At 36.5% G+C, this 70,674-nt stretch overlaps 7 protein-coding genes and 1 long non-coding RNA gene across 15 annotated transcripts; 4 read left to right on the forward strand and 4 right to left on the reverse strand.

Moving 5' to 3' along the window:
- Window positions 1–9,522: 9,522 nt before the first annotated feature.
- Window positions 9,523–13,189, forward strand: LOC117612111 (serine/threonine-protein phosphatase PP1-like). The gene is made up of 4 exons (XM_034340857.1): window positions 9,523–10,218; window positions 11,224–11,783; window positions 11,870–12,088; window positions 12,772–13,189. Exons 1-4 carry the CDS (start codon window positions 10,044–10,046, stop codon window positions 12,793–12,795), a joined length of 978 nt encoding a protein of 325 aa, XP_034196748.1. The 5' UTR covers window positions 9,523–10,043; the 3' UTR covers window positions 12,796–13,189.
- A 7,640-nt stretch (window positions 13,190–20,829) lies between these two features.
- LOC117637889 (probable inorganic phosphate transporter 1-3) lies at window positions 20,830–24,411 on the forward strand. 2 transcript variants are annotated; one of them, XM_034372942.1, is made up of 2 exons: window positions 20,830–21,044; window positions 22,641–24,411. In XM_034372942.1, the coding sequence occupies exon 2, from the start codon at window positions 22,688–22,690 to the stop codon at window positions 24,296–24,298; it is 1,611 nt and encodes a 536-aa protein (XP_034228833.1). In that variant the 5' UTR covers window positions 20,830–21,044; window positions 22,641–22,687; the 3' UTR covers window positions 24,299–24,411. The 2 variants fall into 2 exon arrangements, with proteins under 2 accessions (XP_034228833.1, XP_034228839.1); XM_034372948.1 differs by lacking the exon at window positions 20,830–21,044 and adding an exon at window positions 21,982–22,441.
- Window positions 24,412–28,334: 3,923 nt separating this feature from the next.
- Window positions 28,335–32,004, forward strand: LOC117614637 (inorganic phosphate transporter 1-4-like). Of its 3 annotated transcripts, none has more exons than XM_034343515.1 (2): window positions 28,335–28,583; window positions 30,189–32,004. In XM_034343515.1, exon 2 carries the CDS (start codon window positions 30,250–30,252, stop codon window positions 31,828–31,830), a length of 1,581 nt encoding a protein of 526 aa, XP_034199406.1. In that variant the 5' UTR covers window positions 28,335–28,583; window positions 30,189–30,249; the 3' UTR covers window positions 31,831–32,004. The 3 variants fall into 3 exon arrangements, with proteins under 3 accessions (XP_034199406.1, XP_034199407.1, XP_034199408.1); XM_034343516.1 differs by lacking the exon at window positions 28,335–28,583 and adding an exon at window positions 29,763–30,053; XM_034343517.1 differs by lacking the exon at window positions 28,335–28,583 and adding an exon at window positions 29,763–30,019.
- A 2,657-nt stretch (window positions 32,005–34,661) lies between these two features.
- Window positions 34,662–36,020, reverse strand: LOC117614040 (phosphoenolpyruvate carboxylase kinase 1-like). Its single transcript, XM_034342712.1, has 2 exons — window positions 35,196–36,020; window positions 34,662–34,991 (listed from the first exon to the last, which is right to left on the reverse strand). Exons 1-2 carry the CDS (start codon window positions 35,971–35,973, stop codon window positions 34,942–34,944), a joined length of 828 nt encoding a protein of 275 aa, XP_034198603.1. The 5' UTR covers window positions 35,974–36,020; the 3' UTR covers window positions 34,662–34,941.
- Window positions 36,021–39,464: 3,444 nt separating this feature from the next.
- Window positions 39,465–44,419, reverse strand: LOC117616438 (cryptochrome-1). 2 transcript variants are annotated; one of them, XM_034345765.1, is made up of 7 exons: window positions 44,100–44,419; window positions 43,866–43,930; window positions 43,044–43,721; window positions 42,147–42,368; window positions 41,345–42,051; window positions 40,520–41,195; window positions 39,465–39,855 (listed from the first exon to the last, which is right to left on the reverse strand). In XM_034345765.1, exons 3-7 carry the CDS (start codon window positions 43,351–43,353, stop codon window positions 39,830–39,832), a joined length of 1,941 nt encoding a protein of 646 aa, XP_034201656.1. In that variant the 5' UTR covers window positions 43,354–43,721; window positions 43,866–43,930; window positions 44,100–44,419; the 3' UTR covers window positions 39,465–39,829. The 2 variants fall into 2 exon arrangements, with proteins under 2 accessions (XP_034201656.1, XP_034201655.1); XM_034345764.1 differs by having other exon boundaries at window positions 43,044–43,737.
- A 1,196-nt stretch (window positions 44,420–45,615) lies between these two features.
- On the reverse strand, window positions 45,616–48,172 carry LOC117616439 (actin-depolymerizing factor). The gene is made up of 3 exons (XM_034345766.1): window positions 47,951–48,172; window positions 46,741–47,006; window positions 45,616–46,071 (listed from the first exon to the last, which is right to left on the reverse strand). Exons 1-3 carry the CDS (start codon window positions 47,963–47,965, stop codon window positions 45,921–45,923), a joined length of 432 nt encoding a protein of 143 aa, XP_034201657.1. The 5' UTR covers window positions 47,966–48,172; the 3' UTR covers window positions 45,616–45,920.
- A 6,856-nt stretch (window positions 48,173–55,028) lies between these two features.
- Window positions 55,029–58,677, forward strand: LOC117614384. Of its 4 annotated transcripts, XR_004583862.1 has the most exons (6): window positions 55,029–55,300; window positions 55,443–55,523; window positions 56,768–56,844; window positions 57,188–57,249; window positions 58,014–58,076; window positions 58,380–58,677. It is a non-coding gene; the product is annotated as an uncharacterized LOC117614384 (long non-coding RNA). The 4 variants fall into 4 exon arrangements; XR_004583864.1 differs by lacking the exon at window positions 58,014–58,076; XR_004583863.1 differs by lacking the exons at window positions 58,014–58,076; window positions 58,380–58,677 and adding an exon at window positions 57,906–57,955.
- Window positions 58,678–62,380: 3,703 nt separating this feature from the next.
- Window positions 62,381–63,582, reverse strand: LOC117623841 (60S ribosomal protein L5-2-like). The gene has a single exon (XM_034354845.1). It carries the CDS (start codon window positions 63,505–63,507, stop codon window positions 62,611–62,613), a length of 897 nt encoding a protein of 298 aa, XP_034210736.1. The 5' UTR covers window positions 63,508–63,582; the 3' UTR covers window positions 62,381–62,610.
- Window positions 63,583–70,674: the final 7,092 nt, after the last annotated feature.

The raw sequence follows: 70,674 nt of genomic DNA on the forward strand, positions 1-70,674 counted from the left end.
GAGTATTGCTCAAAATTGTTGTAGAGTCCTAAGAGCAGCTCCAGCGGCAAGCCCAGCCAGAGGCTGGGAGGAGAAAAAAAAAAAAAAATTTACCCAGTTCCAGCGAGGAGTCCAAGCTCGGGTTAGGAGTGGGACCCACGAAGTCGGGCTGGCCCTCAGGCCAGTTCAGCCCGAGGGCTGGGCTGATGTCATTGCTGACGATAGGCCGGCGTCAGCCCACTCATTTTTTTTTTCTGTTACCATGTGGTGTCGTCTGGACTCTCCGATCGGATTTTTTCCTCCAATCCAACGGCAGTCAATTTTTTTGCAATAAAATACTGAAAAAATTTTAGAAATTTTTTTTAAAATACCCAAAAATGAATGAATTTTTTTCTATAAATACCAACCAATTTTTTTAAAAAATTTATCTGAAATTTGAAATTGAAAATTTTATCCGATTATGAGATATGAATAGTATTGACATGTAGGAACCCGAAAATCTTATCCGAAAATATTATCAAAATTAATTATTGAGGTAAAAAAATTTGTAAAAAAAAAAAAATGAATAGTAATTGCCCTTTGCCATGACAACGGGTGGAAACACAAAATACTATTTGGAAGGGCAACTACTATTCACATGAATAGTGGCTGCCCTAGCTCCCCCCTTGCCATGGCTAAGGGCGAATGGGTAGAGTTGCTCTAATAGGGTGGGTCCTGAATCTTTCAGGGCACTGGGCAAATGTAAAAAATTAGGGCCTATATATATAATTTGTTTTTTTAAAACTTAGTGATGGACTCACTCTCATTTTTCAACCAAGATCTAACCTATCTAAATTAACTAAAAATTTAACATTCAAGGCAAATAAATTATATCAATCCAAACTTGAACATGATTTTTTTGTTCAGATTCATTGACTAAATCATTATCAATTCCTACAAATTCTTCAACATGATTTTGCTGTTCAGATTCATTGACTAAATCTTCAGTTGAGTTATCAAGTGAACTATTTGTTTTGTTAAGAAATTTTTTATCTAGAGCTCCATTTGAGATTGAGTTCATTTTTCTCTCTCTCTTTTTTTTTTTTTTCTTCTCTCTCTTTTTCTTTTTCGTTTTTGACTTCTAGATGGTTGTTTCTTAGGGAACATTGTTACTTGGAAACAGAAATAATACAAGGAAAGCCAATACAATTTTAATACTTCAAAGAATAAACAAAGAACAACATAACCTAGAATTTGAGAAACCCCTCCATAGCAACAAACTTGATATTTCAAAATTTGCAATCAATTAGAGCTTAGAGGAATTCATGCAAAAAGAATGTGTAACTCATGAATCTACAAACAAACAAACAAACAAAAAAAATCATATTTTCCTTTTCATTTGATATCAAATCAAGAAAAATTACCTTCAATTGATTTCTATAATGGCCAATTTTGCACTATACAAAAGGCCACACTTTGGATCTTGGAATATCCCCAAAATACCAACAAAAAATTATTTAGGGATTTGCAACTCTGGAACTAGTAGGAGAGGCTTAGATGAGATGAGATGAGAAAAAGAAGAGGAAAAAGAAGAATAAGAAGAAAAATTTAGAATAGATAACGTTAACCTGGAGGTGTGGAACGGTTAGCACAAAAGAGTTCTTCTTGAGGAGCGGAAGAGATGAACACCATCTTTTTTTTTCCTCAAAAATATTAAATAATTTATAATAATATAATATAGCACTTATAAATAAATAAAAATTTGGGCCCCCTTGAATAATGGGCATAGGGAAGTCGCACTGACTACTCCTGTTCAGAGCCAGGCCTAAATATCTAAGCCTGAAAAAACATGAATAATTAAATAAATGCTTAATTGCTACATTGTACCCTGAAACATTAGTCAAATCCTACTTTACCCTCTTAAAGTTAAAGTGACCCATTTTGGTCCCTTGACTAGGGTTTCATGTGTCACTTAACCACTTTCCATCAACTTCATCCCAAGCTCCGTTGAAATGATGACGTGGTAGGGGTATATTGGTCAATTCATCTGAGTTGGCATATTTCCCACCAATCTAAGTTGGTGACGTGGGTTTGTGGACCTCACCTCTAACAAAAGACGTTTTGACTGCTGATGTGGTGGTGTGGACCCCACTTGGAACAAAAGATCCCCGAGAGCTCACGTTATTAAACCCCAATTGAGCTCGCTGGTGCGGAAAAAAAAACCCTCAATTTCACTTCCTCCCCATAGAAGACGATAAAACTCTAGAAATCAGAGGTTGGGTTTCCACGAAAATTTAAAATGAAGCCTGAAATAATTGAAGGAGGGGAAGAGCTGGATGTGGCAGCACATTTGCTTTCGTGGAAAGATAGCTCACTTACAAAACCCACTTCAGGGGTAAGTTTTGTTGTTCAAAGTCTCTAAATTTTGTTCTAATTTTTCTTAATTACTATTAATGGTTGATGCAGAGGAGGAAAAAAGGATGTGGTTTTTTTTGTTTGGGTGGATGTTGAATTTCTACCTAAAGAGAAAGCTCTTGTGGCTTGGCTACTTAGAAGATTAAAGGAACTGGAAAAAGATGTTAGGCGTCGTCAATCAAGAGAAAGATAGTTAATGGGTTGCTTTCTTCTTTCATGGTGTAGGAGTTTTTTCGTTCCAGCAGTTGAAAATGGGCCTGAACTGCTGTAAATAGTGAATGAATGAAGTTGCCTCTGTGCTTGAGTTCAATAATCAAGCCCCAAGAGTGATTCGAAAAGTTTGTGGAGCCTTAAGAAGCACTTTGGTTCCTTTCACCATCGAGACAGACAACTATTACAGATCAATATTATGGCTTGCCTTGAGAAGCTTATGGCATGAGAGCTAAGCCTCCATAAGTTTAGCAATAGAGAGAAAGAAAGCTTGGATTTCTTATAGGAACCAGGGGTTCAGAGCAAGGAGAAAGGGAAATTTGAGAATATTTTGATGAGGGAAGAGAGGGAAAGATGAGGATAAAAGGATGGGTGACTTAAGTTGATCTTCCAACAGCTTGATGATTGCTTCATCGTGCTCTGGATGGTTGTTTTACTGGATATGAGGTGCCCCTTTTTATAGGCACTGGAAGCCCATTCTGGTTCAGGAACCCTAGCTAACTTTCCCCAAATTCTGCCAAGTCTTCTCCTCAATTTCCCTTTACTTCCTTCGATTCAATCCATTTTGGTGAAAATTCCTTAATCCAAGCATATTAGGGCAGAGCATTTTGGGGCTCCATGGTTTTCCTGCAGCTGACTTCCATCATGGGTGAGGCACCTCTTACTTTTCATTCTAGTTTTTCTACCAAAGTTTGTAGAGGAAAGAATGGGTAAGGGTGATGGTCTAAAAGGTGTCTCACTTCCAGTAGCCATGCACATGGATTTCACTTGGTTTTAACGATGGCTTAATTTTGATTTGGTTTTAATAGGGTGCTGGGATATTTTCTAAGGTGCTAGGCTATTTATTCTCTCTTATCCTTACCCATATATTTGGGCTGAAGAAATGGGCCTGAGTTTGGTGCTCCCAAACAGCCTAAAACTTCCATTTCTTGGACCATCAATGAGCCTCATGAACACTCGTAATCATCCATACCACAACCTACTCAATAAGCCCCAGGCATTTGCGTGGCTTGGACCTACTTAAGCTTGTAGCGTGGCTAGGTACTAAAATAAAGGTTTTCTTCGCTTGACATTGTGTGTAGTGTGGCGTGTTTGTGCTCAGGCTCTACCTTATTGTAACGGGCTTTGGACGGGACATTGAGCGCGGGTTCATGGAACCATTACATTTTACAAGCTCATTGCGACCTCTTTGCGTGGCGGGTTGCTTATTGGCTTGGTGTGGCATGCATACCATAACTTGTGCAAGAGCATATGACAAATTCTTCCATACCCCCGTCGGGTTTCTTTCTCGATTGAGTGTTGTATTGGGCTAGAAATATATTTGGGCCAGCCTTGAATTATTTGGGCCTCAACACACGAGGTTTAGTAATTATGTTGTTTTGGCAGTTTCTGCAAAAGTTGTGACATCATTAGGCCATTAGAGGTTGGCGATGGATGAAATATGGTGATTTTGGAAGTCTGTATTTTGCATGAAGTAGGGTGATGATGGATGAATTAGGGTGATGTGGATGTATTTTGCAACTATTTGTAACAAATCCTGTATTGGTACTTATCTATTGAACAAAATGTGGGAGGCAGTTTTATAATTGGCATTATTCTAGTACTTATGTAATGAATATCAAAAGAATTACCAAAAAGAATTACCAAAATAATAGTACCTCCAACACTTCTTAACAGTTACCAAAACAATAATTATGAACATAACAATTCCTCACAAATATCAAAACACAATTTATAACATTATTTTCAATCTGGAAACATTGATGAAAATCAATACTAGTACTTGATATATTTTACGAGCTATCTAACAAGGTTTGTCCTAAATAGTTGGACTTGCAATATATCAATTTAAGCATCATCCAGCACTTGCACATCATCAAAATATAATACATGAAAAGCTCGTCTAAAGAGTCAATTCAGCCAAATCACAAGACGTGCACATCATCAAATTAACAGTTTAATAAGAGGCATTTTAACAAAACACGCAACACTTGCACATCATCAAAATCTCCAAGGCTGATAACTATCTAACGACTCTTTCTTATTGGTAAATTTATTCCTTTTGGCAGGAGATTTGAACATCTTTTTTTTTTGGTACCAGTGCCAAAAGGCTGTAATGAGCTTGCAGTTGGTTGAGATCCATGCATAGTTTGAGAACTTGGACAAGCTTGCACAGATTGACTTCCTTGCACATATTGACTTCCAATGGAAGTTTGAGATCCTTGCACAGTTTGAGAAGTATTCTTCTTATTGGTAAATTTATTCCTCTTTGCAGGAGACTTGAACCTTTTTTGTTTTTTTTTTTGTTTTGTACTAGTGCCAATAAGTTGTGACGAGCTTGCAATTGGTTGAGATTCATGCACAGTTTGAGAAGCTTGGACAGTTTGAGAAACATGGGCAGTTTGAGAAGCTTGGGCAGCTTGAGAACATTGGCCAGTTTGAGAACATTGGCTAATTTCCAACCTTCTTTTGACCTAAAAATTGAAGCACAGTGCAATTTATATAAACTACATAAAATATCTATTCCTCTAAACATTTATCAAAGGAAAGTCACTTACAGGTTACTTGTCTCTTGATTGTCTTCTAACCCTCTTGGTTGATGTGGTGACAATTATTTTCTTCACTCTTAAGAAGAGAATAACATAAAAATAAATATTAAAGATCCAAAACAATTATAATTACAATGTAAGAGAATAGTCAAATCTGACTGAAACTGTCTTTTTTTCCCTTAGGGTAGCTCCTCCTATTATGGCCTCCATATCTATAAACTAAACACTCAGTGGTTTCCAAGTTCTACCTCTGTAGCTTGGTGGCTTTCGGATTAAAGGTTTGTGGTGGTTCACCTACTAATCTCATCCTCTTTTTCCTTGGTCTCTGAGGTTTCTTGTGATACAGTGGTGGCAGCAAAAGAGGCCTATGACACTTAAGCCACAAGTCTTCGCTTGTCATTGGGTGTACCATTGGACTTAAAACTCTCATAAATGCTTCCTTCTTGTAACAATCATCAACATAAGCAATATGATCCCCACTTAGTTGTCAAATGGCAACACAAGCATGCTTGCATGAGATCCTAATGATATCCCATCTCCTATATGAACAAATGTTCCTTGCCAAATCAACCTCATCCTAACTTCCATCATGGTTTTTCACTTCATATAAATTCTGCCTAACAAGCTTTGGAATGCACCAATTTGCTTCTCTCTTCATCTTCTCAAAAATGCTAAAAATCCTTGGACCTATGTCATGTTTCCATCTCTCAGAAGATGCTCTTCTAGTTTCCACCATCAACATAATATAGTATCTAATCCTCTCAAGCATGGTTAAAATGGGTTTGTCTCTGGTTTTTAGAAGGGCACCATTTAAAGTCTCACACGTATTATTCAAAAGGATGTCACACTTGGAATGAGTTTTAAAGTGAGCTCTACACCATTGTGATGGATCTAAGGCCACCACCCAATCAAATGCAGCTTAGCTCAACTTTCTCTTTTTTTTTAATCTCAGCATCCCACCATGGGATGGTTGTGCTCCTTGCAATTTTTTCCATTTGCAATTTCAACACCAATCCTCTATGATCAGCAAGCATAAAATTTGCTTCTAAGTGTTTAGGCAGTGTATGTGCTCAACATTTGGAAAATGATCATCTACTACATCAATCAAACCTTTTTGCCTGTTCGTGATAAAGACATAGGAGTTGCTATTTTTCATTCCAAGGTCTTCTGCCAACAATTAACAAAACCAAGACCATATTTCATAATTCTCCACCTCAGCCACTGCATATGCAATATGATGCATGTCGTCATTGGGATTCACAGTAACAACAAATAGTAATTGTCCAGGGTGATGACCTTTGATGTGACAAGCATCAAATCCTATCACTAGCCTACATCCTTGCAAAAAATTGTGTTTAACTACAACCAAGAAAATGTAAATCCTCTGAAACCTTGGTCTTTCACCTTCCAACTCACATTTGATAATTACTGTGCTCCCCACATTTGTCCTTCTTAGTTCAGCAACATAATCCCACAATAACTCATACTGTTTTTTATAAGTCCCCTCACTTATGGCTATTGCCTTGTGCCTTGCCATATAAATATGGGATCTGGAAGCTATCACACTGAGATCTTCTTGTACCTGTTGTTTAAAAGATCCCATATCCCAATTATGAATTCTAGATAGTTGAGTAGCATATCTCTGAGCTAACCATGTTGAGTTAGCATGAAAGTTTTGCTCAACTGTCCCACAATCATGCTCATCAACAAACTTCTTCACTTGAACTCATTCATTGTTGAAGCAAAACAAACCCATCAAGAATTCCCTTCACACACTGCCCTTACCTTATTACGATAATTTCATTTGAATTTAATTAACCTCCTGTTTATAATTGAATAGTTTCTAATTGCTTTCCTAAATAGGCCAGTGGTTGCAAATCTTAAACCCACATCAGCAGTCAAAATGACTTTTGTTCGAGGTGGGGTCCACAAATCCATATCACCAACTCAGATTGGTGAGAAATATGCAAGCTGAGATGAATTGACCAATATACCCATGCCACATCATCATTTTAATGGAGCTTGGGATGAAGTTGACGAAAAGTGGTTAAGTGACACATGAAATCCTGGTCAATGGGGCAAAGTGGGTCACTTTAACTTTAAAGGGGTAGAGTGAGATTTGACTAATATTTTAGGGAGCATTTTTGCTCACCACTTTAACTCAAGGTGTACTCTCACTACTATTTTAAAAGAGTGCTGCTATTTCCACCCACTTGTCTTATTTTCCCACCCACCTTATTTTTAAAATTTTAAAGATAAATTTACTTCTTTATAAAATGACTTATAAGGACTTAGGGAAAAAAAAAACATTAAAACCAATTATAAAAAAAAATGAGAAAAAGAGAATAAATAAAAAAACTAAAAAGATTAACCCCACCTCACCCCATCATCTTTCGCTTCGCCTCCACCAATGCACCCCTCATTCTTCTCTATTTTCCCTCTTTGTTTCTTTAACAGTCACCACCACACAATCAAAAGATCCCAAGCAGATCCCCCCCTAAATTTTCAGTATTAATAATATGAAAGGACCTTTAACTGAGATTTGAATCAGCCAACAATTCTAGGCTCTCAAAGTATGCACCTCACAACAGAGAGAGAGAGAGAGAGAGAGAGAGAGAGAGAGAGAGAGAGCAACATCTGGGTTGAGTTCTGTGACTAGGGTGCTGGGCTGTGGGATGTGAATTTGATGGTTGGGGTGTGTTGAAATTGGTGGGGAGGGGATCGGGTAAAACAGAGAGAAAGAGTCTGTATTTTTAGTATTTTATATTGTTTATTAATTAATTAATTAATAATATATTATTATTTATTTGGTGGGTGGGAAGATAATGGGTATTTTAGGAATAATGGTAGGTAGAAAGATAAAATTGTGTTTTTAAAAAATTATATAGTGGGTAGAAAAATAAGATGGGTGGAGAAATAAAATATGAGGGTGGAAATAGCAGCATTCATTTAAAATCTTGACACCTGCCCATGTGTATAATAAATTATTTTTAAATCTTTTAAGTATTTAAAATCATAAAAAAATATTAAAAAATATTTATTAGTAAAAAAACACTTTCTCCTCTCTCCCCATCCCCTTCCCCCTTCCCGTTCCTGACCCACACACAACCCCAGACACCCAATTCTCTACAACTACCACCCACCCAACACACATATACATAATAGTATCCTTGAATTGAAATTAATTAGCTACATTTGAGACTCTTGAAAATAAGATTTCAACGAAAGCATCCAAACCTTTTTTTTTTTTTTTTAAAAAAAAATTTATAAAAAAACATTTCAATGAAAGTAAGTTTTGGAAAAAAAATCCTAACTTCTGGTGAGAAATGAGAAAGGGAGGTATGTTTCAAGATCCCCTGCAGTGGTAAGAGGAGAGCTTACGAATTCCAAGCTCGGCTTAAATCTAAATGAGATTTCATATCCGAAGCCGAAAAAGCAACGAACGGAGACAAACATGAAGTCACCACGTTTGACTGCGGTGCTAAGGTTAGGAAATCTGGGCACGAAGAGATCACATATTACTTGTTGCATAACAGCCACAACGACGGCGAAAACACCGAGAAATGGTGGCTGGGTTTGATGAAGGGGTATAGGGCATCTAGGTTGGGTTGGGTTGGATTGGATTTGGGGATGGCAACGGGTCTGGTAGGGGCTGGGTATGACAATACCCGACCCATCCCCGTTTATTAGGTTTCGAGGAATCCCCGTCCCCGTCCCCGTCCCCGTCCCTGTCGGAGGACTATCTCCCATACCCGCCCCGAATCCCCAATTTTTTTGCATAAAAAAATATTATTCATACATTTTAACATTTAGTTTCATATTACATTATCATTCAACACATCTAAATTAACTATAAAATTCAACTCAACTATTCAAAATCACATCAATATGAAATTCCATAGAAAATTAGGAAGAATTAGGAGAGGGAAGTTAACTTAGGGTTAAACATAAATATTATAATTATATATTTATTTATTTAAATATAAACATATATATTTTCGGGTCAGGTTCCGGGATGGGGACGCCAATACCATCCCCTCCCCATACCCGTCGGGGATTTTTTAAGTTCGGGAATTCCCGTACCCGATATTCATTTAGCCCCAAAATCTCCCCCCGTTAGGGTCGGGAACCCGACGGGGACCCGCTCCTACGGGAATTTTTGCCATCCCTAATTAGATTGGGTCGGGAAGGGGAAGAGAGAATGAGAGAGTTTTTTAATGTTATTTTATTTTTTTTTATGGTTTTAAATAATTTTTTAAAAGACTTATAAGTATATTATTAATTGTGGTTTACACATGTACATGTGTCAAGTTTTTAAAATAGTGATAAGAATACACATTGAGTTAAAATAGTGAACAAAAATGCTCACAATGTTTCAAGAGATACTGTAGCAATTAAACCTTTAAAAAATAAGTGGGAGAGAGAAAAGAGGTATGATGAACTTACCGCCGTGTGTGTGCGTGTGAAATTGCTGTGCTGCCGCATAAGTGCTCACTGACCCAGTTTCATAGTTGTTTTCTCGAAATTGGTGGCCTTCTGCATCATCTCTCTGGTTTGTTAGGGGTCCATATTCCGCACTCACAAACCCACTTTTCCCCTCTCATTCATTCCCTGCTCTCCACTTTCTTCTCCAAAGAAACAAAGATTTCAAGGAATATATTCTTTGCTTTTTATTTCAGTGTGCACCATTCGTTTTTCTAAAGCTCAAGAAGGAACCCAAATCCCCTCCCTATCCATTTTGATTTAAAGCTCACAGTCCCTCTAACTTTTCTGTTTTTTCCTCTAAAGAATGAAAGTCTTTGGGGCTCTAGAAGGCCAGAGCACTGCTCTTTATTCTTATACTTGGGCTTTGCTTTTCGGGTTTGCTTTGTTCTCTGCTTGTTGAAAGATTTCATTTTTGTTAGGGGCGAGATGGAACCTGGTGTTCTTGATAGTATAATTAATAGGCTTCTTGAAGTTAGAGGGAGACCAGGTAAACAAGTGCAGCTCCAGGAGGCTGAGATAAGGCAACTTTGTTTTGTATCCAAGGATATTTTCTTGAGGCAGCCTAATCTTTTGGAGCTTGATGCTCCTATCAAGATTTGTGGTATTTTTACATGAATCCCATATTCTCCTTTGTCTTATATTATTTCTAATTTGCTTTTTGTTTGGTGGGTTGATAAATTTTGAGTTTGAATATGAAAACTCTGTTCTGGGTATAAATAAATAGTAGTCTGCTTGTGCTGGGTATGGATAATTTTTATTGGCTTGAAATGGGTTATGATCAAATCTGAAGATTAATAAGTTGTGTTCCATTCCATCATAAAGTGATTAACAATCTTGCTAAAATATGTCATCTTTATGCTCAATTCTCGACTAAAGGGAAGAATCACATGGCTGCGAAGATCTTTGAAAACTCTGAAAACTTAGGATTCATATTGGATTCGAGATGTATGGACACTAGTAAATGCCTAGTGGTATCTTTTGATAATGCTCTATTGTTCGTCTTCTGTGTATTTTTCTTTCCTGTAAAACCTTTTCTTCTGTCTACTTTATTACTATTTGACTTTCAATTTGTTTAAGCACTATACAACGTTGAGCTATGGAAAGGTTAAGGCCTTGAGGGCTTGGGAATATTTGCTGGCCAATTACCACTACTAACCACAACCCTATAACTTCAATTCTTTTTGTGTTCCCTAGTTGGCGTAGGGATATTCTTCTCCCTGGAGAGCAGAGGTCTATATGGATGTTATGTCAACACCACTAGAAACTCTACAAAACAAACCCCCCTCCCCCAAACTGTAGTGTAATTTGTGTTCCCTAGTTGGCGTAGGGATATTCTTCTCCCTGGAGAGCAGAGGTCTATATGGATGTTATGTCAACACCACTAGAAACTCCACAAAACAAAACCCCCTCCCCAAAACTGTAGTGTAATTTTTGAAATCCTCCAGTGTAGGGTTGTTATATCTTGTGCAGCTGAAATCGTGCATGGGATGAGTTCTTGATAATTTCAGTCGTAATCTGTTTATCTATCTGTAATTACATCTTTCTATATTATTAAAACAGCAATTCTTATTATCTGTCTTCACGTGAGTTTCTTAATGTCACCCAGGTGATGTCCATGGTCAGTATTCAGATCTTCTGAGGCTTTTTGAGTTTGGCGGATTACCTTCTCACTCCAACTACTTGTTCTTGGGGGATTATGTTGATCGTGGGAAGCAAAGCCTTGAAACCATATGCCTTCTCCTTGCATATAAAATAAAGTATCCAGAGAATTTTTTCCTTCTGAGGGGCAACCATGAATGTGCTTCAATAAACCGAATATATGGGTTTTTTGATGAGTGTAAACGAAGATTTAATGTCAGACTCTGGAAAGTATTTACAGAATGTTTCAACTGCCTTCCTGTGGCAGCTCTCATTGATGAGAAAATTCTCTGCATGCATGGCGGACTATCTCCTGAGTTAAACAATTTAAATCAGATTAAGAGTTTACAGCGACCTACTGATGTCCCAGACAGTGGTTTGCTATGTGATCTCCTGTGGTCTGATCCTAGCAAAGACATTCAAGGTTGGGGACCAAATGAGAGGGGAGTTTCCTTTACCTTTGGTGCTGATAGGGTGACCGAGTTTCTTCGGAAGCATGATCTAGATTTAATTTGCCGAGCTCACCAGGTCTTATATATCTTTTAATTTGAGAATTTTCCAAAATCACACAACCAAGAGTGTCTTCCACTGACTGGATATCATTTAATTTTCAGGTTGTCGAAGATGGATATGAGTTCTTTGCCAACAGACAACTTGTGACAATATTTTCAGCACCTAATTACTGTGGTGAGTTTGACAATGCTGGGGCAATGATGAGCGTGGATGAGTCTCTTATGTGCTCTTTCCAGATATTGAAACCTGCTGAAAAGAAGTCAAAGTTTGGCTTTGGGAGTAGAGCTTCAGCTAAGCCGGGTACTCCAATGAAAGTCAAGGTATGTTCATCTGTCTCACCCAATTTATGAATCTTTTGTTGAGCGTATAATGAGGGCAACATATGTTTACTTGTTTGCAACTGATACAAGAGGAATAGCTAATTATATAGAAATATTTTCCAACTATCATCCATGCTGATTTGAGCACAGAAAAGCACTGTACATCCATAGATGAATGCATCATTCAGTAAACTGTGTTATGGTACCTTGGACCTGTTGCTTGGCTTGCCAAAGAGACCCGGGGCAATTAAGCAAAATAATTTTAATGGGTTGTAAAGAAATACGGTTTCTAAGGCATGGGTACCGATGTGATATCACATCTTGAGTTGCAATTGTAGGTTTGTTCTGTTGAGTCATGTTGTTGTAGAAACATTTCAATTTATGGTCTATGTTACAGGGCATAGGATCTTGCTGTTCTCAGTGGTTCGAGTGTCTGTTTAGATGTTTGGTTGTAAAAAAAAAAAAAAAGAAAAAAAAGAAAAAGGCCCTAGTCTTATTTATTGGTCCCAATGTTCTTGCAAGTATCTAAACTTGGCTGCATTGTGTGTGAGTCCATTGCTTTCCTTCCTTCATGTTTTGGCTGCATTTTGTACTGGAATTTTTATTTATGCTTTCATGAACCTTCACTTTATAATTGACACTTGCATGCCTTGTTAAAATGTGTTTTTTTCTTTTTCTTCCAGTCGTTTCATGGTGCAGTGGCGTAAGGTATTGTGATATGAGATCCTGAAGAAAATATCTGCCCTAGGTTGGACATAGGTAATAAGGTTGCAATTTTAGAAGTCCTGATTGCTTTCAACACAAGGGACAAACACAATTTAGCAAATTCCTTCAGCTAGGAAGAGTGCGGAAGATCTTCCGTGGAGAATCTGCCATCATATGAAGTGAGACTGTAAAACCTTCCATGTAAGAGTGGGGAAAGTTGGAAAAAGAGTTAGGTTGAATCATTTCTTTCTTTTTTTGGTTATTTGGGTCTTGCATTTCCATATTAAATAATAACAGTTTACAGTTGTAAGACTCACTGTCAGTATTCTCCTCTTTGTTCAATCTGTCTATTAAACATAGAACGAAAATAAAGTTGAAAGGAAATTTGGGATTGAATTGTTTGTTGTGTATTTTGAAGATATAAAAGTCCTACATTGAAAACTTAACTAAATAAATTATAATTTATAGTAAATAGTTTCACTCTTAATAATATCGAGATCTTTTGTGATAAAATTTTACATCTATCGGATTTTATAGATTGTTAATTTGGGGACAGTATCGGTGTTAGTTGTCAAGCGCGAAAGCACGTGCGAAGAGAGGCTAATCATATATATATATATATATATATAAAATAACTCTACCAAATCAGATGCGAAATACGTCGAATATCATAAAGTTGTTGATAAACACAATAAAATGATAGAGCTGATTGAGTTGGCCGACTTAGTGGGGCCGGCCCAATGCCAATACACTCTTGAGCAAGAGGAATAATGGGGCTACTTGGGCTTCCCTTGGCTTTTACTTGGTCACATCTTAAGGAAGGTAACAAAGAACAATGAACTGACTAGCCTAAGCAGGAAGACTGAGAAGACCTTGTATATCACATAAATAATATTATTTTGTTATTTCAAACCAATCACGTTCTGTTAAGCTGATAGCACTATTTTCTCATAAGGTTTTTGGTCCAAATTTTCCTTTTGATCCATCAATCCTAATCTACACGACTTATACTTTGAACCGCGGACCACAAAAAGTTATGATCAAAGTCTTGTGATAAAGACTCCATTGATTCCTTGATGGACCACTTTCATTTCAAATTGTATTCGGCCTTTCATTCTGGAAGAAAAAAATGAATTATTCCGAGCTTGTATTGTTCTGATGGGGATTCTTTAATGGTATGTGATGCCTTTTTGACTTAATGTAGTAGATCAAGTTGACTTGGCCAAACCCCATATTGGCTTTGCCCTCTTCCTCATGCATTGCTTTTGGCTTTCATATTCTGTCCCAAATTAGGTGAGTGCTCCTCTAGATGCTTTCTTCTCAGCAACCAAGGGTGGAACTACACCATGAATAGGTGGGCTATAGCGTAGTGCAATGTTTGGGAAAAATAAAATTTAGTACTAACTTTAAGACATTACACCTCAAATAACAAAAATTAGCCTAGCCCGCTCAAGCAAAAATTAGTCTATTTTATCCAAGCAGATCTCCAGTTAGCCATATATATTTCAGAGATTTCAAACTTTTTCTCTTATGAATGAAATTTTATTTAAATCTTATCCATATAAGAAATGATAGCTCACCCCTATAAAAATTTATGATTCTGCCCTTATCAACGACATCAAACTGAATCAAGTTATTGTCAGGTGATTTGATTAAGTGAACGATTCTCACGTTAACCTAGCACTACATTGTGGAATTGGAATTGAAATTGGACCTAAACGATTTGGATTTTAAGTCAACAATTCAAACTCTCTAGATTTCTTTGTTGGGTTTGGGATTGTTGTGGCAACTTTTTTGTGCTGTGCTCGAATCTTATCTATAGCTATATCGCATACTGGATGTCTTTTTGGATTGTGGTGCATTGTGACACTGCTTGACTAATTAATATGCTTTTTGTACAAAAGATTAACAACCTATTATCCCAATTTTTGGTAAGATAAAATTATAGGAAAGGAATTGGATATGAGGAAATTTGATTCCTGAGACATGGTGTAAAACGTTGGAATTAAGGAATTTTTTTTTTTTAACAAAATAGATTTCTTTTTTCTGTTGATACAAGTGAAATTGGGGGAGGGAGAAATCGAATATAGGACCTCATATGCAAGAGTAAGTACTCTTATTCTTAACCCACCTAATTATTTGATGTTGTAAAGCTCTTAGATACTGCGTTCAATCCACATTGTTTGTGGGAGTAAATATTTTCGTCTCCAATCACAACACGCTACGTGGAAAAGAAAATTATCTTTTAAATTAGTTAATTGAACCAGTTTATCTGGCCAATTAATTAATAGGGATAAATATCTTAATTAATATGATATTATCTTTATTTAATAAGATAATATCATTAATTCAGATATTATCATAATAAAGAGAAGATAATATCGTTAATTCAGATCTTATCATAATAAAGAGAAGATAATATCATTAAATCAGATATAATCTTCAATAAAGAGATATAATCAAGTCTGACTCGATCCCTACGAACTTGGGTAGAGAATAAACTCAGCATATTCTCTACAAAACCCTAGCCTCGAGGCTCCTATAAATACACGACCTCATTCATCATTCAATCTACATCTAAATCTACATCTAAACTTACTCCTAATACCCGAGAAAAATACCCGAAGCTCTCTCTCCACTCTCCACATTTTCTTCACACGGTTCCGGCCACCACACACGGCTCGGCAGCCCTTTCACACACTGCTCGGCCGCTCAGTTCACACACGGCTCATTCATGATATCTAAATCTACATCGGAGGGCTGTTGGCCAACACCTGAATGTGGTCTATTTACTCCAATCTTTTTTACCGAAATCAAGGAAGAGAGAAAAAAAAAAATCGAAAGTTGAAGGATTTAAAAACAAATATTCTCCATTTAACAAAAGTTTGCACAAACATTGTCATTATCATCTTCATTTAACAAAAGTTTTTTTATAAAATAAAGATGATAGTGACAATGCAGATTTAACGCGGTATCTAAGAATCTTATAACGTCAAATGATAGGCAAAAGCATGCCAGGCTCTTATTATTGAACTTTAATGTTTTGGACTATGTTCAAGTTGTTATGTAGTAGAGATAGAATGCATGATCTCGACACCTATCGACTCCATCCTTGTCATTTCAAGACCCTTACCAAATTTTAACCTACATAATAATTTCATTATGAAGTCCAGATTAACAGACTCATCCATAACCTCAGCGTTTTCCCCCTACCCTCCTCATCAATCTATTATATTTTGAGTCCGATTTTACTCACCATCCTTAACTCATGTGCATTATTCATTTTTCTAAACGGAACTAGTAACAATTTACTAGCTCTCTTTGTTGTTAAATAAATATTTTTTTAGTAAGTTTTTATATTAAAAATTATAAAATAAAATCAAAATAAATTTAAAAAACCTAACAATTTGAAAGGGAAAAAAAAGCATTTATCCCCTACCCAAAATGTTGTGATTTCTCTCTCTTAATATATTGGGGGAAAAAACCTCCTTGGCTTATTTGTCGTACGCGTTAATTCATGTTTGGTGGGCCTATCCACAGCAAAGAGGTGGGGAATTGATGTTTGGCACAACTTTTTTTTATATTCTTTTTCATGTCGAAACGAGAAAATTGATATTTGAAAGAGATGGTTTTAATTTGATATTTGCTTATGGGAAAGTAAAATCTTCTTCTCTCGTCAGTTTGGTTGACCCTTTTAATTAATTTATTTCCAGGAATTTTTAGTAGGTGGTCCTTTTGATGAGCATCCAAATATATAGTGCTTGCAGTTAGTTGACTTTTTTGTAATGGCCGTCTGGTTATAGTTTTTTTAGCTGAATTATAAATGCAATTCAAGAATTTTTAAATAGAAAAAAAGAAGAGACATGTAGTGCTTGCAGTTTACCAACTTGGTGTGCTTAAAGACCTTATAATCAATTTCATATTATGCCCCCAATTTTGCAGTTTAATTTCAACATTTTGCAGATACCTACATATTATATAGTTGATATTTTATTTTTTGTACAAAATAAATAATGGTTGACATTGTTGGCACCAATTTTAAATTCACTCAGAGATTGAAGAACAAAATATTATATACTCATGTATCCTCCTGAACCAGCCAAACATATAAATAAAACTAAAATTTGCTTTTTGACTTTTAATTCCTCCGTCATCAGGCAACCAAAGATTCAGAAATGTTTCCCAACATCTTTTCATTCCGCCGTATTCCATCCATTGCTGAGTTCAGCCCACAGGAAAAAAATACAAACAAACAAACAAAGAAATAAAAACGTAACGTATTCCTTGAAAAAGGAGATAACAACACCACAAGCGTACGCGACGTTGGCAATGGCAACACCTCCAAGGATTTGCATATTGTCATCAACTCTCTCTCTCTCTCTCTCTCTCTCTCTCTCTCTCTCTCTTAAGATACAAATCTTTTGTTATGACTTTGGCATTGTGACTTTATTTTAGCTTAAGTTGAGCTTCCTCCAGTGTGCGTCGGGCATTGTTGAAACATATTGAACACTTAATTTGAAATCATCTATGTTAATTCTTATTACCCAACACCACAAAAAAATCTCTATTCAAAAATCCGTTCTTCTAAAAAAAATTTAGTCAAATCGATAATTGTTGAAACATATTATAAGAAAATAGATAAATCAATTGAAATTTCATAATAATGATTTAATGTTTAAATGGTGTCTGATTTGATTGAAATTTTTTTTTCAAGAATGATGGTTGAATTAAGATTTTTTTTTTTTTTTTTTTTAAAACACAGGATATATAGTCTAAACTATAAAGGGTAGAGAGGATTAACTCACACACATATTACTAAGGTGTTATAGGGGTTCGAACATAAGACCACTCTATATATAAATCAAGGTATTTTTTTATTGGACTAGACTCCGTTAGCTGGACAGTACATGTGAAGACTTGAATAATTAATAATGTAATATGTGCTACATAATTAATAGTCTGGAAATACAATATGTAGAATTTTCCGCATAAGAACAATATTGATACACACACTCTCCTGTAAAAAGCGTTACCAATACCACAGAAAATTATGCGGCCAATGCAATGCAATTCCATTGTAACATCAGACTTCCACCCTCTGATCATATATAGATTCAATGCTGATCATGCATGGGCAGTGATAATCAAAGGGCAACCTACAAGTCATAGGCACTTTCACTTTCTTGGTTAGCTGGAACTAGTCCTCTATGATTCCTACGAATTCCTTAATACAATTTTACACAAGTTATTAGGTTATTACGTGCTAGGAATAGTGTTCATCAAGTTTGTCAACTATAGGCACGCATTTTACATGTACCCTATAAAATTCAGCCTACGATTATTATATTAGCACCAAAAACAACAAAAAATTAATTGTGGCTGTTTTGCAGTGATTTTCATTGACCTTGTTTTGAAGATCACCTGTATGCAGACAGTGCAACCATTTTCATACTATAAAAGATTTAATATACAACTAGTTTTGCTAGATCTGTATATATGTAGATGGGTTGCCTTGCATATATAGGTTTTTAAAAATGAAAATAGACATTATTAAATTTTAATTATCTTCGAGACTTTGAAGACCATAAATTACGTACTAGTACTTTAAGCTTGTATGTGGAGGATAACTTCCTCGCACTGGGTTTTTGCCCTTTTTTTTCTTTGTATGTCACTCTTCACGTAAAGTGACGCTTATTTCAAGTCACACTCACGTGATGAGAGAGATAATGTAGAGAAGAGAATAAAAACCGGGGGCATGTACCCTATTGTGAAAAAACATAGGTTGGTGGGTGGTGTTAGAGGAGAGAGTGGACGGCCATTCATGTTGTGAAGGGGTCAGTCGAGTGGCTAACTTACTAGACCCGCAACAATGCACTGCACATTGGATTTAGGCTGATACGATTAAGCCCTGCTGTATGCACCGCTGTCCAAATAAAAGATTAAGCTTATATATAAAGCCTATAAGATTCTGCGTCATTCATTAGGTCATGGATAAATCGTTATCATCCAGAAGTTTACAGTCGGTCAATGGTGGACATATAAATTTATATTTAATACTAACGGCTAATCCTATTTTATATGAGCATGTTGTATCAATTATATATAATTAAGATGCATTGTCATTTCACTTGTAGATGTGAGCAATAAGACAGTGTGTTCGTTGTTTTGCACTCGAGTTCGATACTCCTTCCCATCTATTATAAGGTAGTTTAAGATATCACTGTATCACAAAAAGATGCAGTGCCACTCATTTGAGTATGGTTATGCACTTGCAAGAAAAACTCTAGGCAAAAGACTTGGTGACTTCTGCTAGGCTAGCTTCCTTTGATGCGATTGCTACCAACTCCCTAAACTTAGTTCCATCAAACCGTTTTATACGTTCACCTTGAAAATATCCATATACTTGTTTTTGTTTTTGTTTTTTTAATTTTTTAAATACGTATGATTTGATGAGAGGTCTCAATATATACCATCAATCATTTTCTAGGAAAAATGTTTGAGGTTTCCCTCTTGTGGGCTCCCCCCTCAACGTTTTTCATAGTCCTTGGATGTCAGTCTTTGTATACGGTCTGGTTGTAAGTTGCTTGGAAATTGTTGGCAAACATCAGATAGGAATTTCTCATTTGCCACTTCAATACTTGTGACAGTTGTGTAAATTAAACAAGACCTACTTAAACAACCCAAATTATAATTTAATATGTATGCAAACATTTTTAAGGTTGTGTTTGGTTTTACCATTTGTTCCATGTTTTTGTTCTCTTATATACAGGCGGAGAACAAAAACCAAAGATAAGATTAATATTTGTTACCAGCTGGTTGAGAAACTGTCTGTACAAGTAACAAAAACCCATCATGTCCGACAAATAGAGGTGATATAGGGCTTTTGCCTTGGGCCCTTTCTGAGTATTTTCGACTCTGTTTTTTTTAAAACTGAATTGGCTTGGCTCACTAACTTTGGTCTGGTTCCATTCATTATTTCTATTGTCACAGTTTATTCAAAAATGGAAGTCACTTCATGTTGCACTCCTAAAGGCAAACACACGTGACATGACACACCTCTAAATATGGTCCCCAATAGAAATAATGAATGGAAGTAGAACCACTTGTAAAAAGGTGCCTAGACTTTTCAAGTTCAATCCTTAAACCAAAAAGCAATTTAATTACGTGGTTTCCTATCTTCCAAACACTTAATTAGTTAATGATCTTTGTCAACGGGATTTAATTCAATGGAAAATGGCCTTCATTTATAGACCAATGATCTCAAATTCGAATCTCCAAAATACCAATGTGTGTGAAAATCTCCCCTCTCTCTTCCTAACTTTTGACATGAGTTAAAAAGTCCTTTTCGAGTTACGCATTTCCTTTTACATGAATTAAAACATGACTTGCATGAAATCCGGCAAGAAATTATTTTTAAAAAGAGCATTATAAGATGACGACGATGGAATTAATATTCTGATTTGGAATACCAAGTTTCCCTCCTACTCTTCCATTATTATATGCAACTTGGTAAGAGCAAGCAACCCAATTCAAAATATAATGGAATGGCTTGACACTAGGCTTCCTTTTTGCTACCATTGCATCGGCTTCTGGCCTTATTCTTTTGTGACTTATACTCCAATGATTGATTTGTATCTTTTGCCTTCATCACAACCATGCTTAATCTATTTTTTTCTTCCATAGCTAATGGTTTTACCAAGTGGTTAACAGTATTCAGTTTTGCATTCGAAGTTCCGTGTTTAATTACTCTCTCTCTTTTTTTTTTGTACAAAATAAAAGAACTTACAAAGACGATGCCCTAGAGTTCCCAACATTCCGTACATCAAAATAGATATTAACTATTAAGTACTACACTAAAAAGAAAATTAGAAAACCAGGCACAAGGGGCTGTAAAAAGTTACGTCCTATATTTGCTAAAAGATCTGCAATTACCCCTCTAATAAAATTGATGTTGACAATCTTTGGAAACTTGTAATTACAATATAAATAACCAGGGAAATGCCAAAGAAGAAACCGTGTGGTTATTTCTAAGATAAGAAGTAAGAGATAGAGAGAGACTTTGTTAAAGAGTTGACCGGAGAAGCTGCGCCAGCAATTGAAGCCAAGTATATGCCTAAAGATGCTAGAATTGATTCTAAGGTCAGTGACCCTTTAAATAGTCAGCTACTTTGCTCATTAATATCCACGCCATAACCCAACAGCACGACAACATCTTCTTCTCCCTCCTCCAAATGCTAAGTTCAAGAAGCAGGTAAGTTCCTGCAATCTCTGTTTTCTCTTGATTTGTACCTGTAAAATTTTCAGACTTTGATGCATGAAATGAAATGAAAGCCTACAAGTTAAGTTCCATGTTTTTCGGAACTGGTTTCTTAATTTGGAAATTAGGACCACTTAAAAGTAGATAGACTTTTACTTTTTCAAGGTAAAAGGTGATCATCATGGTAGGGCAGCCCCTTGATCTTCCATTGGAAGTTGAGGGTTTATGTATCCAACCAGAGGAGGTTGCCCATATCACACTAAGGCTCTACTTTTAAGGGCTGTTTTTAGCCTCTGTGTTCCTGAATTTTTAGGAAAAACATGCTTCAAATGTTTCTTTTCATTGGCTCAACCAAGAAAATAATACCATAATTAGAACAAATGCTCATGAACCAGAGCTTGCTTGTTCTGAGCACACTTGGGGTCTGCCTTGTCCAGAAAAACTTGTGTGAAACTGCTATCTCCAGTCGGTCAACGACGTTATGCCACATGTGATAACTTTTTCACTTGACATACTGTAATTGAACAGATATAGCAAAACAGTGTTATCTTCGTTCCACACGCGTTTCTCCTGCCTTGTCCCACATGCACCATACTTCAAAATATTTCTTCAATTAGGACCGACTCCTTGGAAATTTTGAAACTTCCTCAGTTCTGATTTGTTTTTTTTTTTCACACAAATGATATGAATTCCAGTTTCTGGACCAAAAAATATGTGGTGTTTGTTTCTCTGTCTGTGTTTTTTCTCTTGTTCAATTAAAGCCATTCATGGAGTAAGCTTGCAACTGGCAAGTTAGCCCCATATGGCAGGCCCTTGATGTTCCCCTATCTGTCTTCATTCATTCAAATCCCATAAAACCTACCATTTAATTTCTGTAAATAAAAAATACTTTGTCGATTCTTCCTCCCTTTTTTTAAGTATATTTATTTTGTTTTGATATGAAAAAGTCTACGTACATTATGGAATGAGAAACTTTTATCTTTAGTACAATAATTGAAAAGTTAGGATACGTCACTTCTGGATGACGTTTTGAATCGAATTTGAAAAACAAAAATATATCTGTTTAAAATTAAAAAAAAAAAAATTACTCCTCCTTTGAAGTCGATAGTCAACCACAGTCAATTTGCCAAAACGCTATAAACAAAACCAGCGGTGCAAGTACTACAATACAAAGTTACAAACAAAAAATGGCCTGCGTGAGCGGAGCCAAGTAGTTGGTCCATCGATTCCATCGATGCAGACCCGCAGACTGCAGTGAATAAAAACAAGCATTTCCTTTGAAAATTCAACATCCTGCTCCCCTTTATGTCAAAGCGATTACAAGCTAGAAGAAAACTTGGTTGCCTTATTCACAGTAACACGTAGTCATGAGCTAATTTTTCCTCTAAGTGGTTGGTTCCCATGTCATGTCTTTCTTTCCTGCTTCTAGAAAGTTATGATTTTGATTGATCTGGGGTCACCAAAAAATGATGGGAATTTTATTCTATTTATTATTTATTATTTATCATATGGTCAATTAAGTTACAGAAACAATATGTTTCTTGTATTTTCTTGCTTCTGATGCAGTGATTATTGATTTTTCATATGCAGAACAATTTAATTTTCAGTGGACTGTTGGAGGCAATTACTAGCAAGCGATGGCTAAAGAGCAATTGGGAGTGCTTAATGCACTCGATGTGGCCAAGACTCAGTTGTACCATTTCACTGCAATTGTGATTGCAGGAATGGGGTTTTTTACCGATGCTTATGACCTGTTCTGCATTTCCTTGGTCACGAAGTTACTCGGCCGCATATACTACACGGACCTAAACCAGCCAAAGCCGGGCACATTGCCTCCCAATGTGGCTGCTGCTGTTAATGGTGTGGCTCTATGTGGCACCTTAGCAGGCCAGCTCTTTTTTGGTTGGCTTGGTGACAAATTGGGTCGTAAAAAGGTCTATGGGATCACCCTTGTTCTCATGGTCCTATGCTCCGTTGCATCAGGACTTTCATTTTCTGATCACCCAAAGGGTGTGATCACCACTCTTTGCTTCTTCCGGTTTTGGCTTGGATTTGGCATTGGTGGTGATTATCCCCTTTCAGCTACAATCATGTCTGAGTATGCCAACAAAAAGACTCGCGGGGCGTTTATAGCCGCGGTGTTTGCGATGCAAGGATTCGGGATTTTGGGTGGTGGGATTGTGGCTTTGATTGTGTCAGCCGCGTTCGATCACAGTTTCAAGGCTCCTGCATACTCTGTGGACAGAGCTGCTTCTCTTGCGCCTCAAGCTGACTTTGTTTGGCGTATCATTTTGATGGTTGGAGCTCTCCCTGCTGCTCTAACTTACTACTGGCGTATGAAAATGCCCGAGACAGCTCGGTACACAGCCCTTGTGGCCAAAAACGCCAAGCAAGCTGCATCAGACATGTCTAAGGTGTTGCAAGTTGACCTTGAAGCTGAAGAGGAAAAACTAGAGAAAATGACTCGAGAGAAATCCAATACCTTTGGTTTGTTCACCAAGCAATTTGCTCGTCGCCATGGTCTTCACTTGCTTGGCACCACTTCCACTTGGTTCTTGCTAGACATTGCCTTCTACAGCCAAAACCTTTTCCAAAAGGACATCTTCAGCGCCATTGGGTGGATCCCGAAAGCAGAGAGCATGAATGCAATTCATGAGGTTTATAGAATTGCAAGAGCACAAACACTCATAGCAATGTGCAGCACTGTCCCTGGATACTGGTTCACTGTCTTCTTCATTGATTACTTGGGCAGGTTTGCAATCCAGTTGATGGGTTTCTTCTTCATGACAGTGTTCATGTTTGCATTAGCAATTCCTTACCACCACTGGACCTTGAGGCCCAACAGAATTGCATTTGTTGTCATCTACTCATTCACCTTCTTTTTCGCTAATTTTGGACCCAATGCCACCACATTTGTTGTGCCAGCTGAGATTTTCCCAGCAAGGTTGCGGTCTACGTGTCACGGTATATCAGCTGCAGCTGGGAAGGCTGGGGCTATTGTTGGAGCATTTGGGTTTTTGTATGCAGCACAGAGCAAGGACCCTACAAAGACTGATGCAGGGTACCCACCTGGTATTGGTGTGAAGAATTCTCTAATTATGCTTGGTGTGATCAACTTTTTCGGCATGGTGTTTACTCTGTTGGTGCCAGAATCCAAGGGAAAATCACTTGAAGAGCTGACTGGTGAGAATGAAGACGAAGAGGGGGCAGAGCAGCAGGCCAATTCTACTAGAACTGTTCCAGTTTGATGGGGTCGTTTAATCAAAGCTTTGTGAATTTACAATGGTTTTTATTTACTTTATTTGTAATGCAATAAAAATAATTTTTAGATATATATATATATATATATATGCTTGTGGAAGCCTAATTGCAGAAGCTATTGTATCGTGTTTTCGATTTGTTTCGATTGTGTATGTTGTTTATTTGTACGATTTTTATTTTGTTCTGTTTTGAAATATATCTCCACCTCTTTTTGCTTGCAATTATTTGAACAAGCCTAATGGATATCTTGGAGTTGGGGGAAAGCATATGCAACCTAGTTTGCAAGCCCAAATTTGAACCCATTTCCTTCTGTTTTCTGAATTCAACCAGAGATGCTCGAATATGAAGGATTTTAGTCTAAAACTTTTGTTCAGGGAAAAGTGGTGTAGTTGTTTGTTGCTACCTGCATCTCTTCCTAGACAAAAGCATATATACCCTTCAACCAACGGCAAGACGCAAAATGCAAAAAACTCAGGAAAATATATAGGTGCCCTTCACACAGGTATTTTTTATGATACTAAAGCAAAGTGCAGTGCGACGACCAACTAGCTCTTGGTCTAATGGCTTTTCTTCTCGATGTGAAAGGATTTTACAAGTTCGAATATAAAAATAGTGCAAATACAAACCAATTCTGCAAATGCAAAATTTGATTTAAGTAATGTCTGTCTCCGTCTTCCATTATCCAGAATCTGAGAGATATGATCAAATGACCGGTCTAGTAGTTGTAGTTCATAGCATTCATGATGATATGTCAAACACATGCCGGAATGTTAGAGCCATTTGTGTTGGACCATCTGAAATTGGATTTTTTGTCGCTCCTTCTTGGTTAAGGTTAAACTAGAGTGACACTTCAGGTTTTCTGACCCCAAAAAAGTGACAATGGGGCAGAGTTAAGCTTGAAGTCTTAATTCCAACCCCACATACAATAATTAGAAAACAAAACAACAAAAACTGTGAGACCCTATTCAAGAGGAAGAGAATTTGACTACCAAAAATGATGAAAAATAGGTCAAGATTTGAACGGTTCGGCCGATTTTTTGTCCACAAAAAAATCTGTCTGTTGCATGAATACATTGTATGCATAATTAATATTGGAAGAGGCTAATGTGAAAACAATATTTTGAACCTAATGGCAGCCAAGAAAATGCTTAATTATCGGACTGGTAAACTGGCAAAGTTTAAAACGAGATGGTTTAGACTGTTTTGATGAAAATGGTGGGTAGGATTTCCAGTCATTGACTCTTACCAGCTTTGCTGTACTAGTAGCTAGCTTGGCTTGAAAGGGAAGGTCATCACTTCACTAGGATGACAAGTTGACTAGACAAGTCAAAAAGTTTGGAAAAGAAGGCATGGGGATAAGGAGGAGGATGAGAGAAGGTGCATGTGCATCACTAATTTGAAATTAATTATGTGCCTCACACTACTTAATCATCTAGCAAATCACTTGTAGATATTAATAATGGATTTGAAGGTTCATAACAAATGTATGAAAAGATCTATATAAAGTTAAAATCTTACTAAAAGTTCATCCTTTTGTGTCAAATTGTTATGAGCATTGATGCAAGACATTTTGCAGGCAACGCGGCTGCATTCAGTTCAGTTATTTTCTCGCATGCTCACTTCACTTGGTGACAGATTTGCTTCTAAATCTCTTGGTTCATGTGATTGGGATCGCTTGCTCCCGACACTTAGAAAATACGTAAACATGTTTTTCATGAATGAAATCATTTTTTTCAGATTTGCGTCTAAATCTCTTGGTCCAAAATTGTCTTTGACATGAATGAAATCATCTTTTTCCCCTGTAGAGTAACATGTTAGCTGTAAGCATACACAAAGAAGAAAAGGACATGCTGCAACTTGCAAGCATACCAAGACTCTTTGAGACAACTTGGTTGCATCATCTTTAGACTTGTTAGCTCTTCTTTCAGTTTCGATCCGCATACGAAAATTTTGGATAAAATATATACACTTCCTGCGATATTTTCCTTCACCAAAATTTCAAAACTTGCCAATCTTACATTTGGGAAGCATGTTCTCATTATGTATAACTATAAGTTGGTCCACATAGAAATATTGAAACGCCATCCAACTAGTTCTCTTTCATGTGACATCAGGTCAACAAAAACAACTTTGAAACCACAAATACATGGGTAAGTTACAGCGGCGGTACTACGTTTTGGAGGTCCTAGGTAAACATCCTAAATGAGGCCTTCTACTCTATATGTACATTTATGTGAATTTTTTTTTTCTTTCTGTAAGTTAAAAAAATATTATATGAACTCAAATTCACAATTGTAACATAAAAGAAACAATCAATGTGTAATTTACACAGCAACTTTATAAAATGCATCACTTAAATGTCACTCATTTTTCATTTTCCATTCAAAAATATCAATTAACATAATCAAGTTTTTCTCCCATGTATTTTTCAGTTTCCTAATTGATTCAACTAGTTAATTGATTTAAGTTATAAGTTTTAAAAAAAATTTGGGTCTTTATTGAGTTTTCTCTTTTTTCATTTCGCTTTGTCTGCTTGTGCCCAGGGCCTCTCCTGGTAGGTTAACTTACGTGTAGCTAGGGATATCTTTTTTTCTTTATGATCAGGTTGGTTGAATGAATATAATGACCTCACTTTCGTGAGAACTCAGAAACTTTGGTGGTCCAACTTTTCTTGGCATTCATGAGTTGTTTAAATCTATATGGCTAGCTTTTCTTTTGAAATCGTAGCTTTTTTACTTTGACGTACATATTAATCTGTGCTAAGCATCAAAACACCATGCATGCATGTTTTTCATGCGAATATCTCAATTTAGATGCTTTTTTCTAGACCAAAAGCTTTGCATTTCAATTCAAAAACGTATCAAAAATGTGGTAAGCCTAGCAGGCTTGTCATATTTTTATACCACATTGTGTATTATCTCTCTAATAGAGGTGTAGTCCACCAATACAATGGGACTCACCTCTATTAGAGAGGTGGTACACAATGTAGTATGAAAAATATGGTAAGCCTAGTATTTTCCATCAACTAATCACATTGACAGATATATTATTTATTTAAGACTCCAATTAAACTTCTATTATGTACGTTACTGTCATTTGACAACAATGTTAGATAAAAAGAGCATTTTAATACATTTTTACTTTAAAAAATTTCTCGTAGCCCTGGTCTACTGGTACGATTTTTTCTTTTTCAAAAATTAGAAGATATCTCAAATTCAAATTTCTGTCCTCATTAATCAAAAAATAAAAATCATTTTGGACAATGTATATATTTTCTTCTTGTAATGCTAGGGGAGACAACTCGTCTCAATTTTTTTTCTTTTTTTATTTTTCCTATAATTGATCTGTACCCACCCATAGTGGCTGGGGCTATCTTATCTCAGTTTTTTATATCAACTAATATGACACATACCATAACAATTAGTACGAATAAAGACATAAAATTAAGTTCATGCAAACAAAAATCTAGTTAAATTAGGAAATCCACCCAAGTCTATTGTATTTATATATTCCTCTCGGATTTTAATCTTGATTTGATGTTCACAAATACTGAATGACAGCCCATAATTAAGTTATTGAAGCTCTCATAGAAATTATTCCAATTTTCCTTTTTCTTTATAATAACCTCGTATAGTCATCAAAAGAATAACACAATGGAATAAAGTGACGGTTGGACTCTAAAACTAAAATGGGTCTTGCAAGGAGCTTGTAGATGTTGTGATTAAAAGTAGTTTTTCTTGCACCCAAGATCTTGTGTTCAAATTCCCTCTTTCAATATCGTTTTTATAAAATAAAATAAAAATGAGTTATGTATTTGGACGTAGCGAATAGTCAGAGAATTTTTTGTATGGGTAAAAAAAAGGGTTTTGGGAAAAATGAAGTTACGATGTTGACTAATAGGAAAGATAGGGTCAAAGAAGAGAGGTGATGTGAGTGAGAAATAAGGGGGGGAATATGCCTGGTAAAAAAGATTCCTCTGAACATTTACTGGGAGATGATGAGGGTCTGTTGCAGTTAAATACGGAACCAACCCCGCTTCCCTTCCCTCCATTCCCATACTTTCGCTCGCTCGCTCCTCCTTTTCTCTCTAAGTCTAAATATAATACAAAGAAAACCACTCTCCTTAGCTTCATCACTCTCTTTAAACCTCTCTGTTTTCTTTTTCCACTAGTAATTGCAGTAAGACAAGGCATTGGTTTTTCTCCTTGCAGTGTGATTTCCTCATAATTGCATTCAGATTCTCTCACCTTCGTTTTCAGCTACGGCTACAAGGTTTGCCGATTCTTTCCACTCTACCTTTTTTTTTTCTTTTTCTTTTTCTTTTTGCTTTGATTTTTCACTCATGTGGGTTTGTTTTGTTCATATCTGTTCTTCAATTGCCTGCATAATTTGGGATCAATCAATGCCTGGAATTTTCAATTCCTTTCTTTCTCAGCTCTCACAAGCTTCATTCTTTTCCATGAAAGTTTATAAATTGTAACATATTGCAGAGATTTATCTAATGCACATACATTTGTTCTTTGTTTTGCTAATCCTTGTGTTGCATTTTGCAACGTTATCAAGAACCCAATATAAAAATTTAGAAAAGGCAAACACTTTTTCTTGATTTGGGCACGTGAAAATGAGTTTCTTTTCATCTTTGGTGTTGGATGGTAATTGGGTAATTACCGTAATGTCAAGCAACTTCGCCGTCTTTTGTTGCTCTTGTTCAAGAATATTCCTGGATGTTCTTTTCTGTTTCTTCATACTTCACGTCTGTTCTCAAGGAAAGCAGAGGAAAAAGGGAGATATTTTATTTGCGTGACAGATTTTTCAAGCAGTGAAATGAAAAATTGTAACTGAACATCATACTATATAATCTGGGCTTCTAAAGCACAATTCTTTCATAAGTTTTCTGCTTCAAAGTAAATTATAAAGGTTTGTTGCTTTCAACTTTTGCGTTCTCTAAGCTCCTGTAGTATTGGAGATCATTTCCCTGTGTGTTTTTTTGTTTCTAGTTCTTTCTTTGTTGTGTAGTGAATCATTAATTCTCCTTTCTTTGATGGAAATTGGGTTGCATAAGAAATTATTTAACTTTATGTTTATCCCTTTTATTTTGTCTGTTTAGAGCTCAGAAAACGAGTAGTTGTAGTTGCAGTTGTAGATGCAGATGCAGCTGTGTAGTTTGACCATATCCCTGCTTTCAAGAATTTTAAATTCACTGTTTGAAATTCATATGTAAATCCATCTGTCTGCTAATTCAGCCGCATCCATTAGCAATTTAATATATTCTGACTGATGAACATTTAATTTAGTTTCTGAATTTGACATAGACCAACTTTTGTTTTCTTCTTATAGAAGAAGAAAAGTATTTTATTCCACTTTCTTCAGAATTAATTTCACTTTATTGACCCATGACTTCCTGTGCTCTGGGTCATTTTCTCATGTTTCCTTTAGTTGTCAATTGTCATCATTATCGCCAATTGGGTCTATCACAATGGAAAAGCGTCTTTAGAGGTGTTAAGTTTCAACTCTTATTACATGATATCAATTTTTTTGTGTGTGAGAAATCTCTTCCTTCTAGTTTAGACTATCACTTCTCCTCCATTTGCAAATTAGAGGTCTTAAGTTTGAACTCCTATTACATGACATCAATTTTGTATGTGTGAGAAATCCCTCCCCTCTAGTTTAGACTATCACTTCCCCTCATGCTTCTCCTAAAATAAAAGGTCGTGTGGTTCTCTTTAAAACTCATCTGTTCACGTAAGCTCATTGATTGTAGAGAAATCAAATCAACCCCTATTTTGTCTTCTTCTCTATGCCTGTTTTCTTTTCACTTTTGTTGTGCAATCACAAGTTTCATAGATTGATTTTTTTTCTCTGCAATCAAAATTTCAGGTTAAACAGTTGAAGAAAATACAACAGGGCAGACCAACTTTAGAGAAGGGGTGATTTTGTGATGGCCAGGGAACAACTGGAGGTGTTGAATGCACTTGATGTGGCGAAAACACAATGGTATCATTTCACAGCAATTGTGATTGCTGGCATGGGCTTCTTCACAGATGCCTATGATCTCTTCTGCATTTCCCTTGTCACCAAATTGATTGGCCGCATATATTATCAACAACTTGGAGCTGCAGAGCCTGGAAGTTTGCCTTCAAATGTCTCGGCTGCTGTTAATGGTGTGGCCTTCTGCGGCACCCTCACAGGCCAGCTCTTCTTCGGCTGGCTTGGTGACAAATTGGGCCGAAAACGAGTCTACGGCATGGTCCTTATGGTCATGGTCATATGCTCAGTTGCATCCGGCCTTTCATTTGGGAGAGACGCCAAGGCTGTGGTTTCGACACTTTGCTTTTTCAGGTTCTGGCTAGGCTTTGGAATTGGCGGCGACTATCCTCTCTCAGCCACTATCATGTCCGAGTATGCAAATAAAAAGACCCGTGGAGCCTTCATTGCTGCTGTGTTTGCCATGCAAGGTTTTGGGATTTTGGCTGGTGGAATGGTTGCAATTATAGTATCTGCAGCATTCAAGCACAGTTTTCCTGCACCCTCTTATGAAGCTGATGCAGCTGCCTCTATTTTCCCACAAGCCGATTATGTTTGGCGAATTATTTTGATGTTTGGTGCACTCCCAGCTTTGCTTACTTATTACTGGCGTGCCAAAATGCCCGAAACTGCTCGGTACACTGCCTTGGTTGCCAAGAATGCCAAGCAGGCTGCTGCTGATATGTCGAAAGTTTTGCAGGTTGAGGTAGAAGCAGAGCAGGAGAAGATAGAGCAACAAGGAGGGAATGATTTTGGTTTGTTTTCCAAGGACTTTCTTAGCCGCCATGGCTGGCACTTGCTTGGAACTACCAGCACATGGTTCTTGCTGGACATTGCCTTCTACAGCCAGAATCTATTCCAAAAGGACATCTTCAGTGCCATTGGCTGGATCCCAAAGGCAAAGACCATGAGCGCTCTTGAAGAGGTCTTCAAAATTGCCAGAGCACAAACTCTTATTGCTCTCTGCAGCACCGTCCCCGGGTACTGGTTCACTGTGGCACTCATAGACAGGATTGGAAGGTTCACAATTCAAATAATGGGGTTTTTCTTCATGACAGTCTTCATGTTTGCCTTGGCCATTCCTTACCAGCACTGGACTCTTAGAGAGAACCGAGTTGGGTTCGTTGTGATGTACTCATTGACCTTCTTCTTCTCCAATTTCGGTCCGAATGCCACGACATTCGTGGTGCCTGCAGAGATTTTCCCAGCAAGGCTGAGGTCCACATGCCATGGTATATCAGCTGCAGCAGGGAAGGCTGGGGCAATTGTGGGTGCATTTGGATTTCAGTATGCAGAAAAGGGTATTGGGGTGAGGAACTCCCTCATAATTCTGGGTGTGGTTAACTTCCTAGGGCTGTTGTTTACATTCTTGGTGCCTGAGTCAAAGGGAAGATCACTGGAGGAACTGTCTGGTGAAGCAGAGCAAGAAAATGCAGCTCCATCAGAATCAAGGCAGCAGGAGAGTGAAAGTGGCACAAGAACTGCTCCAGTTTAATTAGGCTTTTTCTTTTCTTATCAGATTATTATAGCATTGTTGTGTAGGATTTTTCGAGTGTTTGATCATGTTGCTTTATCTTCATGCTCGGAGCCTGTTTATTGTTTGTGGTAGCCTACGTTCCAATTAAAAGTAATTAAAAAGAAAGTTGGCTAAATGCTCCTAATTTTCCCAGTTGTAATTTTTTTTTTTTTTTATATCATTTATGCCCCCTCATCTAGCATTATCTTCTACTTTCTGTCCAAATAATTGCATGAATGCACTCTCTGATCAAATTTATGCAAATTATTACCTTCATTTGGACCTCATAGTCTAGGCACTCATGGTCAAGACACTCCCCAAACACACCCATAGTCAAGACAAGGCATGTGCGATTTTGACATTTTTAAAAATAAAACGGGGTCAAAACGAAATTTGAAACGTTTTAACAATCTGGGGCAAAAATTATAATTTCAAAACACTCTTAAACTTATTCCAATTACCTTATCAGCCCCTCTTCTTTCTCTCCCGACTTCCCCCACCTTTTTCTTTTTCTCCTTTTTTTTTTCTCATTATATTTTCTTCTCTTCTTGGTACTTGAGATCAATTTATGTTTTATTTTGTGTGGTTTTAATTATTATGTGAATGAATCATGAAGAATACATGAGTACTTTTTTTTATCTTATCGTATTAAAAATTGAAGTATGAACATGAACATTTTGTTTATTTAATATATAGAGTTTTTAACTCAAATGGTCCTCAAATTTATATCCGAGTTATATTTTGATCCCTCAATTAAATTATTCTTTTAAATGGTCCACCAACTTTTTATTATTCGGTGCATTGGCCCTATCGTTACATTTTTATGAGTTTTAGTCATGTGAACGGCATATGAGGGGTACAAGAAGGGTATAAATGTCTTTTCATAGCTCATTTATAAAAAAAAAAAATTATATAAAATGATAAAATAACATTTTCTGACAATATATATACATATATAATAAAAAAAATCACATAAAAATAAAAGATCTTAAGAAAAGAAACCTACTCTCTCTCTCTCTCTCTCTCTCTCTCTCTCTCTCTGTGTTTGATAAGTTTTGGGCAGACCCTAGCATCATCAATGGCTTCCAACAACGGAAATCGTAAAGCCGCTGATGCGTGTTATGATGCCCCGTGAGGTTTTCCACTTCGCAATTCCAAAACCAGAAGAGTATGAGCCCATGGATAGAAGAAGAAGAAGAAGATGGTAGTCGCCGCTGATGCGTGTTCATGATCAAACATTGGAAAAATTTTTAATTGCCGTGTTAATGTCCTAGTTTTTTGATATTTTTATATCCACGTGTCTCTGTATTTGTGTCCGTGCAACATATTTGTTGTATGTATAATCATCACAAAGACTTTCATGTTTTATTTTTTTCATTTATCAAAGAGCAACTTCATTCGATAAATTTCAAAAAAAACATTAAAAAAATCCGCACTAAAATTATTAGTTCACGTCAACACAGTTAAATATAATCCCGAATAAAGCTCACAAATCCAATATAACCGAAACTCTAAAGCAACCCAAGAGCCTAAATGAAACCTACCACCGCCACCTGAAAAAGTGTTAGCATATTCATAGCCACCTGAAAAAGTGTCGTCATATACACAAAGAGAAGCTTACATATTTCTTGCTATTCACATCCCTGTCTCTATTTCTCTCGTCACATAACTAATCACGTATGTAAAAAGAAATAATTATATTATAACTACGGATGCGTACGGATAAAACGGATATAAATGCAAATATGCCACGGTTCCAACCCACCATGGCCGCCACCACCTCTCAGAAAGAAGGCGGAAGCAGCTATATATTCCACATATCGTTTGCACTAGGACGTTGAGAGTGATCGAATGGATAATTTGATGTTTGATAGACACAAAGAAATGGGAATAGTTGGGTGGCCCTTCCTCACATGGGTCGGTTTTTCTGTTCCTCAATGACTTTTGTTTTTCGACCAAAAAAAAAAAGAGTGGTTGTTTGATAGCATCAACTTGATCCTTGTATAGTAGCTAAATTAGTAGGCAGGCACGTACTAGATTTGGAACATGTAAAACAAATCAGCCTTGTCACACCAAATTAGTAGGCCCATAGGCCCCAAATATTGTCCCTCTAATATCCAAATTGTACTCCAAATAGTGATAAGTAATCAGTACCATGCTACCATTATTTAGGCATGGAGGGACCATCGTTCTATTCTACTCACTTTAATGACCATGGACCTCACTAGTTCTAACATCCACTTCATCCACATAAATCAAATCAAGGGTGATGTTGCCATTCTATCAACAATGTTTTGACGTGCCCACTTCATTCCATTTTTACGGGTAATATTAACAACAACAAAAAGCATTTTAAAAATTAAATAATTACTCTTAACTATTTAAACTATAATTTTTTTTTTAAATAAAAATGTTGTCTTGAAACTATTTTAGCATATCTTGATAACGTTGTGCCACCTTAAAATGATTTCAAGGCATATTCTCTCGTGGCAAAAGGGGCTACATTACTCATTCTTAAAAACGAAGAATAATACAGAGAATGCATAACATTATCAAAATTCAACATGGTTTCCACTTCCACGCAACATTATATATCAGATAGGCTATAGAAATATAGCATCCATCAATGACAAGTTACCATCAAAGCCTACTTCTATTTCACATCACTTCCAATTGTTTCAAGGATAAGATTTGCCTCTCAACTGAGATAGAGAGACATAACACTGATTTATCTAATCTTATTTTTATTTTTCTTATAAACCCCTTATCTGTTATTAGGATCAAAATTAAAGATTTCAAGAGCTAAATAATAGCAGAAACCAGAGGAAACTCAACTCCAAAGCTCTCATTACACATACCACCACCATATTAAAATTAAAAACAACCAAACAAAAAAGAAAAAAAAAACACAGAAAAACACTCCAATATCAAGCGAAGAGAAAGAAAAAAAACTCGCTTTTTTCCTTTTTTCTTTTCCGGGAAAGCAAAAACAAATGCTTTCATTTTTCCCGACACCATTGCATATATGTACAGTAGCTAGCACCAAGCTTTTACAAAATCTATTTATAAGGAGGATTAGATGCTTCACGCTTAATCAGCCCCAGCTCTGGCCCCTCCCCCGCTTGTAATCCATGGATGTGCTGTACCCAAACAACCCCACATTAGATTTTTACTCTATAGTCCCCGTTTCCACTCAATTATTATGATTAACAAACTTTGAAAATTGGATGTCTCGCTATCCCAATTAAGGATATCAAATTACCCAACCTATCCCCGCAACCAAACAGTCTAAGCAGACGTGAAAACTGAAATTAATCAAACAAAAATCAACAGAGACCACTTACTGAGGACTTGCTCAGCCGAGAACCTTCTGGAAACGTCTTTACACAGCATCCGCCTCAACAAATCTTTGACGGACGCCGAGACGCCGTTGAAAACCCTCGCCGGAAATCTCAAGTTCGCTCTGAGCACCGCCTCGAAGATCTCTTCCGCCGTTTCGCCGTAAAACGGTGGGAAACCGGCCAGCATTATGTACAGAACAACGCCGGAGCTCCAAACGTCGACCTTCTCCCCGTACTCCCTTCCCGCCACCAATTCCGGCGCCACGTAGTACGGCGTTCCGACGAGGCCGCTCAGCGTCTCGCCATCCCCGAACGTCTCGGCCGATCCGAAATCGGCGAGCCGGAGCCGGTCCCGACCGTCGAACAAGATGTTGTCCGGCTTGATGTCCCGGTGAGCCACGCCGAGGCGGTGGCAGTGCGCGACGGCGAGCATGAGCTGAGCCATGACCGAGGCGGCCTCGGGCTCTGAGAAGACTCCGAGAGTGACTCGGCGGTAGAGATCGGGCGCATCGCAGAGGTCGAGGACCATGTGGAGGTGGTCGTCGTCTTCGTAGAGGTCGTGGAGGTTGATGACGTTGGGGTGCGAGGCCAAAAGCTTCAAAATCTTCGGCTCCGTCAACAGACATTGGGCATCGAGCGAGTCGCCTGAGTCGGCGATTCGCTTGTCGATCGATTTGACCGCGAAAACGTCGCCGTTCCTCTGGGCTTTGAAAACGACGCCGAATCGTCCACGGCCAAGCTCCTCGCACAGCTGGTAGTCTCGCTGCAGTGCCTCACTCATGAGTGTAACTAATTCTGTGATTTTCGGAGTCAAACGGGAGGTTGGGTTGGTTTCGTTGGGATTTTAATAGGCGCGATGGTTACGGGAATGTTTCGGGAGAATATTCGGGGTGTAAATGGAATCGTTCCTTCTGCGCCCGCCACGTGTTTCATGTAGAATCTAACGGCTGAAGATTCGAAGTGAATCAACGAACCTGTACCCGTGGGGTGGGTTGAAATTACGCAAATGCCCTTTCTTCCAATGGAAATGGAAAAGGAGAACGTGATTTCCGTACTGTTGCCGTCCTTTCTAGTAATCGGACTAGGATTTGAAGTCCGTGTCGTACACTATCAGGTATTTCTTCTGCTGCTTTATTTTTTATTTTTTATTTTTTGGTTTTTTGTAAGGATTTTCTTTGTGGTTGGTTTAGTAGTTGGAAACCTATTCGACTCCCACCTATAAAAGGTAATTACAGATTGCCACAATTTAAGTGCGTATCTAGACATCGTAATGCATGTTATTCATACAAGCACTAGTGCATGTTGGGTGAAACCCTATTTTTTTTTTTTTTTGTCCGCAAATCAAGATTCTTTTTTATTGAATTAAATCATGTTGATAACATTATTTTTTTTGTTATTCATAACATTTGTGCATGCCCACACATTTACGGGTAATCCATTGATGTGCAGTGAAAAGTATTTGTGTTTATGATTGACAATCACTTATGTTTTGCTTCTAAGTTATGTTTCTTTAATAAAAGTAAATGAGACTAATATTGTTTGGTGAAGTATTAAGGAGCCTTAATATGTTGTTAAAATTAGAGAAGGAAACAACCTGGAAAACTCTTTAATTGATGAGTACTAATTAGTGGCATTGACAATTAATAATTCACTCGCTAAACACTATAAAATTGACAAGCAAAAATAATAAGTAACTACGGAATTAACACTTCAAAAACGAACTTCTGGAAAGTGATTAGAAGAGGATTTTCAATGTTTAACATGTCATAAGATGACTTTTTAAAGATAATATCTTATTGTTTGCCAAGGAAAAAAAAACCGAAAAAACGTGTGAGAAGCGTGCAGCTTAAGTGGTCATGTGAATGATTTGTTAATTTTTTTTTAAATATAATTAAGAGAATGACAACAACAAGAAGTAAAGAAAATATTGAGGGTATGTATGACACATTTTGGGGGTTTTGTTTTGTCACATGAAAATTCAATAAAAATAAAATAAATCCGACTCACAAATAATTTTTTTTTTTCCTCCTATTTCTGCAAAGTTATTGAAATGCGACAAAGTGACTCTCGGAAAATTTACAAATGTACAAATGTGAGGATGAGGAATCAAATGGCCTTTGGAAGGAAGTAAAAGGTACATTGGAATCTTGAGAGCTACTTCTTCAATTTCAGAGATATGCTTGCAGAGTTATGCAATACAAACCAAGGACAATAATTGCACAAAAGGTTAGGAGGGACGATTATGAACTTGCGGAAGAATACATGCGAATGTCCCTTTCCAAATGGTCCACGAAATATGGACTCTCAAAACTTTTTCTTCTTTCTATTTGTATGATGAACACTAGGGTTGCGTATAAAATTACTCATAAACCACACGTATCAAATCATAAGATAATCACAATGTTATATTCAACTCGTATTCGTGGGAGTACGGTTTTTATTTTATTTTTATGCACATGTAAATCATAGAGTTTGTTTTTAGTGAAGAATGGGGTGGGGGAATCACAAGTTTTCAATTGCTCTCTTTTATAGTGAGCTAGTTTCCAAATTTAACTATAATTAGCCTATCCTAATCTCTTTTTATAGATGTTTAAACTTAAGGTAATGTAGTGAACAAGTAATGGCATATTAACATAAATGACAGACAACTGGTGACCAGCATAAATTTTCAATCATTAACTCTATCAATATAAGTCTTGAGGAGAACTAAATCCTACAAAAAATTTATTTATTTATATATAAGCGATATTAGGAGAGGAGGGAATCAAACTTAAAACCTCATATGAATGAGTAAAATGCTCTTAACCAACTAAGCTACAAACCCCTTTGCCTAAACCCTACTGAATGGTGCAAGTCATGGGAGACATAACACAATCTCTTAATTTAACGTATTGGATTAGTGAAGAGATCCAAATCAATAGTTAGGTAATGAGGGGGATACATTAACAAATACAAATGTTCAACCTAGACTTCCACTTCACAAGCCTTGTTTGCGTCGGACATTATGCCCATAATATAATGTTTATAAATTATACATATAATGTCAAGAAAAAACAATTGTTTGTGCATGCAATGTGGCATGCACCACTCAATTTTCGCTTTATTTTATTTATTTTTTAAGTGTATTTATGTGCGGTTTGTCTTATATGAAATTGAGATTAATCGCCATAGCCAACAGGAATGTGTTTTACGATTATTTCATGATAATTTATTCTCAGCTGTCAACTCTTGACAGGCACTGCCATGGAAGATTTTTGTTTTAAATTACAAATAACAAAAGCTTGGTATTTGATCTTGTATGCATGCATGATGCATTGACGGACTTTTTCTTTTTCAAGATTCACACCATATTATATACTTGTCTTTGTATTCTTTTACATTCCATCCAAATTGTATTGTATATCACAAATCAGGTTTCTCATTTATAATTTATAAATTTAATAATAAAACACTCAAAATAAAAGATTACCCAATTTAGGATTACTATTAGAATGTGAATATTGAATTCGAAATTAATAATTGACAATAAGTGGAGAGTTCGGAGATTTTCTCAAGCAACTTTGTCTAACAGAATTTTATTTTATTAGCAATATGTTAATTAAAGATCTGGAGTATCTCTGGACTCTGGCTGTCAACTTCGAGAAGATTTGTCAAGTTGCCTGTGTTTCTATACTATAAAGGATGTGACAAGCTGACCCATTTCTTAGTGAAGGATTTGCAGCTTGTGTCTTCTAGTTATAGAATAAAGTTGCCTATATCTCTAAAATAATCTTCTCTGACTAGACAATCTAACATTTTCTAAATGCTGGTGGGTTATTTTACTAGACACCCAAATCAGGGGAAAAAAAACAAACTTGATATTCCCGGTCAATAACGTAAGTGAAAAAGTTATCTCATATTTCTTTGTGTTTATTGATCAGGGATACTAAAAAGTGATATCCCCATTGCATGAGAGTTTATCTCCAAATCAGGACCAAGCAGCAGATGAAATCATGTCTGAATCTGAATGTATCAGATCTTTTTTAACAGATAAATAGGAGTTAAGGAAAATAAAACTCAAGTGATTGTATCAGATATATTATTTATTTGGCACTTGATAATCAAATTTGGGAAGCTAAATTGTATTTTTTTTAAATATAAGTAAAAACCCTTCGCAGGAAAAAAAAAACCACTCAGAAACCTTAAGTTAACCATCAAGTCTCAGGCTGTCGGTCAAGTTTGGAGGAATGTACTGATTAAGTGATTATTACATATGAAAGGAAGCAATAGAAGTAGGAAGAAGAAGATATTTGAGCCATGGCTCCACTGAGGCATATGATGTTTCAAAATTTACAAAATTTATTATGCCATGCCAAATCCTTAATAAAACTTATGAGCGTCCTTTCTCTTACAACAACAGTACATAGAGCAAGCATGCACCAACAAAGTTGGGAAGTTTTCTGTTTCAAGCTTGTTAGTTCTTCATTCTCTATATCTACTATTATGGAGGAAAAATGGACATCTTATCAGCCAGTAATCATTTACATGCCTATGGATTTTACATTCGAGTTATTGTTGTCATACCTAAAGGACAATTACTCCAAATGCAGAACCATCCTCTTTCTTGATGAACAGTACGGTCGCCAATGCATTCCGACTTATAGGCATTCATCTCCCGTAGCTCCTACTCCCACAGAAGTTTGAAATAATTAAATTAAATAGTGCAATACAAGCAATAACATTCAATTGAAATACTGACACAGAACTAACTTTTATAACCATTGAATGGTAGAAAGGAAAGTACGGAGAGAAATTCTCAGATTTTGAGTCATTTATCATGCGTCAATTCATCCTTTCCACAGCCCAAAACCACCCGGCTAAAACACATACACACAAATCTGCCTCTATAATTTTTTTCTGGGGAGACACAATAATATGTCAACCTCGCAATTATTGTGATACAAGTCTGATCTAACAGCATTTCCATTAACTTTTGGTGGATTTCGTAGTCCAGAACTTTCTTTGTTTTCTTGTTCATATTGGTAGACATGTTTCTGAAAGCCAAATTCCCAAAGCTCAAACAATTTTTTGCATGCACCAGAAATTAAATTTGTCAAAAAACTATAGCTGAATTGAATAGTGAGGAGACCAATGGAAACATGAAAAATGAGTTAATATACAGTAAAATTTCAAGCCACTTAAAGAACCGAAGAAATTTAATTAGTAGAATGAACTACAGATAGGTTTTCCAAAATAAATCATCAACACTAAGTCAACCTGTTCCTGCTTTCATATATTGGAATTTGGAATGAATTTAAACTCAAACAATTAGTTAATTCTTTGCTTACCATCTTTGCTTGAACTCTGTTCCATGTCAATCTGTTCTTGCCATGACTGCTTCATGTCAGAAGATTCACACTCCAAAAAAGAGTTGTCTTTTGATGAGGAACATGACTGTGGAACAGAAAATGAATTTCTGCTTGTTGTCTGCTTCTTAGACATTGAAGATTCAGCTGTCGAGCTGCAATCTTCATTTGTTCTCGAGGTCCCAGCTTCATTAGGATTGTGCAAATTATCTTGGAGTGGCCTTTCTTCTTGCATATGTTTGGATCTCTTCCTATTAAATTGGTTACTCTTGGAATTTTGACATGTAGGCACCTTCTGATCATTCGATGAGTAAGTAGGACAAGGAGCATTATTCTTTAAGATCACTTTTGGGATAGGCAAACTTTCAATACCATCGGAATTGTCAACAACAACTTCATCTGTGCCATTTGAGTTTGCAGCCTTTGCTGCTGCTTCCATTTCCCACATCTTGAATATAGCCTTGGTCAAATGTTCTCTAGCCAAATCTATCTCAATGAAAGGTTTTGGATAGTTAAATCCTAACTCTACCCCCGAAACTTTAAGCACATTATCCGGCGCATCCCAAGGATGATGGATCCACTCAGTTGGCAGACGCGCTAACTCAGGCAGCCAATGCCTTACATATTCACCCTCCGGGTCAAATTTTGAGCCTTGAACCTGTCTCCCAAAATTCACATGAATTAAAGTTAGAATAGACTAAAATAGGTTTATGTTCCTCAAGAATAAATTTGTTGTGTTTTAGGGTATTCAGGTAGCTGCACTTTCTTTAGCTTTCAATTTATAAAGTACTGAAGCAAAACACTCACCTCTGGACTGTCCAAACGCTCAAGCTCATGGCCATCTGGTAAGCTCCCTGAGATATACTGCCAACCAAGGATATCACTTTCCAAATCAGCATCCAAAAGTGTGTCCCAGAAATACTTCATTCCCCATTTCCAAGGAAGAAGCAATACTTTCACAGCAAAACTTGATACGATCACTCTTATTCTGTTGTGTATCCACCCGGTTGCCCATAGCTCTCTCATTCCTGCATCAACCAAAGGGTACCCGGTCCGACCTTGTCTCCAAGCCTTAAAATTGTTCTGGTCAGCTTGCCAAGGAAAAAAATTCAAGTTGCTGAGCAGTGGTCTCTCATGAGTGAATGGAAAGTTAAAACAAAGATACCGTGAGTATTCTCTAAGCCCAATGGCCCTCAGGAAAAGAGTCACACTCTCAACCCCTACAGAGTTCCCTTCTTTTGCCCACAGTATCTGCTTCATTCGAGCTAACTGGAAAACTTTCCTCACGCTCAGTTCTCCAAAATGAAGATATGGGGACAAAAGTGATGTAGAGTTTTGCCCAACCTTTGTCCTGTTCTTTGAATATTGAAGCAGGTGCAACTCAGAAAATTCACTTAGAGCCTTATCGGCATTGCTCCAACCAGGAGACCATGCTCTTGCTAAGAGGGCATTGCTAGATTTTTCTGTTTCATTTTCAAGACCCAATTCCTCAATTGAACATTTTGCTACATTTCCTGTCAAGGGAAATAAATTCGTCTTCTTTATTTGTTTCTTTCCCAGCAAATATACACACACACACACACACAAAACTCAGAAAGTCGAAATGTACCTGTTGCTGGCACCAATTTCCATGGAGGAAGGAGTGTGACAAGTTCCCGTTGCATGTTTAAGGACTTGTCCCAGTACGCCTCAAAGGTTGTAAAAGCTTGCCCTCTTGCATCATATACTTCCCATGGCTCATTCAACAGATCTGCATTGTAACTTTGCACAGAAATGCCCAGCTCCACCAGCTTTCCTTTGATGTTGTGATCACAAACAAGTGAAATAGGATCTGGGAAGGAAAAGCAATAGTATATTTACAAATTGGAAAGGAACGAAACACCTTGAAGCAATTTGCAAGAAGCATCAACACACCTAGCATGCATGACAGATAAGGGCTCTGTTCTCCAGCACAACGCTGATTGCCGACTAAATAAAATCATTTTCAATTTGATTTGTGACATGTGCCTTCGACTATAAGATAACAAAATCTTTGACCTCATTTCGTGAGTGAAATTTGTGAAATGTCATTGATATTACAATGAGAAATCTTCATTTTAGTCGAGCTGAAAAATAACCATTAGTTGTGGTGTATGTTATACTGGTCAATTTGCTATCACCTTAGCTTTTGGGATCAATGTTAACTTAACAGTTACAACTGCGCAAGGGTAAAGCATTAAGGATGCCACAATCATCCTCTACAACCCTAAAACAAAAAACAAATATAGACATCCAGAGAGGGACTGAAATTTCTAATTCAATATATAGAAATCCAGAATGAATGATGGACCTTAAGCTCTCTCTGCCTCTCACAGAGGGGCATTAAGTCACATAAACAAAAATATTGAGAGAACAAACGAAATAAGGTATCAGAAATGAATGAAAATTAGATCTTCACTATGCTTTTAGAAAATCAAAGTTATATAAGTTGACTGAAACTACTTTGAGGGTTGGCTCCAGAACATACCATAAAGATGGTTGAATACTACTTTTGTAGCTCCAATGGCTTCAATGCACTCCAAGAGAGCAGCAAAAGTGCTCTGGGTTCTGATTAGCACAAGTTCAGCCCCAAGGGATCTCAGGGAATGGTCCAAGTGAGCAAGAGACTGCTTTAGCCACCACCTCGAAACTCGACCCGCGTAAAATTGTCCTTCATCTTGAGGACACCATATATAAACAGGGAAGACGCTACCATCCCTAGCAGCAGCAGCTAAGGCAGGATTATCCTCAATCCTGAGGTCCCTTCTAAACCAAACTATAGTCTTGTTGCTACCCATCTTGTAATTCAGTTTCTTCAGGATCAAATTTCAGTATCAAGTTTTATAAAAGTCTCAAAAATTTATCTTCCTCCTTCCTCCACTCATTAGCCAGTAGCCACAAATCCCAGAAATCAGACTGAAGGTCCTCAATCAAAGAAAACCATAAAGCAACTTACAATCACAAACTGCAGCTTTTGCCAATAGAACGACAGCAAAAAACTTTGCCCAGTCAAGGGAAAGATCTGGAAATAATTCTCCCCAGATGAACCTGGGAAGTGAAGATTATTTTGAACTACCAAGGACCCAAAAACGCCAGCCTATCAAGATGTTCTGGGTCAAAGAAATTTGACTGTTCCCAATCTATCTGTGGACCAACTGAGCCTTCCCTACATGTTTCACCAACTGAAAAAGTAAAACTCACCATGAAGTCATCAACCAAACAACAGAACTCCACAAAAGAAAATCGCCAATACCCAGCAGACAACTTTTAAAGACTAGAAAAAAAGCAACCCTAAGTGGCAAACACTTACTCAAGAAGATTCAAAGAACAGTTCATGCATTTGGGTGCACCTTGTGTCGTTAAACACAATTCCACCTGCAATAGAAGATTAGATTACATATGACTGAAAAAAAAAAAAAAAAAAACTATGAATCTGAATCTGAGTGAGACCAAACCAAAATAATTACTTATTCATACGCAATAAAGAATATAATTTTGGAAAAAGAAAAATAGAAACAATCATACAGAGGGCTTTAAACAATACCAATTCTCTTTTTCTGGCTTATCCAGAAAGATCTCAAATACCCACAACTTGGCTAAGAACCCAAAATCAAATATTAAGGATGCATACTTTTCCCATATTTCCTGGACATGGGAAAAGAAAATAGTGCACAAATAAATAGACAAATAAAAAGCTTTATCTTGTGCACAATATGTGCAGAGAGGTGGTCAATACTGTGAATCAAAGAAATGGCTTTACGTGACTGTATGATTATTCCATTAACGTAACATCACGTGGAGATAATGACAGTGATTATGGTAGACGACGATTTCTTGTCTTCTTTGTGAACCCCACTGGTAAAAAAGATAAGGCTAAAGGTCTTGTTAGGCCTCCCTTTAACATTTGCACCTACAGGGTCCTATAGTCTTTTTTACCTTACCTTTTGGTCCTTCAGAATTGCAAGACCAGCCGAAGAGTCCTGAAAATCCTTTTGAAGTTCAAAGACAGCCGAACATGTTTTAGAACTTTTGATTAGACCAAACTTCCAAACGTTTGCAAATTATCTTGATTTTGTTTCTAAATTAAGAAAGGGTTTTGCTTTTGTTACCACTTTCTTTAATGTTGTTTAGCCTCATTTTTATGGGAAGAGAAAACACGGACTTTCCGTAAAGTATTAATTGGTTTTGTCCTCTTTGCATGCAGATCTTGTTCATATTCTACCGTTTTAGCATCGAAAAAACAAGAATACCTACCAAGTACCCTCAATTCTAAAAGTTCTGTTTAACCAAATTGATAAAAGCTTGATGTACCAAGAGAAATTAGGCAAAAAGATCATCTGGGTTAGCCTTGAAATTTTCTTATCTGCATTTGCTTTTCTTTCGGGCTTTTAAAAAATTAAAAATAAAAAAAAAACTTAAAAGTAATCTTGTCTCATATTATCTTTGGGCACAAAACCATATTCACCAACTGTTTGATCAAAATTTTGGTTGCATCACCAAACCGTTTCACACCATGTGATGTGCCTGAAATCTAACCTTGTACCAAATGGTCTGATGCTTGAGCATGGTTACAAGGCATTAGAAAGCAAAACAAGGAAACAACCAATATGATCCCTGACTTGTAACATAGCTTATCTGATTTTTAATTTTAATTTGACTCGTTTATGGAGACAGTCCAATTATATCGAAGCTTACATAATGCACAGGACCATTCAAGAACTGAGCTAAACTAGCATTAAAACACATGAGAGCTAGAAAACAGGGGGCCATCTATAACATTCAGCTTCGTGTTGTTGGTTTCTCTTAGGTGACCAAGTTGCCGCAAATTCAAAAGGTAAATTGATTAACGAAGAGCAATGAAACAATATCAAAAGGGTTAATATTGTTTCGGATGAATAACCTAAAGACAAATTTCTGTAGCAGCAAATAGATCCCTTCAACTATCACGAACAAAGGTCATAAAATTCATAACCGATCCATTCGGCTTTTTAGTACTCATTGCAAAACTAAAATGTACTACGATGATAAGTGGTAAATGCAATGCAATGCAAAGAGAGACATCCCCGATAGAGTATGAATATCTATTCCATAGAACATGAGTCAAATTATCATTATACACTACCATATCCAATTTCACCTGAGAAGCATCATGGTAATAAGGAAGCTCATATTCCGGTGCCATTGAGATCATAATCAGAGCCCCTAATCAGCTTTCCCAGGTGCTGATTATTAATTATATTAAACTATACCTAATTTCTGCCAGGAACATATAATGCACATATTCAGACCAGAAAAGTAATTCCCTCGAGTTCCAAAAGAGGCCTAGGTGCTTCTCTAAAATACCTAACCCTTTTAAAACAAGTGCTCAGTGTGCACGGTCCCTAAGGACTTCTAGTTCCATCTCGGTTGGGTCAGTTGCCTGGATTTCATAATGGATACCATCCAGCTCCCTCCTGAACCTGTCCTTTGATGTTGCATAGAGCATCTTGGCACGGATCCGTGACACAGAGGGTGACCTGGAAAAGGAAGCATCAGTATCACATCAAAATTGAAATGGCAATGGCAATAGCAACTCAAAAGGGGGGAGAAAAGCAGTTTCATACAGAAAATAGTAGAAACACAACCATATACAAAAGACCTTTAAAAGTTGCATATGTAAACAGCAAACATCTTTCCTCTATGTGAGATCACAACGAGACCCAAATCATCAACAAGATCCAAAGTTTTTATTCAAGTTTCACATAAACCAAGTGGGATATGATGATGAAAAGAGGTGGAAGCAATCCTTGAAAAAGAGCTCAGCAAGGAGCAATTAAGCTGAACTCGATCCAAAAGTTTCTAGGCTACATTAACCCCAGCTTCCAATTCAAAAACCAAGCAAACTATAAAAATCCTCCAATATACCAACACAAAAACGATCCTCACCAAATGCTTAAGAAGCAAAGCAAGTGGAAAATGAAACTCATCGCTATGTTTGCCATCATAATTTGGTCCAGGGGGGGCATTCACCTATTTATGTGACAAACTTTCCAAAGGGCATATTGCGATTAGAGAAGGTCAAAACACAGAATCATCTCGAATAAAACACAGTTGACCAAAAAAGAAGAGTCACTAGCATCAAAGTTCGATTGGCAATTTCAACTGCATTTTAAATCAGAAAAAGTAACCATACAAAAGAAACTAACCATGCAATGAAAAAGATCTTGCTCTTTTGACAATTCTCTGAAGTGACAAAATCAAAGTCATAAATTGCATAGCGGCAGTCATTCTCAGGCATTGAAGCAGTGAAATCATCATAGCTTTCAGCTGGACCTCCAGTCTTTTCAACCACAACCTCTTTTTTCTTCTCGTCAATTTTAAAAATCACATAGCGATAAGCCTTCTTCCTCTGCAGTTCCAAGAACGTGTTTTTGCAGTGCTCAGCAACACCCATGCCTGATGAAGCATTTCCCTGAAATGAAAATCCAGTGTTAAATACTTGCTCCAAACAGCATTAACTACCAGTTGTCATTTTTGCAGAGCATAATAAAATCAGAATTTCACTTCAAGATATCATTAAACAAACCCGTCCAAGAAGAACAAACACCAGGACGCTATACAGGATTAAATCAAACATATGCTTAATCCTTCCCAAACTTGAAAGTTACCATTTGGAATTACACGGACATTGATGGCCCATAACAACATTTGAATTTGTAATTCCAACTGTGGATATTGAATTTCATATTTATTATTTGGAGCCAACAGAACAAAACCCATGATCACTCCAAAGCCACCAAACCCAAATAAAAAAAACTTCAATGATAATCCAATTCAAAGTCCAAGTCCCAAGTCTCCATAACATGCAATGAAAGGAATCACATCTTTGTCAGATTCGGACACCCACATCCACAAACAAGAAACCTCAAACCAGATACTGCCTTTATATAAATTCTAATAAAGCCATCAAATTTGTGCAAGAAAATGAATTGCTACGACACAAATAAGAACAGAAGTTACAGCCACCATTATATATCCAGTGTACGAAAAAAAATAAACTGGACTTTTAGCACACAAAAAAATTCTTAAATTTCTTCTTAATAAATTAAAGTGAAGTATGAACAACCCAGAAGAGAAATGGTTTGCAACAAGCAGATTACTAACTAACGACATTAATAAGTGCAAGTAGATCGATAATTGACCAAAAAAATCTTAAATTTCTACAGAAAACAAAGAGAAAATGAGTTTGCAGTTAAAAATCAAGCCCATGTGTTTATCTGCTGCCAAAAGCAAACCAAAACCCAGTAATCAGAACTTTAAAAGCACAAAAAAAACAGAAACACAAATCTATAAACCCAGAAGAGAGAGAAAAAAATATATACAAATAGATCTGAACAAGTAACAGGTGAAACTTACTCCTCTGAAAGCCATAACTGTTACGGAGGCAGATAGAGAGAGGGAGAGGGAGGAGCGTATGGAGAAGAAAGAAGGAGAATAGGAGCCACTGAAGAACAAAAGGAGAAAAGGGAAAAGAACAAGATTCGCGTTTTGAGGGAGGGGAAAGTAAAAAAGAGGCGCGTCTCGTATGTGTATTTTTCGTATCTCGGTCTAAACATTAAGTATTGTATTATTCTTTTTCCTGACAACGACCCGCCATTCCGTGTTAGAGGAGAATTCATTGATGTGGTCATATCGGATTAGGTTTACTTAACTTTTCTCAAGTAGCATTTGCAATTTACCTGTTATAATATATGTACTGTTATAAAACTAGAATAATTAGAGGATGATAAGTACTACTGGAATATTATGAGTAGAATTATATTTCTCTTTGTGATGTTTATACTGATAGGATTTCTCCTCAGATAGACTCCATTCTTTCTCTTCTCTCTGACTCTCACTCTATTCTCTTCTCTCTTTCGTGTGTGTTTAAAAGCAAATATAATGCCTATTTATAGGCAAAGCAAATGGTTTTTAAAGGAGACATAATGATTTCTCCCCAACATCATTATCCCATCTTTTGACTAATACCCTCTAGCTTTATCTCCATCTTTTGACTAATGCCCTCTAGTTTTATCTATGTGGGCTTCACTTCTTTATAACACTCCCCCTTGAAGACCACATGTCCCTAGATTGGTTGCCTCATTAAAACCTTGCTTGGAAAAACCCAGTGGGAAAAAAAACCTAAGCGAAGGAAAAAGAGTACAACTTTATTTGGGACATAAGGGTAATGCACTCATGTTGCCTCGTTAAAACCTTGCTAGGAAAAACCCGGTGGGAAAAAAACCCTAGTCGAAGGAAAAAGAGTACAACGCGCATATGTCCTGTGTTAGAGGACTCTTGAATGCTCCCCCTGATTTTGCATGCTCCAACTTGATTGCTTGCAGAGTTGTCGTAATCCGATGTCATGCACTAACTTTTGGAATGTACATTTCGGCAATGATTTGGTGAAGAGATCTGCTAGGTTATCGCTTGAGCGGATTTGTTTGACTTTGATTTCTTGACTCTTCTGGAGCTCATGTGTGTAGAAAAACTTTGGTGATATGTGCTTAGTCCTGTCACCCTTGATATACCCTCTTGTGATCTGAGCAATACAAGATGCATTGTCCTCATTCAGGATTGTTGGAGTGTCTGTTGTTGAGGGTAGGGCACATGTGCTTCTGATGTGATGGATCACCGATCTTAACCAAACGCATTCACGACTGGCTTCATGGAGGGCAAGTATTTCTGAGTGATTGGAAGATGTGGCCACTAGTGTTTGTTTCATTGAGCGTCATGAGATTGCAGTTCCTCCACATGTAAATACATACCCAGTCTGTGATCGTCCTTGATGTGGATCAGAGAGATATCCTGCATCAGCATAACCAACAATACTCTGGGCGTTGGTCGATTCACTGGAATAGAATAAGCCCATGTCTGTTGTCCCACGAAGGTATCGTAGAACATGTTTGATGCCGGTCCAATGTCGCCTTGTTGGAGCAGAACTGTACCTTGCTAACAGATTTACTGAAAATGATATGTCTGGTCTGGTACATTGTGCTAGGTACAATAAAGCACCTATTGCACTAAGATATGGTACTTCTGGACCAAGGACCATTTCATCATCCCCTTTTGGACGATATGGGTCTTTCTTAGTGTCAAGCGACCGAACGACCATTGGAGTGCTAAGTGGATGGGCTTTATCCATGCCAAACCGTTTCAATACTTTTTCAGTATAAGTTGATTGATGCACCAAAATTCCATTAGCACTGTGCTCAATCTGCAAGCCAAGACAATATTTTGTCTTTCCAAGGTCTTTCATCTCAAACTCACGTTTGAGATAATCAGCAGTCTTTTGAAGCTCTTCAGAAGTTCCAATTAGATTCATGTCGTCGACATATACTGCCACTATCGCAAATCCAGACTCTGATTTCTTAATAAACACACATGGGCAAATAGGATCATTTGTGTATCCTTCCTTCAGTAAATACTTACTGAGACGATTGTACCACATTCGTCCAGATTGTTTTAGCCCATATAATGATCTTCTCAATTTAACTGAGAACATGCCCCGTGGTTTATTTCTGGCTGCTTCAGGCAGCTTGAATCCTTCTGGAACTTTCATGTATATATCTGTATCCAATTCTCCATACAAATATGCGGTAATGACATCCATGAGTCTCATTTCAAGTTTTTCTGAAACCGCCAAACTTATTAAGTAACGGAATGTAATTGTGTCCATTACTGGAGAGTACGTTTCCACATAATCAATTCCAGGCCTTTGTGAAAAACCTTGCGCAACGAGTCGCGCTTTATACCTTGAGATCTCATTTTTCTCATTGCGCTTTCTTGTAAATACCCACTTGTAACCTACAGGGTTCACATTGGGTGGAGTTGGAACAATATGTCCAAAAACACTCTTTTTTTCCAAAGAATTTAATTCTGCCTGGATTGCATCTTTCCACTTAGGCCAATCTTGCCTCTGTGTACATTCATTAATAGAGCACGGCTCAATATCATCATCTTTTATGATCTCAGCAGCCACTGAGAATGCAAATATATCATCGATGATCATCTCATTTCTACTCCACAATTCATCAGTGGACGTATAATTTATGGAGATTTCTTGACTTTCAGGTACAGTTGCCACTCCAGGGGCACTTGTCTCACCAATGACGTTTTCCTTTTCAGGAAGTACCTGTCCCTCTTTGGGGGCATTTGAATTATGAATTGTGGGCTCTCTATTTATTTCATTTGGATTCATTTTGTCCATCAACTTCCTCTTTCGAGGAACTGAATCCTTTGAGCCTAGTGGTCTGCCACGCTTCAGGCGTGCAGCAGATGAACCATTTGCTGGCACATTGCTTTGTCCATTATGGACATCAATCCGTGCGGGTGCATTTGCAGCTGGGATATGAGATTTTGTCACCTTTGCTGCATCATTAAATGCATCCGGCATCTGATTTGCAATACTTTGGAGGTGAACGATCCTTCTCACTTCGTTTTCGCATTGAGCAGTATGAGGATCGAGATGAGACAATGTGGATACATTCCATGATAATTCATGTCGTTCTTCAGGAATGAGTTTGCCTTGTTCTTTAGACACAGATTTTTCTCCCCCTAATGGTGGGAAGATTGTCTCATCAAAATAACAATCCGCAAACCGTGCGGTAAAAATATCACCCGTCAGGGGTTCCAATATCTGATGATAGATGGTGAATCAAAACCAACATAAATTCCCAATCTGCGTTGAGGGCCCATCTTAGTACGTTGCGGTGGTGCAATGGGCACATATACCGCACACCCAAAAATTCTTAAATGTGAAATGTTTGGTTGATTTCCCAATACGAGTTGTATTGGAGAATATTGATTGTTGGCGACGGGCCTCAATCGCACAAGTGATGCTGCATGTAAAATGGCATATCCCCAAGCAGAAACTGGCAACTTTGTTTTCATTAGCAAAGTGCGTGCTATCAATTGAAGGCGTTTAATTAAAGCTTCTGCCAAGCCATTTTGAGTATGCACATGGGGAACAGGATGTTCAATATCAATGCCTAGTGACATGCAGTAGTCATCAAAAGTTTGAGATGTAAATTCACCAGCATTATCGAGTCTGATTGACTTAATGGGATAATCTGGGAATTGGGCTCGTAATTTAATTATCTGAGCCAAAAGCCTAGCAAATGCCATATTCCGAGTAGATAAAAGACAAACATGTGACCATCGGGTAGATGCGTCCACCAAGACCATAAAGTACCGAAATGGTCCACATGGGGGATGAATAGGTCCACAAATGTCCCCTTGAATTCTCTGCAAAAATGATGGAGACTCAACATCAACCTTTGGTTGTGATGGTCTGATCACCAACTTCCCTTGTGAACAAGCTTGGCAAAAGATGTCACTTGATAACATAATGTGTTTAGTCAACAAGGGATGTCCTTTAGAGTTGGTGATGATCCTGCGCATCATGGTGGATCCAGGATGACCCAACCTGTCATGCCAAAGCTTAAAAGCATTTGAGTCAATGGACTCTTGGTCCATGACACTATGTGCCTCAATTGTCCGTATGGTTGTATAATACAACCCTGATGAGAGCGCACAAAGCTTCTCCAGTATACACTTTTGGGTATCACTGGAGGTAATGCAAAGATATTCCATGTTTTCCTCTTTCTTTGTTTCAACATGGTAGCCATTCAAACGTATATCTTTGAAACTCAACAGATTCCTTCTGGAGTTAGATGAATACAAAGCATCTGGAATGGACAGTATTGTTCCATTTGGTAACATAATTTGGGCTATTCCTGAGCCTTCAATCAGATCTGCAGGACCTGATATGGTTGTTACCTTTGCTTTTGTAAGCATTAATTTTGAGAAATACTTCCGATCTTGAAGGATCGTATGAGTAGTCGCGCTGTCTGCGAGACAAATATCTTTGCCATAGCCTTTGTTTTGAGGGCATCCATAATTTACATCCATGCCTTCAAATAAGTAAAATAAGCTGAATCAATAAAGAAGAAAACATTACCACTTTTATTGGATTGAAATGAAAAATTAAACAACACTTCAGCTAATACAAATAGTACATTAAGGAATTTAATCTAATTCGGACTCATAAGCTTCATTCCCTCTTTCAGTAACAAAATCAGAAACATCCAGATGCGTCTTGTTTAGCTGACGCGATATTTCTGATGAGCCATTTGTGGCTGGCGGAGCATGATCAATGTAATTTATCTCCACTTTCCTGTTCTTAAGTGAAGCTTGATAGAGATCCGCCAAATGCTTGGGCGTACGACATGCGCGCACCCAATGTCCCTTTGCACCACATCTGTGACAAGTGCTTTCAACATTTCTAGGCACATGGCTCATCTGTGCCTTTCCCTTATTACGGGATGCATTTTTGCCATTCGTGGATGGACCGCTCCTTGGACCTAAACCCTCTGAACGAGCACCACGATTTTTTCTATTTCCTTGCCAGTGGCCACGCTTGCCCCATCGCCCACGTTTGTGGATATTACCACGAGATGAAGTGGCATTCACTTCCTGAGATGCAGCATTTATTTCAGGAAGTGGTGCTGAGCCCGTTGGGCGAGATTGGTGATTCTTTAATAAGAGCTCATTATTCTGCTCAGCTAACAAGAGGCAAGATACAAGTTCCGAGTACTTCTTGAAACCGCTATGTCTGTATTGCTGTTGAAGGAGGACATTTGAAGCATGAAAAGTGCTCAGAGTTTTTTCGAGCATATCCTCCTCAGATATATTTTCCCCACATAGCCTCATTAATGAGGTAATTCTGTGCATAGCAGAGTTATACTCGGACACTGACTTGAAATCTTGAAATCTCAAGTGAGTCCATTCGTATCTAGCTCTTGGGAGAGTCACCATCCTCTGGTGATCGTATCTTTCACCTAGAGCTTTCCATAGAACCAACGGTTCATCAACCACCACATATTCGCTCTTCAGCGCTTCATGGATGTGGCGGCGAAGAAAGATCATGGCCTTCGCATTCTCTTCAGGCGAAGCATCATTCTCATCTACAATTGTTTGTCCGAGGCCATTGGCTCGTAGATGAATTTTGGCATCCAGGACCCATGATAAATAGTTGTCCCCGGAAAGGTCCAAGGCAGCAAACTCTAGTTTTGCCAAATTTGCCATCCGAAACTTTAGGCTCGGGATCTGGGACATTAAGCCACTTATTAATAGGAATTTCAGGCCCTCATTATTCAGGTATATTAATTGATGATAAAAATAAAGTGCTATGAATTTGCTGGTATGGACGATAAACCCGCACCATACCTTAAATAAAATTAAATGTGCGGTAAAGTAAATTCATAAAGTAAATTGCTTGTTGTATGGACGTTAATTCCGCACCATACTTTAAATAAAAGTAAATATGCGGTAAAGTAAATTTATAAAGTATGAGGGTTAATTCCACATCATACTTTAAATAAAAGTAAATGTGCGGTTAAGTAAATTCATAAAGTATGAGGGTTAATTCCACATCATACTTTTAATAAAAGTAAATGTGCGGTAAAGTAAATTCATAAAGTATGAGGGTTAATTCCACATCATACTTTAAGTAAGAGTAAATGTGCTTGTATGGGCACTAATTCTGCTCCATACTTTTTAAATAAAAGTAAAGGCAGCTGTGTGGACGATAAACCCGCGCCACACCTTTAAATAAATATTGCCGTATGGGTAATAAACCTACTCCATACCATAAATAAAATAAATGTGGGGATAAAAACCTCCACCTAATATATATGAAGTGCATAATATATCATATATTGTGGGCAATATAACTACGCCACTATTCAAGATATAATAGATGGGTTTTAAGATCACACCATCATTTTATTACAATAATTTGTGTTACAACGCGATGGGTAAAAAAAAAAATTACACCACCATAAAATAACAGGACGGGGTATAAAAACCGCGCCATTCCAAATTACGTTACAAAGAAGTAAATTAAACAAGCATGGATGAAACAACATAGAAATTGTGAGAACACAAAAAAGAAAGTTTGCATGTCGTCGTGGTAGTAAAGTGAGAGTAGACATATGACAGAGAGGAGACAGAGAAATAACCACATAGTGTTGAGTTGGGAAAAATTCAGAAATAAAAAGGAGAGACTATCGTGCTGATAACGTGTTATAAAACTAGAATAATCAGAGGATGAGAAGTACCACTGTAATATTGAGAGTGGAATTATATTTCTCTTTGTGGTGTTTATATTGACAGGATTTCTCCTCAGATAGAATCCACTCTTTCTCTTCTCTTTGACTCTCACTCTATTCTCTTCTCTTTTTCGTGTGTGTTTACAAGCAAATATAATGCCTATATAATGCCTATCTATAGGCAAAGTAAATGGCTTTTAAGGGAGACATAATGATTTCTCCCCAACATACACAATTTTAATTAAAAGAGGGTGAAATAGTAAAACACCCTTGATTTAAAAAAGAACAAAAAGAAAAACAAAATAGAAAAAGCGAGTCGTGCTATACAAACCCAAGTCGTGATGTGCTTCTCTCAAAGAAGAAAAGCTGAAGAACGTGGAGAAAAATTGCACGGGTTCAGAACCCACGAAGCTGACGGTTTCCACAATTTTAGAACCCATCACCACCATGTTACCTATATTTTTCTTCGTCCACTTCATTGGCACCTTTTCTGCTTCAGAAATCGAAATCGAAATTGCGAGTAATCACCCAAGAGCACCCGGTGTAAAGACTGGCCAGACTCGAAAAACTTCCTTTCTCATTCCGCACCACACCTGTTATCCTGTAACTGAAGGTAAAGCATCCGTTTTTTTTGTCTTAATGCATGTATATTTCTAATTTTGTTGGGTTCAATATAGTCTCCCCCAATTTTTGTTGCTTTTCTTATGATGTGTTTTTTGTTGGTGCTGGTATAACTAAAAATCCTTTGTGCTCAGATAAAGGAGGTAGGGTTCACACTCAGAAAGAGAGAATATTTAAATTCGTACAGGAGGGATAGTGTTCAAGTTATTTATCAGGTTATTATTTCAAATCCTATTTCTTTTTTGTCATCACACGTGCTCTTCCAAGTTTTAGATTGTTTGTTAGGATTGTATGAATTTGGGTGTTTGATTTTCGAAGTTTAATTTTCTCTATTTTGGCTAATTTTGTCTTGGTTTCTCTCTGTCTCTTTCATTCTTATTTGTGAATTTGTTAGGATTTCTGAATTTGGGTGTTTGATTTTCGAAGTTTAATATTCTCTATTTTGGCCAATTTTGTCTTGGTTTCTCTCTGTCTCTTTCATTCTTATTTGTGAATTTGTTAGGATTTCTGAATTTGGGTGTTTGATTTTCGAAGTTTAATCTTCTCTATTTTGGCTAATTTTATCTTGGTTTCTCTCTGTCTCTTTCTTTTTTATTTGTGAATTAATTTTGTTGGGTTCAATGATAATCAGCTAGCTGCATTTGACTTGGGGTAACAAATGCAAGAGTTACAGATGCACAATTATTAATACAAATGCAAGAGTTACATTATGTTCCTGATGCACAATTATTAATATAATATTGCTGTTCAAGAGAATCCAGCTTCTAATACGTTGGCAAGCCTGTAAACAACTGGATAAACCAACCTGTGAATGTAGTTATGTTTATGAATAGATTCTATAGCCATAACACTTTGGGCAATGTAAAATCTTGCAACAGTTTCAGTCAAAGTCTCTTCTCTAATAAGCAAAGTCATCATGTCACCACCAAGTAGATACTCCATGATTAGATACAAGTAGTCAGCATCTTGAAAGGAATAGTAGAGTTTCACAATGCAGTGACTAGCAACCTCTGCAAGCAAATCCCTTTTAGCTCTAACATGTTCAACCTACGTTGCAGATAGTATTTGGCCTGCTTAAGTTCTTTATGGTATCTGCATTTTGATTCTGTTTTGTGGCGTTTTCCTTTGTTTCTAAATTCCAGTTAATCACTCTGAATCTCAATGTTGTTGTTACTGATTAGCTGTGATTTTCCCCAAAAATATGTAGCTTAAGAGTCGATGAAGTAATTCCATGAAGTAATTTCATCAATATGCTTGCTCAATGTTGTTGTTCTTTGAATCTGTGTTTTGTTGTGATATTCGAATTTCTCATATATTAGACAATGTCTTCCTCTTTTTGATCTGTTTACTATCACTAATCTCTAATTTTTTAAAATCCTAATGGAATTTCTTTGATTATATATATATATATATATGGGTTTAAATTAATTGTTCCTGATTTCATTAAATTTTACTGCAGTACTTGGACGAGAACAAGTCATTGATTCTGAAGATCGTTGAGAGCCAGAATACAGGGAAATTGAGTGAATGCGTAAAGTGAGCATTTACTTTTTCATTGACTGCTCTGCTTTGGACATCTTTTATTTTCACAGATTGCTATTTATAAGCAACGTATATCTGTTAGGCTATTTTTATTTATATGTTAACTTGCTTTCTAATTGATACTGCATGGTTGCAACTCATGGTTTGCTTGGAATTTGCTTGGAATTTGCTCAATGTTGTTGTTCTTTGAACCTGTTTTTTGTTGTGATATTTGAATTTCTCATATATTAGACCATGTCTTCCTCTTTTTGATCTGTTTACTATCACTAATCTCTAATTTTTTGATCACTAATCTCTAATTTTTTGATCATAATGGAATTTCTTTGATTATATATAGATGTTGTTTCGCTAGAGCACCAATGAAGAAAGCATTTAGATTTGATGTGTTTGATGTCAATGGTATGAATCTCTCTCTCTCTCTCTCTCTCTCTCTCTCATATTTTGGTTTGGGATTTTTGAATTCTTTTTTTGTGAATTAATTTTGCTGGGTTTAATGATATTATCAGCTAGCTGCATTTGACTTGGTGTAAATCACGTACTTGGTCTGCTTAAGTTCTTTATGGTATCTACAAATTAAAAAAATTAAAAAAAATAAAAATTAAAAAAAAAGTTCTTTATGGTAATTTATAAAGTAAGAATTTTGATTCTGTTTTCTGGCGTTTTCCTTTGTTTCTCCAGCTAATAGATGTAGGGGTTTCCACACTGGCCATTGATTTGTGTTGGCTTTTTAGTGGGTAGTTGCCAAAACCTTGGATTTGGAACTCAGTGGTATTTGTTTCAACAATTGAACATATTTTTCATCTCTTGGTAGCATTTGTTTTTCTACTTTGTTGGTTAAGCCAACCCCATTGTAGTGCGTAGAAGGAGATTTACAGTTTCATATTGTGTCTTCTGGATATTGTTATCAAATTAACAAATTTCCTGATCTCTCGATCTCTGCTTTTGCTTACCTAAATTGCATTTGCTTCAAGTTGGAATGAATGAGGTATTTTGAGGCTATATAATTATGTGATTGTTGTGCTTCATTCTAATTACTGTTTATTTTATTTTTTTAGTATGAATCATAGTTAAGCAGTCGTCCAATTGCTAGGTCCAAAAAAGAAAATTAATAAGTTTTTCATATCTACATGTCTTATTGAAACTTTGGAATTTTATCTCAACAGATTCAATTGTCTGTCACATCTCTGACTTATTCACTGAAGCAAAGAAGCAAAGATAATTTTCAGGTTAATGTTTCTTCATTTTGTTTTATTGACACAATTTTTTCTTTTGGGTTCCCTCAAAATTCCTTCACAAAATTTGACTTGGCTCTACTATTACGTGTTTTCTGCTCTCTCTTTCTGTTTTTTTCCCCCGATTTAATTAACAAATTTTAGCATAATTTCTCAACTTTAACCAGTTGTCTTCACCACCCAAACCAAAATGTCCAATTTGAAGCAAATGTTTTTAATTTTGGGTTTTGTTTTCTTTTGTTTTTGCTGAATTGAAATTAACCCCATTTTAATGCTGCTCCTAATCTCATGTTGCAGGATTCTCTTCCAACGATCTATCCATTGCTAGGTATGGGTATACGCCCGCATTCACCTACCTCTACATTACTTTCTTTGTTTGCTAATCATACTTTTTTACCTAATAAAGCAACAAGCAGCTCAAAAAAGAACAATGAAAACATTGAACAGAGAAAATCATTTTGCTTGCTCCTTTGTATTTGATTATTATTATACCAACCAAAACAATGAAGACTACAACCTGGACATGCTCAAGATTGAACTTTGCAATATATGTATTATATTTTTTAATTAATTAATCATTTGTATTAATAACCAATCTTTTGTACTATTCATCGATGTACCCTAATTTGATTTATATATAAGAAGTTCATTTTCAATGTATGAGTTAATGCCTTAACTTCAATTTTTAAGTAAAGGTTTAAAAAAGATATACAACCTTTTTTATGGGAAAGGTTTATATAGCCATGAAGAAATATTTTTGCACGTGAACAATATATTTGTTATAACAAAAATCAAATATTAATGCATTGTCGTTATGTAAGGAGATGTGTAAAATGTTAGTGCATAAATTACGAATCTATTTAAAGATAAACTGTTGAAATTTAAGAAATTTAAGGTATTCTGTAAGTATCTTACGCCTCAAGAGGCTGTATGGAATTAAAAAATGTACTATTGACAATTATTACATACAAGTAACGAGTTCGAATAAAAAACGTTAACTAAATACACAACGGTCTTTTATTAATTAAAATATGGCCAGCAATTTTTATATAATAACTAGAATCTTATACATGGGCAATTATTTATAATTAAATTACCTAATAGTAATAAATATTGTAGTTATTAATGGAGCGTGCACACAATCGTACAAGAGAATGGCGACAATCAATGAGTTCTTCGCAACGTCGACATTATCTAGCTCGCCGACGTGCAATCGCTCGAGGAAAGCGACCGATAATGAACAATGTACGTGATTGTCATACTCAAGGAGGCCCCAGTAATATAGAAGAGCGACATCCAGGTATTTCATGCATTAACAGTTTGTGCTTGACTTGACAATTTACCAAAAAGTTTTTTGTTGAATTCATCAAATTAATATTTGTACGCTTAGTGTAGCTTCAATGTTAATTTTATGGTACCTAATTATAGACAAGTAGTGAATATAATTAATACAAATATTGACATTTTACACTCAAAAACTTAAATTCAATACATTTATTAGAACAAGTTCAACACGAAGGTACGAGTTCAATGGTTGCATCGCATATCAACAATCCTGGTGAACAGTCTACTAGAATGCGTTTAACACATATAAGACAGTTGGCACGTTCGGATAGGCCGCAATCTCCTGATGGTCTTCAATTAATTTCTGCTTCCAATGGTGAGCTCAGCAGATACCTATTTTAAACACATTAGTTCTACACAATTTTAAGTTCATAACTTAAAGCTTATACTGAAAAACCAATCTTGATTAATACAACACAGAAGTGGCTGAGGATACATTACATCATCATGAAGGCCAACACAACCATGTCATGCATGATGTGCAACATGTAAGGACTGAGGATACATTACATCATCATGAAGGCCAACACAACAATGTCATGCATGATGTGCAACATGTAAGGGCTGAGGATACATTACATCATCATGAAGGCCAACACAACAATGTCATGCACGATGTGCAACATGTAAGGAGAGCGATGAGAAACTACAATTGTGCCAGAAATTATAATGAGAACATGGGTGTCGTAGGATGTCAATTACCAACTTCTACCACATGTTCGAAGTGCAATGCGCGATTATTCCGACGAGAGACATTTAGTATGTGTTGCTCTGGTGGAAAAATTGTTCTACCTCATATACAATCTCCACCAGAAATGCTGGCTCTTTTCTCTGACCAAACAACTGAGGGTAGACTCTTCAGACAAAACATTCGTGTCTACAACAATGTTTTTTCATTCACTTCAATGGGAGTACATGTTGATGAAAGAATAAATTTTGGTGGACGTGGGATTTATACCTTTCGTGCACAAGGTGCAATATATCATAAGATTGGTGGACTTTTACCCAATGAAGGTACTACACCGCGATTTCTACAGGCTTACATATATGACTTTAAGAAGGTGATGAGATAATATTTAAGAAGGTGATAGATTGACCAAGAAAACATAAAGAGAATGACATAATATTTTGGTTAGAATTTACAAAAATGAAATAATATTATTCTTTTTCATTTTTTTATTCATTCTCTTGAGTCTGTTAAGATGAACGTTTAAAAAAATACGGGCGATAAAGTACGTTCAGAGTAATACAGGGCATCTTAGCAGTTTTTTTATTTATTTTAAGACGATCATGAGTAACGTGTCATGTCTACAATAGTTTCATATTTTAATTGCGTGAGGCTGATGCATGATCATCTTAAAATTTAAAAAAAAAAATGCTAAGATGCACGTCTAAAAAAATACGGGCGATCAAGCATGTTCAGAGTAATACAGGGAATCTTAGCAGTTTTTTTTATAAATATTTTAAGACGATCATGCATCAGACTCACGCAATTAAAATATGAAACTATTGAAACAAACATCTATATAAATACAATTGCGAAAAAAATATTTGTCAAACTATGTAAGTCGCGCGTAGCGCGTGATTAAAAAAAAAGCCTCTCGCACGCGCGGAAGCGCGTGCAGGGAGGCTAGTCTATATATATAAAGCAAAAGGCAGAGAATGGTGAAACATTCAATAATGCCAAATATGCCCTTTGTTAATTCAAACATTAAGAATTAAATTTATTAATTAAATGAGGATAATATGGTAATTTCATATTTTTTATATTAACAAAAATTAAAAATAAAAACAAAATCAGATAATAAGTCCTACTTTTATGGAATATAACTACTCATATTATCTTTTCTTAATTCTAAGAATAAAAGAAAAAAAAAATCAATTAGCACATGCGTGAGCATGTGCCGAGGGGCTAGTTATTATTAATTAGGGTGAATTAGTAATACAATGCAAACAACATGTATTAGGTCATTTATGTGAGAGCATATGTGACCGTTGACTATACGTTGTGGTAAACCCAAAATTAATTTACTATATCTACAGTGTTGATGCTTGGATTTATTTATTTCATGCACACTACAAAGATGTTATGAAAGTTCAAACTTGAGATCATTAGTTTATAAATCATGACTCTTTTTAATTGAGCTAGATCCTGTTGACAATATTTATGTAGCATTTGTGGACCATCAATCATTATATACTGGATGGTTGTATAAACCAGGCATAAGCTTTTCTAGTTACAAATAATAAGGACACAACCTAAACCAATGCGGTGAAAAGAAAAAGGGCCAAAGAAAAATTATACAATCCAACACAAAACCAACTTTTCAGAGTCCATCGGCCGAAGAAAAATCTTACAATCCAAGACAGAGAAACCCCAAACTACAGCCCATGAAAGGCTAGAAACCCATTTAATCCAAGATAACACCAGACAAACAACAAAGCTACAAAGCCCAAAGGCTAAACCAAGTGCCTGCCACCATTAGTTAAAGTTGATGCAGCCGGTTACATAAAGATAACGTTTGAAGGACTCCTAGTTGCTCCATCAAATATAAGGTTTACCATTTGGTTGGATCATGTATCACAGAAGCAGCAGAAACATAAATGTTCTGTTTAACAGAGACATCAAAATTAGCATAACCAAGTTCTTTTTGGGGGAACAATCTAATTATCTGCCTATTAACTAATCTTCAAACCAGCCCCTCAAAAACTGATTTCTGAAGCTATCAAGAAACAGGGATGAACAGCATTGAAGGAATGGAAGATTCCCAGACCTTCCGGTAAAACTAGATTTTGATGGCAAAGATTTTCCTGGAGGATCTGCAATGAAAATCCTGTGTGTGAATCTAAAAACCTCTGCAACCAAAATCACTAGTGTTTTTCATTTTAGTTTCAATTGTAGGTCATTTCCTGTGAGGTGCTAATTCATGGAAATCAAAGTTCAACACTTGAAATAAAACTAGGGTTTAGGGGGCTTGAATAACAACACTACTATTCAAAACTTCCAATTGCATATTTCTAGCTAGGATTGTCTCAAACAGCAAAAACACCAAAAAAAGACTTGGGAAACATAAAAACAGAAATCAAAATGCATCTTAAGAGTAAAGAATTGAAAAGCTGTCTACATAACAAAAACAAACAACTAAATCTCAAGCCCCAAACCCCCACTGGGCACCATCCACACTCACTCATCATCATCTTCATCCCCAGCAGCTGAGTTGAAAGCATTCAACCTCTCAATCAACTTCTCCTTCCTCTCATCATAAGTAAGCTTCTTCAGATTGAATCTCTTGTGCTCCTTCACCTCCTTCTTCTCAGTCAGCTTCACGGTTGGATCGGCACGAATGGCGGCATGAACCTTCTTGTACATCTCCTCAATCCCTTCAGCCTCAACGCCCTTCTTGATGTACGCACTGAAATGAGTCTGAAATTTCTCAGGCTCATCCTCACTCAAAATCCCCATGTAAGCAGCAACATGCCCGCCATAGATGTACTTCCTGTGGACATCGGAATCAAGCTGCTTGTTGTCCTTAGAAAACCCAGCAAACCTCTTTTCGCTGTGAGGCACATCAAGCCCACCATCCAGAGCTCCCTTCAAAGCACCAAACACACGGTTCCCAGTTGTGGTTCTGATCAAACCCACATCGAGCAGAGCCCTAAATGGCCTCCGGCTCTCCGATGGCTCCACAGAATAGTCCTCGCCGGTGGCCTCGACGTTGCCCTCATACTCGTCGGCCATTTCGAGCTTGTGCAGGACTCGGCGAGCCAAGAGAAGACCGGTGCAGTAGGCCGCGGCGTAGTTGGTGAGGCCCACCTTGAGCCCATAGCGAGGAAGCTCGTGGGCGTAGGCGGAGGCGAGAACCAGATCGCCAGCGATGCTGGCGGAGATGATCTGGGCGACGATGTCCTTGTTGGTGAATCGGACGACGAACCGGTACTTGGGTGTGTTGTATTTGTTCTTGTCTTGGTTGATGAGGCGGATTCTGGCTCTGTAATCGGTCTTTCCCTGTCTTCTTCTCTTGTACTTGACCTGGAACCGCTTGAAGTAGGCCCTGGATTTCAGAGATTTCACGAAGGCCATGGCTGAGAGGGGATGGCAGAAAAGAGAGAGGAACGGCTAGGGTTTTCAGAAGGGTTGAAGAAGAGAAATGAGCAGCAATTTATACCCTTTTGATTAGGACCCTGCCTTGAATTTACCATTTTGGGAAATCCATTGGAGAAAGCCCAATAGCTACAAAACCCTAAACCTGACAGACAGAAGATAACTTCAATCCAAACAAAGAGACCAAGCCCACAACAAAAAGCAACATCAGATTAGCCCGAAATCTAGAACCCAACGCTTCGGCCACAAAACCCTACCTGGACCGAAATTTGAGGCCCATATTCTAAGCCCTTAGACCCAATCCTTAAACACGTAGCTGGCTACCCAAGGCCTCAGCCCTTAACCAAGCCATGCGGACTAAACCCAGGCCTCATTTAGTGGGCCCGATTCGATTGAATTGGAGTCGACTTTGAAACCAGTCCTTATGAGTCTCATCTCATGTGTATAGGTGAGACTTGTAAAACCAGTCCTTAAGATCTTTCAATCATGCCGGTCCCCCCCGTGTGGTCACCTCTCTGCGTTTTGGACGCATGCCCAAATAATGTTATAGTTTTCAACTTTCTTTTTCAACTTTTTTCTCAACTAATATGGTTGTGACAGTTAGTTCTAAATCATGCTCAGTTTTCAATGCAGTTGTGTCATTTACAAAACATGTATTGCATAGATCATAGATGGAGAAGAAAAAATTGGTAAAAAACTGTCGCATATGAAGCATTTTTCAATTATAATAGTTGTATTAAACTTAAGCGTTGGTTTTGAGAATGATTTTGAATAGGCTAATAATCACTTTTTCATATACTCATAACATATAAACACTTTCTTTTTGAGACAAAAAGTTAAAAATTAGCAAAAAAATTTACATTTACTCGCATTTCACTCGATCTGAACCATTCTAATAATCTAACGATTCAAGATATGACACATCATTTTTTAAATTTGACACCCATCTATATAATTAACTCCAACTTAATACCGTTAAGTCTAAATAAATTAAAATAAAGAAAAAAAATCATAAACCTATCAGCAGCCAGCCATGACATGCTCCACCCCACCCACTACTGCAACTTCCCTCCTCACAACCAACCTTGTCTCCTATTCCCCTCTCCTTCTCTCCCCCCTCCTCTTTCCTCTCTTCTATTGAGTATTTAGGATGGGTGCTAGGTTTTTAATTTTTTATCTTCATTGTTTTTTAAATTTTTTTTAATAATATAGGTGTCAAAAGTTAAAAATTATCGTGTTATATCTTGAGTCATTAGATTAATAGAATGATTCAGATTTTGCAAAATGTAGATAAATACATAATGACTAAGTTATTAAATTAATAGAATGATTCAAATTTAGAGACACGGGATCCTTCCAGTCAAACCCACCAAATGTGACCTAAGTCTAAAACCTCGAACATGACCCAATAAGAAGGGAGCTGAAAACCAAAGCCCAATGCTTGAGGCTCGTACTCCACAAAACAAATAGAAGGGATATGTTATTTACACTCCAAAATATTCATCCTCCAAAAAAAGATGAAAGGAGTTGCACATTTCCGTTATCAGAAAATAAGAGAGCAGAAGTAGAGGATGATTATTCCTGATTGCCAACAACAACAATTCTCTGGAATTAGTTAATTCCCTTATTTTATTTCATTCCTTTCTTGATTATTTCACGCACCGTTCCATATCTGCAACCAAACACAGTCGGTATTTTATCACATTGTTATTTTATTTTCATGGTTGGATTCTAGATGGTAATAATACTACATACAAATACCAAGTCTTTTATATATAGAAGAACTTGTTCAAGACAGAGAGTGGCTTGATTTTTTTTTCTGTTTAGGTGTAGAATTTTCTTAACACATACACATGTGCTTTGGATACGGTCTTTACGTACACTTGTTATTAATTTAAGTGTCTGTAGAATAATCTTAACATCCTTTGGATAAAGTCTTTTTATAAAATTACGTACACTTGTTATTAATTAACATGTCTCTATGCAATTAACAATGAAAACGCATTGCTTGGACTTTTGGATTAATTCACAAAATGCTAAAACAGATGGGATGAGAGTCATTTTTTTTCTTCTTCAACAATCGAATAATAGACATCAAACGAACCCATCGATTTAAGTTGAAAACCAAAGATGAAAAAAGCATCTTCAAAATAAATTTATACAAGCGATATTGGACGAGGGGGGAACTGAACCTAGAACCTCGGATGTAAAATAAATGTTCTTCACCACTTGAGTTACAAGTCCTTTTATCTTCTTAATATTAAGTTATAATGACAGTGAATGCATCGAAAAAATTGAATGAGTCATTAGGGTTTAGTTGGCGGTAGACAGATGGGATCGTTGAAAATCAAGAGATTCCAGAGCAGTATTGGCGAAATAATTTTCATTTAGTCAAAAAAGACCCATGCAATCTAAGAGATTAAGAAAAAAGAATGCTCCCAGTCTCCCAGAGTTGTTATATAGTCATCTTTTTCTGCAACTACTTGTGGTACACATTTGTGTAACAACAACCAATTTTCAACATATATATATATAATACAAACGAAAATGGTTTGGTTAATATTAGCTTATCTGCTACAACAGTTTTAAATTAAAAAAAATTGACTGAAAATGGCACATCTCCCCTCTTCCTAAAAAAACAATAATAATCTCACTTTCATTCAAATACTTTGCAAGTCCTACCACCATTGCATGCCCCAAACTTCTTACCTGCCCTATCACCAAAAGACTTTGTCAATCAGAAAGGTGGAAGTTGCGTATTGGATACAAAGGGGAGAAAATATGCAGTAAGTCCTTGTCCATAGAAAAAGCCATCCATTAAAGATTCAATCATGGTATGGATGGCTATTCAACTTCAGATACAGTGTCAGTGCAAACTATCTAACCTAAGATACACGAAATAATAAAAATTTCTTCAATCTTTCTTTTTTTTCCTTTCAAAAAGGTGAATGCATGCATCACATTAATTATTGTAATTAATTCTGGTTACTACCAATTAGAGGAAGAAGAGTTGAGGAAAAAAGCCCAATCTGTTTGTTCTTAATTCTAACTATAGTGTATTTTACTGCGCGAGGACATGAGATTCATCTATACAATGAAATTTCTTTTCTATAAAAGATGTAATAAATATTTAAGATGACAAAATAATATGAGAAAAAGTTAATTAAAAAATCCCTATCATGTCAACAGAGTCTAGTCAAGTGGAAAAAAAAGAAGCCTTAATTTGCAGACTAATGGTCTCAGTTTCGAACTCCCATGAAAAACCCCTCCTCATATAGTTTAGACTATCACTTGTTGATGCAACGTGATACTTAGATTGGTTAAAACGTTAGCCTACAACACACAACTCTGGAATCCACTAGGAAGAATGAGAAAACCTCAAGTTTATTGATAATATGAACTAACATAACAGAACCCTAGTTACAGGTTTAAAATTGGTTTAAATACCTTAGAAACCCTAGGTATCCAAAAGGAAATAAAATAAAAATTTAACAAAGTTTCCTAAAAATTGAAATAACACTAAAGGTCAATTTTGAGCTATTAAACAATCTCAGATGTCTGGAAAAAAAAACCCATACATCATGACAAAACCTTTAGAGTACTTTCGTTGCAATTATATAACTGGTGTCTCACAAATTCATATCATGTTACTAGTGCATAATGAAAAATGTGAGATACTCATTGGAGCTAATTTTTTCTCCTCCATCTTCGGTATCTGCTCGGAAAAGATAGAGGAGACATAGACTTAAAACGACATGCATACTAAACAATTGTACAAGTCCAGTGAAAATAACTGGCCAAGAAGGAGTAACGAATATAAAATGGAGTTAGTGTTTTGTCGACGTGAATAAATGGAAGAAAGTGGGACGACTAGGGCAACATCAAAATTAATAGTGCATATTAAAATGGACTAAAATTGTACTTGGATTAGTCAATGCTAATGAAATTAAACCAATTAAATTTAAATCCGTACACTAAAAACATCTTTTTTTCAAACATGGGACCGCAGAGTTTTATGAGTCTATGAGATAGTAATTCAAATAAATTGGCGGATAAAATTTCCTTTATTTATTATAAATAACTAGTCAAGTCAACTTTTTATATTGCTCTCATATTTCTTATTCAATGTATCACGACCATCCAGGTTGCCTTTCCTAACATTGCCTCACTTTTCTTTTTCACCTGATGTATACTTTTTCATCCTTGAATTCATTGGTCAAAATTAAAATAAGAATTATTAAACACTTCTTGAGAAAATCCTAAGGAAAAAAGTCTTAGTCATCGGCCTCTTTGGGGTTTGCGGCCTCCTTCCTTATCCCCTCCCTTGTTCTTTCATCCCCTCTTTTCTCCTTCCCTCTCTTTTTTTCTCAAGATTGTTAGTTTATTTTCTGATGTAGAAGCAGTCGCCATGAAACGATGTCGTTGCCATGATATAGTCACCATATTTTGGCCCACATACACAAGCAGTTGGCTCCCTTTGACATAGTTGAGTTGGGTTTGGGTTTAATTAGTGGGGGACTATGGATTTAGCCAGTATGATGCTATGATTTTCTTCGGGTTTTCAGGAAGATGTGGAGCGGTGGTCCTATTTCTTAGTTTTATTTTAACTAATAATTTTTAGAAACTCTTTAGGAGTTTGCTGTTATTTGTTTTCTATTTAAGATTTTTATTTCTTTTTAGCTTTTGTCTTTCAATATGGATTTGCCGTTTATGTCGTTGCTCGACAGATTTGTATTGTAGGTCTGAATACATGTGCTTTTGGTTGCTATATCGGGGATTTAGTCATTTTTTAGGTTGTGCGTGATTCCCTCTAGATCAATTCAACATGTTGTTGTGTTTGGTCACTGGAGAAGATTTACTCATATTCGACATATAGTTTATTTGTATTTTATTTGTTCATCAATAATATACTATCCCTTATTTTTTTAAAAAATAAAAATCTCTGAATTTATTGTAGCAAGGCCTTATTAATTTTTATTTCATTTTTATCACTAAACTCTTTGCAACCTTTTTTTTTAAAGAAAAAAAAAAGGAAAAAGAAAAAGCGCCAACTAACTTGAAGTTAACAATATTTCTCTTTTCAATTTTGAAAGATGTTCCAAGTTAGTATTCACACTCCTCCCTTGATTGGATTAGGAAAAAAAAAAGAGCATTATCCCTATGAGACACTCTCTTGAAGAAAGATTTTTGGTTATCTTTGTAGATTTTATGTTCAAGTCACATTGATGGTAATTGTACTTTGTAACATATAGTAAAACAAAAATAGTATTGTTTTTTTCACTTCTCAAACATCCATTGTTGTTGTTATGCAAATAACATTGTCATTACAAATAAGAGGAGATGGGAATTTTGAACTTGGATATATATATCTTCCAACATTAAAAAAATAAATATCACTAAAATGAAGAATCATTTGGTACAAACAATTAATGTTATTCACGCTCGCACATAAGAATGCTAGAGTGCGAAAATAGTATTAGTAGCACTCTCAAAAGAAACTTATATGAAATTACTTCATGGCACGAATCCAAGTAAGATATGATTTTACAAAGTCTTAATTAGGATTTCTAACACTCTAAATACACTTCAAACGTGTTGATTAATCCACTACCATGAATGATACATATGAATTCAACGTTTTTGTTCTTCTTTTTTTGACAGCGGTGCCAGAATGAAAGTAATTCAGTGAATGCATGAGATGAGACTTCTTCAATATAAGAAGCGCACCTATTATTGGACAATATGAACACGTCTGAAGATTCGCTACACAGAGCCTAGAATCGCCACAAACTTTAAAAATTCTTCACGTTTCCCGTTGACCAAACACATTGGGTTTATATATATATATATATATATATATATTTCATATTGCCAACTTGGTGGCCTGGTGGAAGATATATAATCATGAGATCAAGTATTGCTTAATTATGGATCAACTCTTTCAAGTCAACAAGGGTAGGATGCTAATTACTTTCTAAAATCCAACTATAGTATTCCAAAATTCAATCATACTTTTCAAAAACAGATATTCGAAAATAAATGTAATAATATAATGTGATTGGCAAGTATAATGCATGCAAATACTAAGTCTTAGACTTTACTCCAAAAAAAAAAAAAAAAAAAAATTGCTCCATTTGGATGGAGCGATTCTAAATCTTATTATTAATATAACGTCATAAGGTAAAATTGTTTGTTTAAACCATTACAATCTATGTTTTGCATACAACCTATATATGTCAAGATGTGAACAAGAAAGAAATGAAAAAGAAAAAGAGGAATTAGAATTATTTTTAATTCATTTCAAACATACTACATCTAGTTATTTTAAAGAGTGTTCAATCTAATGTGGTTCTTATTCTTATAGCAAATTTATCCTTATTGCTAAATTAAATTTTTTTTTTTTTTTAAAATCCCTTCACTCAAATAGAGCCTTTAAAGTGCAGACATGAACTTAACCAAGTTGATTAAAGCGGATATGCTCCCCACCCTACACCCAAATTTAAATCTCATTTCTTGTAGTTTTTAAAGTAGAATATCGCTTGTTATAATAAATAAATAAATAAACCGAAGACTCTAATGAAGTCCTAGTGACATTAAAATCCTGGGGTTTTGACTCAGTGGCGCGCCATCCTCTTATGAAGTATGATTACAAAAAAGCTTATTTGAGAAGGTGACCGGCCAATCATTTTTCGTTTGTCTTATTTCTGATTGGAGAATTGCGCATCCGCACACATGCGTGTTTCTTTGACCCTTGAGAAGAATACCAGTCAAACTTGTTGACTTTTCATGTACCATCCTTAACCTAGCTGTTACAATTAAATTCAATTTTAACAATTCATGAAAAAGCTTGCGATTTGTGTTTTGATTTTGACCAGCCATATGAAGATTTACAATTACACTACAAAATTCATTAATTTTTTACCAAAAATTCCGTTGATCTAGTTGCATCTAATAAATTACTCAATACATTTTCGTTTCTTTAAAACAATTTCTGGATTTGTTATTTTACTACCATTGTATTAAGTTTTTAAAGTTAATGAACTCTAGGCCCTTTATAACAAATAATGAAAAACTTATCTCACCCCAACCGCTTCGGTGTTTCCCTAATACTAATTAACATTCACTACTTTTTATTATTATGATTGT

The sequence above is a fragment of the Prunus dulcis genome, chromosome 1 (genome assembly GCF_902201215.1).
Source record: "Prunus dulcis chromosome 1, ALMONDv2, whole genome shotgun sequence".
NCBI lineage: Eukaryota > Viridiplantae > Streptophyta > Magnoliopsida > Rosales > Rosaceae > Prunus > Prunus dulcis.

What these genes read in the sequence shown, in the direction of transcription:
- LOC117612111 (XM_034340857.1), top strand. Translation starts at nt 10,044, where the DNA reads ATGGAACCTGGTGTTCTTGATAGTATAATTAATAGGCTTCTTGAAGTT. An exon ending in TAATTTGCCGAGCTCACCAG is followed by an intron (nt 11,784 to 11,869) that starts GTCTTATATATC and finishes TTTAATTTTCAG; the next exon opens with GTTGTCGAAGATGGATATGA. An exon ending in GTACTCCAATGAAAGTCAAG is followed by an intron (nt 12,089 to 12,771) that starts GTATGTTCATCT and finishes TTTTTCTTCCAG; the next exon opens with TCGTTTCATGGTGCAGTGGC.
- LOC117637889 (XM_034372942.1), top strand. Translation starts at nt 22,688, where the DNA reads ATGGCTAAAGAGCAATTGGGAGTGCTTAATGCACTCGATGTGGCCAAG.
- LOC117614637 (XM_034343515.1), top strand. Translation starts at nt 30,250, where the DNA reads ATGGCCAGGGAACAACTGGAGGTGTTGAATGCACTTGATGTGGCGAAA.
- LOC117614040 (XM_034342712.1), bottom strand. Translation starts at nt 35,973, where the DNA reads ATGAGTGAGGCACTGCAGCGAGACTACCAGCTGTGCGAGGAGCTTGGC. An exon ending in CTCGGCTGAGCAAGTCCTCA is followed by an intron (nt 34,992 to 35,195) that starts GTAAGTGGTCTC and finishes GTTTGGGTACAG; the next exon opens with CACATCCATGGATTACAAGC.
- LOC117616438 (XM_034345765.1), bottom strand. Translation starts at nt 43,353, where the DNA reads ATGGGTAGCAACAAGACTATAGTTTGGTTTAGAAGGGACCTCAGGATT. An exon ending in GAAATTGGTGCCAGCAACAG is followed by an intron (nt 42,052 to 42,146) that starts GTACATTTCGAC and finishes TTCCCTTGACAG; the next exon opens with GAAATGTAGCAAAATGTTCA. An exon ending in AGCGTTTGGACAGTCCAGAG is followed by an intron (nt 41,196 to 41,344) that starts GTGAGTGTTTTG and finishes TTTGGGAGACAG; the next exon opens with GTTCAAGGCTCAAAATTTGA.
- LOC117616439 (XM_034345766.1), bottom strand. An exon ending in AAGATCTTTTTCATTGCATG is followed by an intron (nt 46,072 to 46,740) that starts GTTAGTTTCTTT and finishes TTCCTTTTCCAG; the next exon opens with GTCACCCTCTGTGTCACGGA.
- LOC117623841 (XM_034354845.1), bottom strand. Translation starts at nt 63,507, where the DNA reads ATGGCCTTCGTGAAATCTCTGAAATCCAGGGCCTACTTCAAGCGGTTC.